Raw genomic sequence first — 72,089 nt, 5'->3', positions numbered from 1 at the left:
TAAAAATCACAACTCAATTATTTTTTTTCAAAATGTCACGACCGATTAATAAGACGGACATGAAATAAAGTTGGCCTAATTAATGAATGTTTTAGCATTTGAGCTCGAAAGTACCAATTTTCCTAAAGATAGTTTGATTAGGGTTTTAGTGAGTAAAACGGATCACTTGGCCATTTCGATGGCTAATGTAGCCTTCATGATCCGACCATAACGTCTAGGTCGGGTTAGGGAGGTTACAAACACAATGAGTGACGTTGTGACAAGCTTAGGCTTATCGTTGCGATGTGACATACTGCGATGGCCACGTCGTGACGAAAATATGATGAAGTCGTAATGTCGATCCATACATTTTAAAATCCTTACAAGTTGGTCTTATTTCGTGCTCGAGTTGAAAAAAAAGCTATTGTAAGCTCATATAAGACCCGAAAATGATTGTTTAATATAATTTGAATTTGATTAGCACTTGATTAATGTGTAAATGTTTATATGTTGCCTAATTGATTGTTGTTGTTCCGACAACGAATGTAGCATATTGTAGTTCAAATCCAACGATTGGGTTGAGCAAGGGGTGTTACAGTGACTATCATTTAAACTATGCTCATCACCTAAATGGGTTAAATAGGTTTATATTGTTATTTTCATGCTCATGAGATCTTTAATTCATGGCTTCCAAAATATCTTAAATTTGATAGAACATGAGATTATAGATCATATCCAAGCCGTAACTACTATGTACATCATTATAAATATGCATTGTATGATCTCAATTTTAAATATATGATCATCATGTTCACATTTCCACTAAAAGATTTCATACAAGAATAGTGATCTTAAATATATTTTTCTGAAATAACAATTATACCAATTTCTATTTGAGAAGAGAATTTTCGTTTTCTCCAAAAAGAAAAGAAAATGATTTCTATTTTTGTATTTTGATTCAATTTGATCGACCCCACACTTGAGGCAATTTGTGGTAGGAGAATAGCGTAAAAGATCGTTTGGTTAAAAATCAGGAACGACAAGGACCCATCTATCCAAAACACAGGTACAATTTTGTTTTAGGATTTATTGCATAAATATCACAAACCAGGTTGGTTTGCAAAATTTTTATTTTCCGCTGTGCAAGAAAATCATTTCAAACCGGATTTTTTCCAACAAGTAAAACTACTTTTTCAGTTCTGTTTGGAACACCTCCGAAGTCCCAAAGAAAATTGTCCACCTCTCTTGCAGACTTTGTCCTCCCAAACTCTTTTGACTTAGGGACATCCATCTTACACTGCTTAGGAATTAAAGCAAGCTTCCCTTTTCCTACAACAACTTTGCACATCACGAGCACTCCCTCGAGATCCTCAAATCTTTGCCATCATGGCCTCAGTTTCCTCATTCAAAGCCACGACCATCACTTCGAGAGCATCATTCCTCTTAGTCAACTTCTCTGTTTGATTATCCATAGCGACATTGAGGGTTTCTCTTATTGCACCCTGATTGGAGCTAATAGTCTGTCACAAAGTCCCTGTGTTGCTCTCTTATCGAGTTTAACTTATCTGTACGTCCCTCAACTACCTCAAGTGTTCCCTTCACACCACCCATGGATTCCTCAAGATTGATCACTCGACCTTCCAGAGCTGATAACATATCTCTTGATCTGCTATTTTTCCTAGACCTCACATGGGACTCCATCGGGACATTCTGTTCATATCTTCCTTTCGTCATCTCAATCAACGCCTTCAAACATTGACTCTAATACCAACTGTCATGGGTTAGATCTTTAGTCTGGCAAACCGCGCGACCTTAGGCACTTTTTTGGGTTCAAATCTTGCCTAAGTCAACCTACTTTCGGAAAATGAGAATTCTTATAGAAATTCTCTGAGAGAATGAAGCAAAGTGGAAGCAAACTCGAAAGACAAAAGAAACTACGAACAAACAAAAATCCACAGAAAAATAACGTACACCAATTGTTTGATTAAATGCTCTCAATAATATTTGATTACTATGAAGGATTACAACATAGTGAATACAAATGAGAGAGAAAATCTCTATGTATAATTGAGCTCTTCCAAATTTAACGGTACAGATTGAATTACATAGAGAATCAATATTAGAACCTATCTACAATTGAAAGTCCTAGAAGATTTAAACTCTATACAGTCTTATCCTTTTAGAATTTACACTATTCATCCTAGTAACTCTAGTTTTACTAGAGTGTTTCACGAGGCTATTAAAGCTTCAAGTAAATAGACTTCTTCATGGGTTCTACGAATTGGATCAACTCAAGCGAATCACATAAGTCTCATTTTAGAAATTAACCTCTATGGGATGTTGTCGCAATGATTACGAGCTTTAATCTACGACCCGTGACACAAGTATATTCAGAAACTGTATATGGAAAATTTATATATTAAAATTAAAATTATACTTATGAATAATAATATACATTTTTACAATGTCAAAATGATAGTACATGTAACTGTAACTGAAACATTAATTGGTATTAAATTGAACATTACCTATAAAAACAATATATGCAGTATGTAAAACCCAATTTTTACCCGGCCCAAATACCCAATTATAGCCCATACACACATAAAAGCAAAAATAATTAAAACCAAAAAAAGAAACCAATCTCAAAATTAAACAAGCCCAAATTGTAGTGGCCCAACTCCTTAACTGGCCCAAATGGCCTAAGCCAATAACACAAAATTCCAGCAACACTAAGGGTTTTGAAAGCAGTTGGCACTGTAGCCCCCACGATCAACTTCCCACGCATGTCGGCACGCCCACACACGACCCTTAGCTCGCGCATCCATGCCCCACGATCGTGCACTCCTCCACGACATCACAACACCTGTAACGGCCCAAATTTCAGTGATATTGGAACAGTGATTTGAAATCACTAAATCCGATATGTGAGCTTAAATATTAGTAAGTAAATGTTAAATGTGGTTTTAGAAATAATTTTGAATTAGTGAAATTATGTAGTATAAGAAGTTGTAGATAAAACGGAATAAAAACGAGGTATCGAGACCTCGAATTCATAAACCGAGCCATAAATATTTTAGAAATATTTATAGAGTGTTAATAAGTTAGTATTAAAGTTTCGTCAAGAAATTTTAAGGTTTCAGTAGTTAATTGGGTAAAAAAAGACTAAATTGAATTAAGTGCAAAATTGTGAAATGTGATTAAATAGCTCTAGTAATAATTAAAGGAGGACTAAATAGGTAATTAAACACCTATTATTGGGCTCGACGGCAGGTGTGTGCTGGAAAAAATATCAAATGTGAACAAGGGGTAAAATTGGAATTGGGTAAATATTAAATTGTAAAATATGATATATTAGGTAAAAATCTAGAGTTTTCTTTAATTTTCTTCGTCTTCTCCAACAAAAACACCATTGAAGGGTTCTTTTAAACTGGTCTCTCATATTTCTATTACATGTAAGCTCAATTCTTGATTATTTCTTGTGATTTTTGTGATTTTGAGACTTTTACAACTATGTCCATATATTTAATTCATTAGTTTTTGATTATATGGATAATTTTGAAAGTTGCCATGAACAAGTGCTGAAAGTTTATAATGATTTATCATGGAATTGAGGTTTTAATTTTATTATATGATGATTTTATGAAGAGATTTTTTTTTAGAAATAAATATTTAGGACCTAATTGTGAAAGTTGTGAAATTAGGGTTTTGTGATGAAATTTTGAATGTCAAAAGCTGTGAGATAGTTTATAATGTTTAAATAAAGTGTTATTTGAGAAGAAATAGTTCAATTGTTGAATAAATTGAGCAGGGAATAAATTGTAAAAATTAAAAAGTTTAGGGTAATTGTGTAATTTTGAAAATTTAAGGGCATAATTTGTGAAATAGAATAGAATTGAAATGGATGCTAATGAAGGAATGATTTTATAATTATAGATCAAGAAAACGAAGTGAATCGTGGAAAGGAGAAAATTCAAGAATAGTCCCTGAATTTCTACGACTTTTGCAAATTAGCCCAGGTAAGTTCATATGGCAAAGTTCAATGTTTTGTTATGAAAATCTTATGATTGTTAAAGTATTTTATTGTTGATGAATACTATCAATTTGCATTAACTAATAAATAATGTGTAACTAAAAGTACAAATTAGTAGGAACAATGGATTTGAGTGCTTCCATTCTGTGACCCTGATGAATTGACGGAAAATATGTGATAAGTGCGCCCGTTTAAGACCATAGCTGGGCTATGGCATCGGTGCAATGTGATCATGTGATTCCGTATAAGACCATAGCTGGGCTATGGCATCGGTATAATGTGATAATGTGATTCCGTATAAGACCATGTCTGGGATATGACTTCGGTATGATATGTGAACCGTGTAAGACCATGGCAAGGCTATGGCTTCGGTGTGTGATGCGTAACAATGTGAAAGTCCATAGTTTACTATGGCAATGTGATAATGAAGCACTCAATTCCCTTATTGTTCCCTAATTTGACAATGAAGTAAATGAGAAATGGGCCTAAGGGAGTTAAATTGTGAGTAGCCATATGGAAATTATTCAAATGAGTTATTAATGAAATTGTGATTTGGAGGATGAAATAGCTAAACTAATAGATATATGATTGTGTACAATATTTGATAAGATTTGTGTTTTTATGCCTAGGAGCTTACTAAGCTTCAATAAGCTTACTTGTGTGTGTTTGATAATTTCTTTTGTAGATTGAATTAAAGAGAAGTTGGTAGATCGGATCAACACAACAAGGCACACTATTCAGATCAATTCCGGTAGTTTTTGTTTTATGTTTAAAGATTTATATGGCATGTATAGAGTTTGAATGAATTGAAGTAAAGATGTTATAAACTAGTTAACAATATTTGTACTAAAACAGTTTTTGGTAAGTAGTTGTAGTTTGAGTTTGAAAATTCACCATAAATTGTGGAAATTGAGTTAAGGGCTGAAAAAAAATGATATTAAATCATAATGAGTCTAGTTTCATATAGAGGAAGCGGTGCATGCAATTGGATTTTATGTTATGAGATATTTAAATTGTTGTGAGACAGAGTCTGAATGACTTCGAGTTCCCTTGTTCTAATTTATAAAAATCATTAAAAATTGAAAAAAAATAATTATGAGTCATACTATATATTTATGGATTCCACATTCAGTCTATTTTTAAGAGAAATAAACGGCATGGTTATTTGAATTCTGTACAGGGAGAAATTTGGTTCGTAGTGCACAGGGGTCAAAGTAGCCAAACCCTGAAATAGGGGAGAATTTAACTAATAAAATGTACTAATTGGCCCAACCAAAAATTATAGAAAAAAATTAGTAAATAGATATATGAGTATAAATTCGGGGAAAATTTACGGATTTAGATTTCGAGTTTTATAACTCGAGATATGATTTTTTTAGCAACTATGACGCAGTTGGACAGCTTGTCTAAAAAGTATGATATAAATTGTCTGAATTTGGTTAAGTGCTCAAATAAGTTTAGTAGTGCCTTGTGCTCGACTCCGGCGACGGTCTCGGATAAGGGGGCGTTACAACACCTGCAATTAGAGCAAAGAAATAGGTAGAAAATGTATGGTTTTTGGCTATAAAAGCCTTCAATTTTTCATTGTAAAGGGGGGGTTCTGTTTCTTTTTTTTTCCAGAGACAAATAGAAGAGCAATAGAACATAGATTTGAAAATTACCAGAGAATATAAATTCAACAAGAATATACAAAAATCAAAAAGTAGAAGAGTTCACTCCAAATGTTCATTGCCGTTTCCATTATCTTTGGGGTGGGGTGGGGTGGGGTGGGGTGGGGTGGGGTGTGGGGGGGGGGGAGCGTGTTGACCCATTTGCCAGGCTGGGTCCACGCATTTTACCTTGAATGGGTAATTTCGTGGCCAGTCCTCCCCTTTTGCACTAGTGTTCGATTGGGCCCTTTCCATAGTTTCTTTAATTCTTTTAAATTGTCTTAGGAATTTGCGCGAGTGGTCATCTTAGTCCGTGCTGAAAGAGTCCGTTTTGGGGTTTGGTTAATTCGCATTTTTACACCCCAAACGTTGGAGCGCGTTTTACTTTGGCTTAAAATTCTGTTTAAATGGTTTGTTTTGTTCATAAATTGTCCCTTTAATTTTGTTTTTCTTCCAGTTAAGTTCTTTATTTATTTTTTATAAAATAAGAATATATTGTTTTAATATATAGTTTTGTTTAACAAAATTGATATATTTATTTTTGTATATATTATTTTAACAAGAAGAATATATTGTTTTTTTATGTGCATATTTATTTGTTTTTTTCCAAAATACTCTCATATATTATTTTGTCTTTATATACTTAGCTTATATTAAGTTTTCTTTATTTCATGTATGTGTAACTTATACTAAGTTTTTTTATTTTTATTTTTACTCTAAGTGTACATTATTGACTTCCTTTTATTTCATGTAAATATTTTCTCTTAAATTTATTATTTATATATTCTTTTAAATTTCTTTATGTATAATTTGGTTCTCTCTTAGGGATCTTATTTTTTTATATTTTAAATACTTTAGTATCTTTGTATATGCATTTTTTCCATTTTCATATATGTATCCTTAGTCAAATTAATTTGTTTTACTTGTTATTATGTTATGTATTATTTATTTCACATTTCTTCTTGCATATTATATATATATATATATATATATATATTAATAATTGTTTATATATTATCAATTTTTAATACATATAGGCTATTTTAAATTCTAACATATGTTATCCATTTGTATATTGTTCATATGGTTTTTAAATTGTTTTGCGTTATATTGGTTCATAGTTTTCATGTTTTGTTGTGTATCATGTGTTTTTCTTTTGTTTTTAATTCGTATTCACATATTACTGTTTCATGTTTATAATTATGTTTTATTTATTTCTTGTTATGGCATCATGATTTAAAATTCTAACTTATCTCCCAATATCAATTATTTTTACCTTCAAGTAAACCAAGCGAATATATTTTGAGCCGGTTTCACAATTACTTATTCGAAAACTCTTCAAAATAAGGCAATGTTTCGTGTTTGGAAATTCGAGAAAACGTGCCCTAACGTGTTGGGTTTCGTTTTTCCGTTTTTCCAAATAGCGGAGTACCCTTTTAAGAGTTCGTTGCGTGTTTTGGAAATTTTGAGGTGATCCCAGTTTTTGGAGGCTTAAAGTATCGTGTCCTAACGTATTGGATGTGGTATTTTATTTCTTTGGAGTGAGAGAACCTTAAAATCCATTTCGAATTGTTCATACTTTTTTAAAGGAATTGTATTTTGAATCTTTTCCAAATTTTCAATGATAGGACATTAAATAATCAATTGGTACCAATTTTGGGCGTTACGAGGGTGCTAACCTTTCCTCGTGCGTAACCGACTTCCGAACCCATTTTCTCAATTTTCATAGACCTAAAATTATTGTTTTAGTAAATTAAATATTTTATTAAAATGATTAACCTCAAGGTGGTCCGATTACACCTAAAAAAGGATCGGTGGCGACTCCATAATTTGTTTTTAAAGTCGATCCCCTTTTTTTTAAACAAAAAAAATGGTTTCGACAGCTTGGCGACTCCGCTGGGGACCAATAAGAAAGTCAAGCTGTAAAATTGATTATTTTCTGTCCTTTTGTCAAAAATTTAAAATTTGGATTTTAACGCACGATCCTTTTATTGCATTTCATGGGTTTTATGGTTTTTCTCATTTTATTCGTGTTTTGCATTTCGAGTTTTTTATATCCCCTCCCATCATATTGCATGACCGTTATGGCCGCACCTTCTAAGTGGGAGTGAGAAACTATGCCTTCGTGAGGTTTTCACCTTCGCATGGCCATAGGAAAATTTATTCCCCTGAACTGAACTCGATCCACATGAGCCTATAATAGGTGAGGGTTGAAGAATCTGCTGGTTTAGGTACCCTTTCTCTAGAACTGAATCACATATAAAGAGACTTAGGATCTACTTTAGGTAGAACCGTACCCAAATTTAGTGGTCACCCGAATAGGTACTTTCTCTGTTATTTATATATTTTGTACTAACGAGTTTTATTTTTGTTTTGTCTATAACTGCATTGCATTACATCATCATAGAAAGGAGGTGTTGATTCATATTCGATTGCTAAATAGAACAGTTTGTCATAAGAAAATGGATTTCTTGATAAAGTGAATTGTAATACGGTTGTCTGAATATGGTCCAAATAACCACAACAAAAGAAAGCTGATAGTTCGCTGAGGAAAATAAGACTTTGCCTGAGGATTCAAGCTGATAAAGATTGTTCGAGAGCCGTTGTGTCCTGACTTTTTTTTAAAGGAGCTAATCAACATCACAAGGATAATAAGTCGTAGTCTGGATCAAGCAAAAATGAGCTAGTAGAGGTATCTATTGGAAGTTTGTGAGATTTAACTTTTACGAAGAAAGGAAATTGGTGTCTTCGCCTGGAACATGAGGGCAGGGCCGCATATGTAATCCGTTTTATGTAAAGGAATTTGTTTTCTAGAAAAGTTGTTCCAATAGAATTGAATTCAGAATCAACGCCTTTCTTTCTTTTGCATTCATTCCATGCATTTGCATTGTATTGCATCATTTGCATTTTATTTTCATAAAAGGACCTTAATTAATTGAAATCATTTCAGTCAATCTGGAAACCGATAAAACTTACCAACCAAGCATCACTACGGTACCCGTGCTAAGACAAAAGATATGGACCAAAGATTGGAAAGACTTAAACAACTTCAAAGAGAGATGCATGACCAATTACAAATGCAAATGCAAGAGCAACTGATGAAGATACAACAAGATATGAGAGACCAATTGCTAGAGTCTCAAAGGAATATGATTAACCAGTTGTCCCAATTGCTGACTGAGGGGCTAGAAAAGAAGGAAAGCTCCGTGATCAATGCTGGGGTGGACAATGAGGAGCTTCTCTATCCTCCAGGTTTCACTCCGACAAATGCACAGGCATGTCCGCAAGGTGTACCAATTATCAGAATTCAAAAAAATTAGGCCAGTACCTCAGCACCAGTGAATTATCTGATAGGCTCAGACTCTAATCCGTGGTGCAATCCAACTACCCCTGTAGTTCCTTATTTGAACGAAATGGAAAAAGCAAATATGGAACTGCCAAAACAACTCGAGGATCGGTATAGGTGGTTGGAGGAAAAGTTCAAGGTGATGAAAAATACTGATGATTATCGCAGAATTGATGCTAGGGACCTCAGCTTGGTTCCAGACTTAATACTTCCTTACAAGTTCAAGATGCCCGAATTTGAAAGGTATAACGGGACTAGTTGTCCCGAAGCTCACATTACTATGTTTTGCAGACGAATGACTGGGTATGTCAATAATGACCAATTATTGATTCACTATTTCCAAGAAAGTCTGGTTAGGGTAGCATCCAAATGGTACAACCAATTGAGTCGTACCCAGATCAATTCATGGAAAGATCTAGTACAAGCTTTCATGAAACAGTATAGTCATATGACGGATATGACTCTTGATAGGATCACTTTACAAAGCATGGAAAAGAAACCGAATGAGAGTTTTAGGCAATACGCCCAAAGATGGAGAGAGATAGCAACACAAGTCCAACCGCCTCTCTTGGAAAATGAGACCTCAATGCTTTTCATCTATACCCTGAAAGCCATGTTCATTGACTATATGTTGGGAAGCACTGCTTTGAGTTTTTCAGATATAATAATGTCCGGTGAGATGATTGAAAATGCGGTAAGCAGTGGGAGGATAGATGTAGTAGAAAGTATTAAAAGGTCAACTCTAAGAAATAAAGAGAATGAAGTGAACACCATGAGCATGCCTTCCAAATTGATCAACATAAACCAGTCAAAGGCTGTAATGACTAGTTATCAAGGCTCTTCAAGGTAGGAATTCAACTTGAGGCTAAAGTTTACGCCTATCCCGATGTCATATAAGGAATTGTATCAGAATCATATTGGGAAATCTGAATGACATATCTGAAGAGGGAATCGGGGAATAAAGGTTTCCAAACCTTTGTATACTTGGGAGTGTTTTGAACAATGGGACTGTGGAAGAGATCCCCGTATTTTTAGAGCTAATCTAGAGTAATATTCAAAACACACTTGTTGCTTTAAACCTAAAAGCAATAAGAATCCTTTTGTGAAATAGGCTTGTGTCCAAAATTTTTATTTCAATAAAATACATTCTTTTTGAGCAAATATTCTTTCATTCTTTATATATTCTTTTGTTTTTTGGATTGCCTTTTAAATATTGTTTTATTCTTCATTCATGGTCATACGATATCAATAATCATCCTTAGAATCATTTATTCTTTGGAAATATGCCTTTGTACCTACAATAGGTTCCCAGATATCAACGATATGAGCAACGCTGTAACTGACTCCCTTTTGGGGTGAAATATGTGTTTAAGCGGGTCTCAAGACTTTGAAGGTGACAGAGATTGTAACTTATCTCCTGATTTGTTAGGAATGATAGAGTAGGATAAAAAACAGATCCTACTCTATAAAGGGTCAGTGGACATTACGAGCCTAGGAAAGAGGTGGAGGTCGAAGCCTAGCTCACCACAAAGACAAAGCGAATCTTCATTGAGCTATTCCAAGAAGGAGGTTTTCGCGTGATCATGTCAAGATATACTCGAGATATTAAGACCTGTGGACGATAAAAAATGTCTATATGATGTCAGACGGACACATGTTAATAGCTTCACGGTAGCCACGCTAATCATGAGGTCTGGGTACTGTTGATCCACCATGGAAGGGGATTGCACCAGCTATTTAGTGAGACAAGATTCATGTGCCTTATTCATTTCTTCATAAGATTTTCTCTATGTAGGGCATAGATTTTATCAGGTTATTCACGTCTAATATACATTGATTTATCTTGGTAGTCGTCAATGATTTCATGAAAAGGGTGAAGGTCGCTTCATATGCCAATATTACAAGGTTGATAGTCATAAAATTTCAAAAAAATGTGCTAACAAGTAATGTCAGAAAAGATAACACAATTGCACAATGTCAAAATCTTGCAGTCTATCCAAAGATCAGGTACTATATCACAGTGCAGCAAAAGCAGCCAAAAAGGAAAATAAAAGTACAAAAAAAAAAGAAAAACAATAAAACGAAAATTATAGTGAAAGGTGACCGAGACTTGTAAGGATTGGCATAAAGAAGTTATCATTTACCCTCTATGCTTATGGAATGTTAACCAGGATCTTTGCTAGGGCAACACATTGCTCATTGGTTTATGGGATAAAAACGGTATTGAAATTGAGATTCCTTATCTCCAAGCTTCGATTGAGTCAAGAATTGGATGAAGCGGAAGGATTCAATGAACTTAATTGAAGAGAAGAGGTTGAAAGTTACCCGTCATGGTCAAAACATACTAAAAACGAATGATGCGAGCTTATGACAGAAAGGATTGTCCTAGAGAATTCCACGAGAGGGACTTGGCATTGAAGATTTCTATACAAAGGACTTCAGAGGAAAGTGGATCCCAAATTGGGAAGGACCTTATGTAGTAAAGAAAGCCTTCCTAGAGAAGCATTGATATTGACCGAGACGGATGACAAAAACCTGCCCAATCTGGTGAATTCAGATTTAGTCACAATTAGTAGTTTCAAAAAAGGAAAAACACAAGAAAAAGAAAAGGAAAATAGGAGAGGCCAAGGCGAAAACCCACAAAGGGCGCCTTGAGGCCAAAGGGGATTTGAGTTGAAAACTCGAAAAGGGCGGCTCAAATTTGGATCAAAGTGGGGTATACAGTAGTCTTACTATGCCTAAATTAATAATGAAGAAGTATGCTACGTCTGGGGGCATCGACAAAGTGCTCCGGATCCCCTCAATATGGATTGAGCTCCAAGTGGTCCTCAAGAAGTTAGTATAGAGAAGCTCAAGCTGCGATATCTGGGCACTTAGTTTTCTATTTTACCTATTTTGGATTTGATATCTTTGATTATCTTATTCTTTTTAAGATACATCTCAATAAATTTAATTCTTAATTGCATTTGCCATCCTCAGTTAAATTACTTGCTTCGAGCTATGTTTCTGGTCCGTTGTTATGATCTTTTTCAGGTATTTTGCATTGAAATAATGATTAGTGGACTAATAATACTTTCATAAAAGGAGTTTCGCATTTTACTCTGGAAGTTTCTAAATAATACAAGAGCTTGAAACGGGCCTATTGTTTAAAACTCACTAAGCTTAAGGGTTGGAAATATTTAAGCCCAAATTGAAATTATCTCCTTAGGTTTTCTATCAAAGACATTGGTTGAGCAAAAAGGAAAATTACATTGGTGTTATAATCCCGGAAAAGAACGAGTAATGGAATTATTCTCGAGAAAAAGAAAATGGTATTCTGTATTCATGCAGATATCAGGTATATGCATCTATTCATTACACCCAGGGAATGGTGTAACAAATTAAATTGATTGAAGATGATGAAAATCCTATACCTCTGAGTTACAGCAGGATGGATAGGAAAAATCAAATGATTACTCCCCTGAAGTTGCAGTGGGAAGTATAAACTTTATGTCCTAAAAGGTACAGTGGAAGAGACTTTGAAACTACAGTGGGGCAAGTCAGTTGAGCAAAATGGGTTGTTTCTGTGGGTTTTCGTTGGAAATGCTAGTTGAGCAAAAAGGCAGCGTAATACGACAGTGATAAAACTCTGATGAATAACGAATGATGATACTTTAAGCTTTTAAAAAATGAATCATTCTCATGACATTTTTACATTCATATCATTCATAGCGCATTTGATTAGGGGCATCTGATTCATTTTGATCATGGCATCTTAATCATTTGGCATAAACATAGGCATATGAAACCGAGTTTATAGGGCATGTTCTCCAGAGGACAGTGTAGCGACATTGTTGAAGATGCAAGTCTTATCTTCCTGAAGTTATAGGAAGCAGACTGAAAATTACAGATCTTATCTCCATGTATCGGCTATGGAGCAGATTTTAGCCACAAGTCTTATCTTCCTGAAGTTGTAGGAAGCAGATCGAAAATTACAGATCTTATCTCCATGTATCGGCTGTGGAGCAGATCAGAAATGGCAAGTCTTATCTCCATGTATCGGTTATGGAGCAGATTTTAGCCCCAAGTCTTATCTTCCTGAAGTTGCAGGAAGCAGACTGAAAATTACAGATCTTATCTCCATGTATCGGCTGTGGAGCTGATTAGAAATGGCGAGTCTTATCTCCAAGTATCGGCTATGGAGCAGATTTTAGCCACAAGTCTCATCTTCCTGAAGTTGCAGGAAGCAGACTGAAAATTACAGATCTTATCTCCATGTATCGGCTATGGAGCAGATCAGGAATGGCGAGTCTTATCTCCATGTATCAGCTATGGAGCAGATTTTAGCCACAAGTCTTATCTTCCTAAAGTTGCAGATTTTAGCTACCGGCCTTATCTCTTTGAGGTAGTAAGAGAGCAGGTTGAAGATACGAGCCTTAACCCCCTAAACAGTAGTGGAGCAAACTGAAGATAGCGAATCTTATTTCCCTGAAGTTGTAATGGAACAGATTGAAGCTAAACAAACAGATCATAGCAAACCTTATCTCCCTGAAGTTTGCAGTGGAGCAGGTTGAAGTGATAAGTCTTATCTCCCTGAAGATGTAGCGGAGCAGGCTCAAAATTACAAATTTTATCTTTCCGAAGTCGCAATGGAGCAGACTGAGGATGTGGAGTGGATTAAAAGCACAATTTCTATACCCCTGAAGATGCAGTGGGTTGGAATGGGGCTACTTGAAGAAGTGGGCATAGAGAGGTTGAGATGTGGTAAGACCGGGCAAAATTGACCTTTTTGTGGTCTTTGCTTCATTCTCGTTACACGACAACGAGCAAAGAGGGGCAGCTGTAAAACCCGATTTTTGCCCGGCCCAAATACCCAATTATAGCCCATACACACATAAAAGCAAAAATAATTAAAACCAAAAAAAGAAACCAATCTCAAAATTAAACAAGCCCAAATTGTAGTGGCCCAACTCCTTAACTGGCCCAAATGGCCTAAGCCAATAACACAAAATTCCAGCAACACTAAGGGTTCTGAAAGCAGCTTGGCCAGAGCCCCACGATCGCTTCCCACGCACGCCTAAGCACTCCCACACACGACCCTAGCTCAGCGATCCATGCCCCACGATCGTGCACTCCTCCACGACATCACAACACCTGCAATTAGAGCAAAGAAATAGGTAGAAAATGTATGGTTTTTGGCTATAAAAACCTTCAATTTTTCATTGTAAAAAGGGGGTTCTGTTTTTTTTTTCCAGAGACAAATAGAAGAGCAATAGAACACAGATTCAAAAATTACCAGAGAATATATATTCAACAAGAATATACAAAAATCAAAAAGTAGAAGAGTGCATTCCAAAGGTTCATTGTCGTTTCCATTCTCTTTTTCCCTTTTATTTTATTTTTATTCGAATTCAACACAAATACGAGGTATAAAAGGGAGGGGAAGGACCGTACCAGGGTTGTGCTTGCGTCACCGGCGGCCATAACGCGTGGGTCTTTGACAGAGGTGGCGTCGGTCGAATAGGGGAAGGAATAAGAGGTTTTAAGGTTTTTTTTTTAAAAGAACAAAAAGTTAAAATGTTCTTTAAATATAAAAATGGTTTAATTGATAGAAGTGAAACAACATTTGGGGTGGGGTGGGGTGGGGTGGGGTGGGGGGGGAGCGTGTTGACCCATTTGCCAGGCTGGGTCCACGCATTTTACCTTGAATGGGTAATTTCGTGGCCAGTCCTCCCCTTTTGCACTAGTGTTCGATTGAGCCCTTTCCATAGTTTCTTTAATTCTTTTAAATTGTCCTAGGAATTTGCGCGAGTGTTCATCTTAGTCCGTGCTGAAAGAGTCCGTTTTGGGGTTTGGTTAATTCGCATTTTTACACCCCAAACGTTGGAGCGCATTTTACTTTGGCTCAAAATTCTGTTTAAATAGTTCGTTTTGTTCATAAATTGTCCCTTTAATTTTGTTTTTCTTCCAGTTAAGTTCTTTATTCATTTTTTGTAAAATAAGAATATATTGTTTTAATATATAGTTTTTTTAACAAAATTGATATATTTATTTTGTATATATTATTTTAACAAGAAGAATATATTGTTTTTTTATGTGCATATTTATTTGTTTTTTTTCCAAAATACTCTCATATATTATTTTGTATTTATATACTTAGCTTATATTAAGTTTTCTTTATTTCATGTATGTGTAACTTATACTAAGTTTTTTTTTTTTTTTTACTCTAAGTGTACATTATTGACTTCCTTTTATTTCATGTAAATATTTTCTCTTAAATTTATTATTTATATATTCTTTTAAATTTATTTATGTATAATTTGGTTCTCTTAGGGATCTTATTTTATTTTATTTTTTTATATTTTAAATACTTTAGTATCTTTGTATATGCATTTTTTCCATTTTCATATATGTATCCTTAGTCAAATTAATTTGTTTTACTTGTTATTATGTTATGTATTATTTATTTCGCATTTCTTCTTGCATATTATATATATATATATATATATATATATATATATATTAATAATTATTTATATATTATCAATTTTAATACATATAAGCTATTTTAAATTCTAACATATGTTATCCCTTTGTATATTGTTCATATGGTTTTTAAATTGTTTTATGCTATATTAGTTCCTAGTTTTCATGTTTTGTTGTGTATCATGTGTTTTTCTTTGGTTTTTAATTCAGTATTCACATATTACTGTTTCATGTTTATGATTATGTTTTATTTATTTCTTGTTATGGCATCATGATTTAAAATTCTAATTTATCTCCCAATATCAATTGTTTTTACCTTCAAGTAAATCAAGTGAATATATTTTGAGCCGGTTTCACAATTATTTATTCGCAAACTCTTCAAAATAAGGCAATGTTTCGTGTTTGAAAATTCGAGAAAACGTGCCCTAACGTGTTAGATTTCGTTTTTCCGTTTTTCCGTTTTTCCAAATAGCGGAGTATCATTTTAAGAGTTCGTTGCGTGTTTTGAAAATTTTGAGATGATCTCAATTTTTAGAGGCTTAAAGTATCGTGTCCTAATATATTGGATGTGGTTTTTTATTTCTTTGGAGCGAGAGAACCTTAAAATCCATTTCGAATTGTTCATACTTTTTTAAAGGAATCGTATTTTGAATCTTTTCCAAATTTTCAATGATAGGACATTAAATAATCAATTGGTACCAATTTTAGGCATTACAAGGGTGCTAACCCTTCCCCATGCATAACCGACTTTCGAACCCATTTTCTCAATTTTCGTAGACCTAAAATTATTGTTTTAGTAAATTAAATATTTTATTAAAATGATCAACCTCAAGATGATCAGATTACACCTCAAAAAAGGATCGGTGGCGACTCCATAATTCGTTTTTAAAGTCGATCCTCTTTTTTTTAAAAAAAAAATGGTTTCGACACAATATGTATGATATATTCATGGACATTCAAGAAATGCTAATCAGATAGTTATTCTGATTTTTTATATAAAGAGATGGTACAACCAATGATAAAGCAAATCATTAGCATTAGCATTAACCCTAACCCACATGCTAAGTTATTCTGATTTTTTATATAAAGAGATGGTACAACCAATGATAAAGCAAATCATTAGCATTAGCATTAACCCTAACCCACATGCCGTCTCTTCAGCTTAAGGAATGAAAGAAACTCTGTGGGAAATCAATAGATAGGTAAAATGGGAGAAGGAAAAGAGATGCCATGGTTAACTAGCTGACAGACCGCAATTCGCAAAGGTGATTCTGACTTCTAAACCATGGTAGTCAGCTCCCTACCAGTAACCGCCGTACCAACCAGTATGTACTGTTTTGACCCTAAGCTAGTCCAATCCAATCCCAGATCAGACCCCTGATTTGAGTTGGTAATTCAGCTTCTGCCGTTTTATGCCCTGGTCTGATTCCTGTTCATCATCATAACCATGTTCAAAATCGAAATCATATTCTAGTAAGATAGGATACTATAAAGTAGAATCAGTTCTCATAGCTAAAAATCCTACTAGAACAAGAAAGATACTAAAAGAAGTGATGAAGTTTTCTACAAAACAGAACATGTTATAAAGTTGTCAATTCTTTCCATATCAAGCCAGCCATCTGACATCTACTGTATTTGAAGCATATTATTTGAAATGCAGAATATTAAGGCTACTGTTTTGCTAAGGTGAAAGCACCTGTCAAGCCCACCTATTATAAAGACAGATTCAAATAAGTTCTACTATTAAATAGATCAATTCAATCCTCGTACTAGTAAAAATAAATCAAATAAGAATAAATTTAACAGTCAAACATTTATTGCTTAGAAAATAACATAAATTTTTTTTCATTTGCAATTCTGTTCCAAACAGAAGATTTTATTTACAGAACCATAAAAGCTTTAAAAATATTAACTCTGTTAAAATTTGCCCTTATTTTATTTTTTTTAATAGTATAGGGTCTTAGTTGATTCATTTAATAGTATAAGAACAAATTTGAATCAGTCTCTATATGGAGGATTTGATAGGTATAGTTAACATTTACCAATAAGAATAATATAAGGTTAAATCCTAAGCAACTCCATTCTCACCATAATTTTAAAAAAATGGTAGTATATATAAAAGTCTATTTATCAAAAAAAAAAAAATGAAAAAAAGAGAGTAATATCATGAGAGTTAAGAGATCCTTGGGTAAATATTACATTAAGGGGTGTGGCCAAAGGGAACGAATTAGAAAGAGAGAAGAATACACACACATCACCTACCCTCCATTTAAGATGTTTGGCATGAGATGCTCTAGATGGAAAAAAGATCGATGCTCCCGAAAGCAAGGACTTTCCCTCTTCAACTGCACACGAGAACAAGAGAAAACATGTGAGGTTGATTCTCAATATTAATGATTTACGTGTCTTTTCTCTGGTGAAAAAACATCAACACATAGATTCAACAAAAAGTATCTTCTTTTGGCCATTAATTAAGAACTTTTCATACCTGATTCAGGCTTGAACCTTCATAAATGTTCTTAGAAAAGACCAAGCGAGCCATAATTCGCTTCAAGCAATCATATGAAAAGAAACTTCAAAAACTAAATAAATCAGCCAGCTATTGTCTTTTGATCTGTTTCTTTCTGAAAGTCATTACTTATCACCCAATCTAGAACTTTAGCGACTTTAGGAAATCTCTTCATCGAACCATTTGAAACTGCTTGGCTAAGGATCCCTAGAGTTACCTCATCAGGTTGAAAGCCCTGCACTACCATGGCTTTAAGTAACAAGAGGATGTCCCAAAACTTGCCTCTCTGAAATATTGCATGTAATAGGGTATTGAAAATTACAACACTAGGAATAAGGCCCCTCTCTAGCATTTGATTCCACAATTGGAGAGCAGCTGATATCTTCCCTTCTTTACACAGGCCACTAATTAATGAACCATAGGTAAAAACATCCGGTTTCAGTCCCTGTCTCTTCATTTCCCCTAACAGTTGACCAACCAGAAGGTGATTGTGCTCTCTTATAGAAGCATGGATGAGAATGTTGTATGAAGTCACATCAGGAAGGCACTTGGTGTTTCTTAAATTCTGGAAAATCCGGTATGCAGTTCCAAGTAATCGGTTCTTGCAAAGGTTATGAAGCAGCATATTTAAGGTGACTACAGGTGGAGTAGGACTATTATACATCATGGACTCCACTAACTTCAAACACTCTGAAAAATTTCCACTACTGCAGAGATATCGAACCAAACAAGTTAAACTGAAAATATTAAGCTTCATGTCTTCATACCTCATATGATACAAGATCCTTTGGATTATTGCAGAGTTTCCTAGCCTGCATGCAGTAGACAAAATTGCATTGAAAGTGACCGCATCAGGCCCATTCACATCCCACTCAAAATGGTACAAAAGCTCCAAGGCCTCATTAATATTTTTTTCTTTACAAAAACCACTCAAGATAGTATTATATGACACATTGTTTGGCTTAAAGCCAACTTTCATCATGCGCTTCAACTGAGACAATGCTTCTCTTGATTTATTCTCTTGACATAAACATCGGAAGTAAATATTATAGACAGCAACATCCGCAGTTCCATTGGAAAATATATCAAGCAATAGTTCACATGCATCCCCGACTTTTCCTATTTTGAGCAGGCCTCCACACAAAGCAGCATATGAATATGAATCCGGAGAAAGACCTTTTTGATCCATCACCTGAATTAACTCAGAAATGTCATCTAGTCTATCTCTATGGCAAAGCTCACGAAGAATGACATTATAAGTAAGCAGATCAGGGTTACAACCTTCCCTTTCCATCTTACTGACGAAGTCCATAGCCTCCTCAAACTTCCCATTATCAAAAAGAAACTTAACAATTATCGTGTATGTAATCACATTAGGCTTACAACCATTACTTTGCATGAAATCCAGCCATTGAAAAACATTATCTTGCAGGCCTTCTCTACAGAACCCATAAATCAAAGCGGTATAGGAACACACATTATGAACAAACCCTTTCTTCTTCATCAAATAAAACAATTGCAAAGCAGTATAACTTCGACCGGTCTTGCATAAAGCCCATAGAATAGGATTGTAACAATATACACTATAAACATAACTCTTTCTCAAAAGAACAGAGAACACAAAACATGCATCAGAAACCATCCCAGCATCACAAAGCATTAAAATAAATTTATTCAAAGTTGGTTCTGTTGGGTGATAATCATACCTCAACATGAGCTCAAAAACAACAAGACCATCAAGTAAATTCCCTACTTTGACAGCCATTTTCAACGTTTTTGATAAAGAAGTAAAGGATGGCACAAAATGATTTCTATACATCTCTTCAACAATAAAAATTGCATGTTTCAGATCATCAAGAAGTAACATTCCATTAAGAAGGGTATTAAAAGTGGATGCAACTGGTGGAGGACCAAATCTCTTCATCCCGGTATACATTTCAACCAACTCTTGCCAACACGCGTTCTTAGACTTCAAGTAAAAGTACATCAAAGCATTACAATCATACACAGTTGGTTTCCCATCAATGTTTTTCATCAAATTTAGAGTAGAGAAAGCATTGCTAAAGTCACCTGAGATAGCATAACTCTGCATCCTCCGTTGTAATTCAGGATAGTCGGAAACATGGGTATCGATTTCTTTGAAGTAATCTACTGTATTTAGAGCACATGAAGTAGAAAACCAAGCTAGAACACGAAACTTTCTGCAAACTCTACATGAATAAGTAACTGCAGAAGATAAACAAAAAGGCATGGAAGTTTGAATAAAAAATTTGAACTTGGGAGATACAATTGCATTTAATAAATATTTGTAGGTACCCTTTCGCAGCGGAAACAAAGAAGAAAGAAGAAAGGGGAATAGAAGAGAAGAGAAGAAATGGTCATTTTTAACGGTGGAACTGAAACAGAAGACAAGGGTTTATGTATTAAAAGGAAAAGGAACACGAAAAGGGGGTTTAGTGGCTGAGTTTAGACTCAGAAGAGCAAATGGGTGCCAGGCCTTCCATTACATGGGTTTGGGCTTCTTTTCTTTTAGGGATAAAATTTGATAGACCTTGTACTAATAATTAAATTACATTTTACTTTTTTACTCACAAATTAAGTTTATCTTTTTACATTAAATTAAATTATAAGTCAGTCTTTTATTAAAAATTTATCAATTTTATTATTAAAGACTGGTGTGATTAACAAAATAATCAAATAATTACACGTGTCATTCTGACAAATAGAGGCTAATTTTAATAATAAGAATAGATGAATTTTTAACAAAAGGACCAATTTTTAATATAAGGTGTAAAAATCAATTTACTAATTTTTGAATAGAAAAAAATACACTTTAACTACCTTTAAAAGGACTTCCATGATATTTTTACTTTCTTTTAACCTTTTCTCACACTTTCTTTTCTGGATTCCCAATTTCCCATCGTTTCTAGAGTTTAAACAGGAAAATAAATATTGAATCTTGATTTAGTTGATGCAGTAATTTCAGCATTTAAATGCTTAATATATTTTATTTTTTTAAGGATTTAAGTTTTTCAAAAGTCACTATACTAATATTTAAAGTTTATTTTAATCTTTTATTAAAAATTGCTTCAAATTAGTCTTTAATTTATACATTAAAATATAACTTAAACAAAATATATTATAATTTATCCATAACTCTGACTTGACTCGTAAAGAAAACTTACGAATTGAAATATAACCAAACAAATCACACATGACAATTGGCAGATTTTATACAAATTTATAACACCATGAACGCAATGCATGTAAAACCAAAACAACAATAAAGAAACAGGGAAGAATCATTTTCATTCTTGAAAACTATGTTTTGCATGTTAACTGCAGAAAGGAGCTTTTCCATCAATCAAATTAAAGCTCACAACTGCAGTATCAGTTTAGGCAAGACAAGCAACATACAACTATACAACATAAACAATCTTTCAAATGTTATAGCATTTACCATATTTCTCAGATTTTAAGAAAGCCCCTACTTGTTGTGTATACATCTATACCACAAACACTGAAATATATCCTTTCAGGAAGTCGATCATGAGGCAACAGCAGATTCTGCACCGCCTGATGAAGAAGCACTGGTTTCACCCGCCATGTTCTTCAGTTTAAGACCAACACAGGTTGCTGAACACCCGTATTCTGAGACATCACCAATATCCAAAGAGTCGGGAAGAGTTTCAGATGACTCAACAGTGTGCATCTGAACAAGACAACAATCCCATGAATACCAAGAGAAATTTTAAGTACACATTTTGCAAAATTATCAACTAATTAAAAAATCAACATGACATATACTCCAGAAATTATTTCCAACAAAGTATACCATCAGAAACAAAAACTTCTTTTTTACATTTTTCAGTGAAAGTCATATACAAATTAAACATTTAGCTCAGTGTGGTGTAGCCCTACGCGAAATACTGATAAGCTGAACAAACTGCATAAAGAATTTGTCATACAACGATCAAAAACCAAGTTTGCTGCATGAGGGAAAAGCCCAGACCAGCATCCTTAATCTACCCAATTAGCAGAAATTATTAACAGAATAACCTAACATAGAATCCTCACTTTGGACATATTGAACTAACAGTAACATGATTGCGAATAAAAACAAGTACACAATGACATACTACTTATGGTAAGAACCAAAAATCCATATGAAAAATCAATCACATGACGAATGTATGAGATAAGATGAAAGCATGAAAAGAGCGGGAACCAAAAGATCTTTCACTTCAGTCACCAAACATGATGATGAGATCAGAAGTTGCACAAAAGTAATGAAGAAGAAAACCGTGGCTACACCACAATGGGCCAAAAATGGAGTAAGATCCCGAACTCTTTGATCAGACAATTATTAGTCGAAGCCAAAAATATAAAATCAGGTTAAATATGTAATTAGACAATAAAAATCAGAAAATTATGCTGGAATTCAATTACTTCACTATTAGCAGTTCATAGCGGGACACTTGGAGATGTGCATGATAGAACAGCAGGAGGGGAGCTCAAACATTCATCCTCCCAAGGCTTAAGAAAAGAAAAACTCACAATGAGAAGGAATGAAGGAAAGCAATCCACCAATATCAGGCTCACGATGATATTCATAATTATAAAATAAACAAAGGTCAAATTTACCTCAAGTTGGTTCAGCATATCAACAGTGGCTTCAAAGTCTCCATCATTTGCCAAGTAGACATCCAAAAGAGACTCATTGGACAGACCAGGAAATGACATGCGAAGATACTCCAAATCCATGTCAAATTCTTCATCCACAATCTGCTTGTCAGTCATTTCACCAGGATTGTGCATCAAAGAACCATGAGCAGGATGGCTTTTCACTGCAGAACCTTCTGCAACCTGGTGCTTTTCAGTACCATAGGCTGAAGAGCCAAGAGAAGCATTGCTACTGTGCGGGTTATATGCAAAGTGTGAGGAAGGTTTGAACCAAGCATTCTCATTGCTGTGTTTAATATCTTTGGCTGTCACATTATCACTGGCCTCCCTTTTGGCAAGAGGTATGTATGATGCTGCATATGGGTTCAATGAAGAAACTCCGGGCTTCATTGCCTTCATGGACAAAGAACACTATTCATTTAGACAACCATTATTAGAATGAAGTAAATCATTAATTTTCCCAAAGAGGAAAATTTAATAAGAGTTCAACCTATAAGCAAAGTAGTAAAATGAAAGGAAACAACCATCGAAAGCACCAAAGAATTAAAAACCAAAAGAGTAGATTGTTTGTAAATTGTAATAAACACTGAATTTGGGTATGATTTATTATAAGACATGGATACCAAGTCGACCATTTTATAGATTGAAAACAAGCAACACCTAAAATCCATCAAGCAACTAAAAAGAACTCTACTTACGAGATGCTGAGTTATGACTGTTTCTCATCAAATAACAAAATTACTTTAACCATAACAATTATCAGATTTATTGAAAATAAACATTTACAATGGATAAGCCTCTTCTTAATACAAATACACACGTTCAATCAGCTCGATCATATGAATTTTTCTATCAAAGCTTTTCTGTAATGCAAAATCCAACAAAAACATTTTGATCAAACTCTTAGGATTAAACAATAAATAATCACTAGATAAAATGGGAAAAAAGCATATATATCAAAAGAGCAACTACTAACAAAAATTCGGGTAAGCTTTTAGTTCTTCGATTATGTTTTCCAATTCAAATCTCGAGAAGATCAACCAAAAAGAAGGGATAAAATATCAAAAATCAAAGATTAGGAAGAAAATTTGAACGAGAAATAAAGAAAAAAATCGATAAAAATACTGCAAAAGGGGAAAAAGATTCCGTAATGATATGATAAGAAAAGGAGAAGGTAAGTCGAAAGATAAATTACCTAAAATGTTCGAAGAGATTGAAGATCGTCTGAAGAAAGAAATAGAAAAAAGGGCAAGAAGAAAAAAAGATTGAAGAGATCGGCGATTAGAATGGAAAGCAATAATGAAATGCCTTTTAGCGAGGAGGGGAGAGGAGACTACTTGACAAGCAGTGACGTCCGCGTCCAGTTTGGAAACAGACCTAACTTCAATCTCAGCTCGGATTACAAATTCATCACTTGGAATATGCTTGAACCGGGTAAATCCTTATCCACCAACTTTTAAATTTTATCCTCCGGTGTAAATAATACTCTTTTTTTTATAATTTAAATAATACCCTTTAAACTTATATCAATTTCAAAAATGGGAAAAACTCACTATTTTCAAAATCGAATAATATCAAGTTAGATCAATTGAAATATTGATTCGAAATAAAAGATTAGATCAATTGATATCCACTAGCCGACTCCGACTGATTGGATTGAATTAAAAAATTGAATTAATTGGATTTTAAATCTTTTTTTATTTTTATTTTTAATTTATGATTTTTAATAATTTATGCAATTAATCGAACCAAACCGATCAAATTAAAAATAAATGATTTAATCGATTCAACAACTAATCTAATTTTAAAAACTGTAAAAAAAGTTCATACGTTTTTCAAAAATCACCGCGACGATGAATTATATTAAAATTTTAAAATCATACCATGTTATTTATGAAAACATTGTCAATTTTTTTCTATCCCCACTTCACTTTGAGTAAATAGATAATAACTTATATTAATTTAAATAAATAAAAGTTAAAACTTTTTTTTCTGAATATCAATTCTTTTTATTAAATCAAATGGCAAATGATTGTGTTAGGTATAGATTATTTTAAGTCAATTTATGGTTACAATCCTTCTACTATATTTAAATTTAGGATTTAGTGTCTATATTTTAGTTTGACATAATTTGGTTTTGCCATGTAATATCATAAATTATTCAAATATTTAACACCCTTAATTTTTTCGATTAAAATGTTGAAGCCAATATTTTTAAAAACACTCATTCAAATTTATCATGTCAAAATAGATTTTATTTTTATGTTAGAAATATTTTTTAATTATCATTTTAATTGAAATAGTACCAAATGTTAGTATAATAGAGACATTAAAATTGAAAATTTACCATTGTCTTACAATGATTTCAATAATTGACAGATTTAAAAAAACATTTATTACAATTTATGGTGTCAAAATATTTCTTTATTAAAATAATACTTCTTAAAAATTCATATCAACAATTTAATTTAAATATTAATACTATGAACTAATTAATAATATTATAAAAATATAAAAATTAAATTATGTTAAAAATTAAAATATAAAATTAAATATCAATTTTTACATAATAAATAAAATTATATAAAATGAGAGTCATGTGAAACACATTCTAACTTTACATGAAAGGAATGCCCCAAGGGCTTTTCTCCATGGGAATTATCTAGTTCCTTTATTTTATTCTTTTAATCATCATAATATATTAAATTTCAATTTTGGTCCTTCTATTATGCTCACATTTAGTAATTCAGTCTATAAAATTTATTTGATATAAATTCATTATCTATTTTACAATTCCATTAATTAACCAAAACAGTTAACATCCTTAATTATTACTGCTAAAAGACCATGTGAATTTTTCTTAAAAATATTTTCTAACACAAGTATAATGGATATTTAAAAAAATTGGTATTAGCATTTTAATAAAAAATAATTAAGAGTGTAAATTATTTTGACTAATTAATGATATTATAAAAGTAATGGAATCAAATCATGTCAAATTGAAGTATAGATATCAAACCTTCAATTTAAACATAATAGAAGGATTGCAACCATAATTTAACCTAAAACAATTATGCTTAACACGTTGAATTATCATTTGATTTAATAAAAAAATTTACTTTTAATTAAAATATTGTTTTTAATTAAATTTAAACATGGTAGAACTGAGATTCTACAACCATATATTTGCAACCATGATTCTGCTGATTTTACAGTCTCGGTTTTTCAGCCTTGATTCTACAATCTTGATTTTGTAGCCATGGTTCCATAGTGGTGATTCTGCAGCCCAAATTCTGTAAGCCTAGTTATGTAGTCCTCATTTCAAGTTCAAGTTTAAACCCCCACACTTGTCTTCTCAGTTACATATCTGCCATTTTTGTTTTTGAGTTTTACTTATCATATGTTATTTTAGGGTTTTCTTCTCTTATGTTTGCGGTTTCATTTTTGTTCTTTGGTGCAACTCCCATGTTGTTTACGAGTTTCATTTCTATGGAGTTTCGGCTCTCTTTCATGTTGTTTTTTAATACAACTCCTATATTATTGTGGGTTTCATTTATTTTGAGCTCCAATTCTCTTTTTTGTTGTTTTTGGATGCAACTCAGCGACCTATGTAGCTCTACTCTATAATTCTCACATTGTAGCCTTTGTGGCTTCCTGTAGATACATTATGTAGCTTCTTATAGCTTCTTACGGCTATGGTTTTTTGCCATGATTATTTTTGTGTGTGCATATGATATGTTAGTTTTTTGTTTTTTGTTTTTTTCAAATCTCACCCTGTAACCTATGCTTCTTACGGCTTGTTGCAGCTTCGACTGAACTGTGGCTTTTCACCATATCATTTTTAGGTGCATACATGTTAGTTGTTTTCAGCTTCCTGCTGCCTTAAGCTTCTTGTCCTTTCAACTCCTTGTAAGCTCCTTGAAACTCCGGGTTCAACCTTTGCTTTTCTTTGTTTTTTGCTCCACATATGTTATGAAGGTTTCTTAGCAGCCTCTTTAATGCACGCACAAAGGTCTTACCAAGTCAAGATAAACTTTCTTTTTTAAGAAGATCGGTTACAAAGACAAGGTCCAAGCAAATTCAAGCCAGTTAAATTTATATATGTACTATCATGTGTCCATGGGTTTACAAAGCTGCCAAGAAGAATTGAAGCTTGCTTGGAGGACTTCACTAGTAGTGGAAGACCCAAAATCTTGAAGAAAGTCGTTTTAGGAGTTTATAAAAGAATCCCTACCTTAGAGTTTTTGGCCAGTTTAATTAGGTCAATTATTTAAGAAAAACTAGCAACAACTTATCTTGAAAGACATCTTTTGTACAATTCAACAAGCCACAACTAGTAAAAGGCAAAGCTCTCCAAGTAAGTTTTTGACTTGGCCAGGCCTTTGTGCATGCATCACTCCTATAGCTTTGCCTTTATTATCTCACAATCTTGTTCTACCGAGCAGTTTAAACTTTTGCTCCTAAGCGCTCCAAAACACAAACTTAACTGTAGAGTTTGGTAAAGCATGCAGAACTATCGCAGGGGTTACTATGACACCCAACAAAAAATGCTCTCCTACACAAAGTTTGGTTGAGAAAAAAATCCTCTACAGAATATAATATTGTCAAACAAATTGGCTTCCACAAAAATACTCTTAGACAGAGAGTTTAGTATAACAAAAGTCATTAATGAGATACGATAACAATTTAATTACCACAAATATTTCGATATAATTAATTGGTTGAGCACAAATCATTCACGAGATCCAACTACTTTTCTACCGCTCTTTTTATCCTCAATCTTCTTATTTAGTAATATATTTTATTCTCATCTTAATCTTCCATAGGTCATTTTATAACCCATCTTAGACAAAAATGGGGACTATTTGCTAAATCAATGAGGCCACATGAAAAAGTTGGATTCTTCTCTTTACAATAAATAGAAGCTTTTGCATGAGCTATTAACATCTTTAACAAATATGAAATATCACATTAATCATTAATAAAGTGTGAGCTAATAACATCTTTAACAAATATGAGACATCATATCAACCAATCATTAATCGGTCAACAGAGTTGGTTAACACACATGGACAAAAAAAAAACAAAAATAATTTATAAATACCAAGTTTTATTCTCACTATAAGTATGACCTCTCACTTTTCTTTTTTTATTATATTCAATCTTACTTCAGTTTACTGAAACACATACTTAAATATCATAAAATGTTTCAAAACACAAGTTCTAACCAATCTTAGCTTGTTTTTGTCTTGTAGATTTTCTATTTACTTTTCTTCCTCCTCCTCCTCCTCCTACTGCTAATATATAGATTAACCCTTGAACATGGTAAAATTTCTTGAATTAGCTCCTAGACATTTTTTTGGATCAAATTGGTCTTTGAGATTAATTAACATTAGTTACACAAATTGGTCCCTTCCGTTAACACCATTTGTTTTTTTTTTTAACAATGTGGTAATGTGTCTTAACATGGACACCACACGTGGGCAAACAAGGGAATGGCATGTATCATAGCTTTAATTATTCTAAAAATTTTTAAAAGTTGAAAAATTCGAAACATTTATATAAATTTAAAAAATTTTAAATCTATAAAAATTTTAAAAAATTAAAAACTTATAAAAATTGAAAAATATAGACAATTCAAAGAAATAAAAATATAATTAAAATTTTAGAAAATTACAAAAGACTCAACAAAATTCAAAAGTAGTTTAATTTTTTTAAAATAACATTAATTGAAAAATAAATTTTTTATAAAATTCAAAAATTGATCCACGTTGATTGGGTATTGATCACGGTGACCGGTTGTTGATCTATTATTATTTCTTTTTGAATTATTTATATTTTGTAATTATCTAAAATTTTAATTATATTTTTTATTTTTTAATAACTAAAGAAGAAAACACTTGTCGTTTCCCTTTGCTCGCGTGTCATGTTTATGTTTGGGGACGTCACCCCATTGTTAAAAAACAAAGATAAGGACGAATTTGTGCAATGGATACCAATCTCAGAGATCTATTTGATAAAAAAAAGAGAGTCAATGGGCCAACTTTGATAAAAGTTATTAAGTTCAGGACTAATAATGATAATAAATGTTTTACGTGGCAATATACTATTGGTGTCTTGGATTTAGCCGATTTGGTGTTGAGTTGTAGACGAACATTACCCATTTAAAAGTGAAGAAAATCTGAAAAAAGAAATCCAAGCGGATGAGTTTAGCTAAGTATAATAAGCTAAGAAAGAAAATAGAAGAGTAGAGAGAGTAAAAATGGTGGTTCTCTCTCCCTCTCTTCTTTTGCTCCCAACCCTCCCTTCCTTCAGGTTTTCTCTTCTTCTTTCTATCTCTCCCTTTACTTTTTGTCTTTTTTTTTCTCAACTTGTTTCTTTTTTTTTTCCGGGCTTTCTCTCAGGCATGAACCGGGTAGTAATGGCAGTGGAATGCTAAGTCATAATTATAGTAATTACAGTACAAAATTTCATCAGAAAACTACACTATGTTGCAGTGTTGCTTCAAAACCCACTTCCCCAAACGTGTTATGGAGAAGGGATTTGCTGCTCTTGGCTCTTTCTTCTTCGCTCTCCACACATTTTCCATCTTCAGGTACATGTTTATACCTTCGTTGCCTCTTTCACTAGTTCACCTTGTGCATGATGAAATGACGGTATGAAGAACCAATGGCTTAGCTTAGTTGGTTTTTAGTGAAGAAAAGGGACCAGTTATTTAAAAGCTGTTTCTTATATGCCCATCCATCATCAGTGATGGAAAATTTACATGATGTGCTATACTTATTTTATGTTGCTTTCGTTTTAATTTGGTTAACCATGAAGACTTTTATATATCCCAAAAGAATCATTATAGTGCTGAATTCACAAAATATTAGGTGTGGCATCCCTGTTATGGCTTGAGCTTGTGTAAAGAATTGTGATATTTAAACTTACCCATGGTTGAGTTTAAGCAGTTTCTAGTTGCACCAAGATCAAATTGTATGTTTTAGATTTTTGGTAGAGCCTTCTTCTCTGACCGAAGAAAGAACCCTTTATTTCTAGAAATTTAAGTGGATCCTTCTGTGTAATGTTTATCTAGAGGATCATAAAGGGATCTAATTTTTCTTTTGTTATTGTTCCTACTATGAGGCTTCAACAATCTCCCACTGAATCTTCACCTTCTTCTGATTTTGTAACACTTCTGTTGGAAGGAAACATTTGAATGCATGCTATCTAGTTTTTCAATAATTTCTATATCCATACTCTCTTCCTTTTTCTTCCAAGTATCATGTTAAGCTTATTGCAGGATGTCTTGCTGCGGAAGATGTAAGAATGACTTCATTAGTTGATGAAATAAATGCTTATACCTATTCATACCCAGTGGAATTGCCATCTAAGAAGTTCCTTTTTAAATGGTAGGTTTTCAGCATCAAAGTTACACGTGACATGACCTGCTGCCTTTTTTCATTATTATCATATATAAATTTAGAAATCTGTAAAGAAAACATGTTGTTCACTCTTGAAAAATATTTCTAAAATATGAATAAAACTTATCTATCCAAATAAGATTTATCTACCTAATTAAATTTAAAATATATACATATTTCAACATCCTCCCTCAAGTTGGTGCATATATATCAATCATGCCCAACTTGCTTACAAGAAAATCAAAGCTTGTCTTAGAGAGTCCTTTGGTGAGTATGTCAGCAATCTGTTGTTTTGAAGGAACAAACGGCATGTACACTTGGCCTTCTTCAATATTTTCCTTGATAAAGTGTCTATCAATCTCAACATGTTTAGTTCAGTCATGTTGGACTGGGTTGTGAGCAATGCTAATGGCGCTTTGCTATCACAAGACAACTTCATTGGTGAAGTTATTGGTTTCTCAGCTCTTCCATAATTCTTTTAACCAAACCATTTCACAAATTCCTTGAGCCATTGATCTAAACTCACCTCTGACTACTTCTTGCTACAACAGTTTGTTTTTTGCTTTGCCAAGTCACAAGGTTTCCCAAACAAATGTACAGATCCGATGTAGATCTTCATGCATTATTGAGCCTGCCTAATCTGCATCAGATAAGCTTCAATTCCTCTTTGTTCGGATTTCTTGAAGAATAAGCCATTTCCTTGAACTCTTCAAGTATCTTAGAATTCGAAACACTGCTTCTTCATGTTCCTCCATTGGGGAGTGCATAAATTGACTCACTAAGCTTACTGCAAAAGCTATGTCTGGCCTTGTATGTGATAAGTAAATTAACTTACCAACTAATCTTTGGTACTACCCTTTATCAACTAATCGACCTTCTTTATTTTCAAATTTTACATTTGGATCAATTGGTGTGTCAGCTGGGCGGCAACTACTCATCCCAGCCTCTTTTAAAAGATCAATCACATATTTTTTCTAAGAGACCACAAGACCCTTCTTTGATCGAGCAACTTCCATTACAAGAAAGTATTTCAAAGGACCCAAGTCTTTGATCTCAAACTCCAATGCTAGATGCTCCTTGAGACGTCTTATTTCATCCACATCATCTCCTCGTAAGAATGATATCATCGACATAAACTATAATAACAAATATTCTACCTTTTGTGAATGTCGATAGAACATTGTGTGATCACTTGCCCTTATGAGTAACCTTGTTTTTAACAACTTGAGTGAATCGTTCAAACCAAGCTCGAGGAGACCGCTTGCATCAGATAAAGATTTCTTGAGTTTACATACTCGAGTTCCAAATTTTCTTCAAAACCCGGAGGAGGATCTATGTAAACTTCTTCTTCAAGTTTTCCATTTAGGAAAGCATTCTTCACATCTAGTTGTCAGAAAGACCAATCAAGATTAACAACAATTGATAAAAGAACTCGACGAATTTAATTTGGCCACTGGAGCAAATGTTTCAAGATAATCTATCCCGTATGTTTGAGTACCCTTTTGCTACCAACCGGGCTTTGTATCTATCTAAAGATCCATCTGGTTTGAATTTGGTTGTGAACACCCATTTACATTACTGTTTTTTTCCCTATAGGTAATTCCATTGTTTCCCATGTACCTGTTTTTTCAAGAGCACGATCTCCTCTAAAATAGCCTCCTTCTACTCAAGAACCTCAGAAAGCATCTTTCACATTTTTGGTAGTTGGACAAGATGTCGAGACACGAAACAAAGGTTGAGAATGTCAAGATAAGGCTTTATAGGATACAAAGTTAGACATGGGATATTTGACAATATTTCTAACACCTTTTCTTTTGGCAATTGGAATATCTAAATCGAAAATTCATTGGTCGGATTATGAGCTTTACCGGGCTTTTGACAGATCTTGCGGTCGGATTCTTGGTGATGAATCTGGTGGATTCCACTTTCTTGATTTCGATTTCTTCTTGAGTAAACAATTAACTCCTTTGTTTGTTCTTTATTTTCATGATCAGACTCTACACCTTCATCCTCCTTTTCATTAACATTAACATCATTAATTTTTGTGTTAATTATAAATTCGCCTTCCCCATTGTTAGAATCCCTATATTGTATATTCCTAGTCTCTTCTTGATCAATTATAGAATCTTCTTTAGTATAATTCCCTCCCTGAAGATTAGAACGAAAATAAGATTTTGTTTCAACAAATGTGACATCCACGGTAACTATAATCTTCCTATCAATTGGATCATAATATTTGTAACCCTTTTTATTAGAAGCATAACCAACAAAGACACATTTTTTTGCTCTAAGATCTAGTTTACCTTGGTTGTGAAGATGAACAAAACACTACACCCAAAAACTCGGAGGATAAATCAGAATCAATTTAGAGTTAGGAAAGTTATCTTTAAAGAGACTAAAAGGAGTTCTATAATTTAGAATTTTACTGGGCATTCTATTAATAAGATATGTAGCTGTTAACAAGGCTTCGCCCCAAAGATAACGTGGTTCTTGACTAGTGAACATCAAGGCTCTAGTTACTTCCAAAAGATGTTGGTTTTTTCTTTCTGCAATCCCATTTTGTTGTGGTGTATTTGTACAAGAACTTTGGTGGACTATTCCATGTTTGGTTAAGAAAATACCTAATTGGTCGCTAAAAAATTCCCCACCATTGTCAGTTCGAAATACTTCTATTTTCACACCAAATTGTGTTTTCAACCATAGCATAAAAAGACTGAAACACATTTTTAACTTCGGACTTATCTTTTAATAAAAACACCCAACAAAGTCGAGTATGATCATCAATAAATGTGACAAACCAATGTTTTCCTGAAAAAGTCGAGACTCATGAAGGTCCCCAAACATCACTATGAATTAACGAAAAAGGTTTGGAGACTTTATATTTTTGAGGTGGAAAGAATGACCGATGATGTTTAGCCAATTCACAAAATTCACAATGATATGAAGAAGGACTTTTATTTTTAAATAGATTAGGTAACAAATATCTTAAATAATAAAAATTAGGATGTCCAAATCATAACCTTATCAAAATCAGAAACAGAATTTAAACATAAAGTAGTTGTTGGTTGACTTATATGGTCGTCTTCAAGAAAGTAAATTCCACCAAATTCTTTAGCATTGCCAATCATCCTCCCCGAGACCATGTCCTGAAACTTACACATAGAGGAGTCAAATATAACATGACAATTTGAGGATGGGATAATTCTTCGACCGATATGAGATTACAAGCTAGATTTGGCACTTGTAAAACATCATGTAAAACCAAGGAAGATGAAATTTTATAATTGCCTTTCCGGCTATTGCCGAGAAGGACCCATCTGTTACTTTGATCTTTTTGTTTCTGCGCAAGGTGTGTAAGTTGAAAAAGAAAATGACCGCTAGTCATGTGATCACTAGCTCGAATCAACGATCCATGTGTTTGTTTTACAAGGCTTGACACTGAAAAAAATAGAAAAATCAGTACCTGATTGGGCAAAAGAGGAAGAAAGATTATTGGATGAGTTAAGAATAGAAGAATTCATCCGAAATTGTGGTGATTGAAAAAACTTGTGTAGATGCTCTAATTGTTCCTTAGTGAATGGAGACCCTTCCAGAGAACTTTGGCCCTCATAATTTCCATTAGTTGTTTGGAAAGCTCTGCTATCCCCTGATTGTGAACCACGACCATTGCCATTCTTTTTCCTTTCATTTGTCGGTTTCCCATGGAGCTTCCAACACGTTTCACGAGTGTGCCAATATTTTTTGCAATGATCGCACCAAGGTTTTTTCTTTTTTTCACTATCATCACTATTTTTAATAGTTACAAGAGCAGAATTATCATCATTAGCTTCAAACCACGGCTTTAACATTACTTTTCTCCTTGTCTCCTCTCTTCTAACCTCGTAAAAATCTCACGAAGTTTTGGAAGCGGTTTTTCCCTAGGATCCGAGATCTCACTTCATCAAATTCTTTATTTAAACCAAATGAAACAAATAAGCTCTTTCATTCTCTTCTTTTTCATAGCTTTTACACCATCTCGGGACACTCCCATTCATCATTATAACACCGATCCAGCTTCTTGCCAAAGAGACATCATCTCATTATAATAAAGAGTAACTTCTTTTCCCTTGCCTAGCTTTCCACAGTTTTATTTTAACTCAAAAATCAGAAAGCGTTTTCTAAATGAATAGGTGTCTTTCACAGTCGTCCCAAACATCTTTAGCAGTTGGGAGAAAAAGAAAAGGTTTACCTATGGAAGCTTCCATGGAATTAATAAGCCACGCAATTACCATAGAATTTTCTGACCTCCACTTGCTCATCTTTGGATCGCCCACCTGTGGTTGCTCAACTTCTCCATTTAAATGACCTAGCTTGCCGCACCTATCAATTGCTAATTTTACGGATCATGACCATTTCAGATAATTCTTGCCATTCAACTTGTGAGATGTCGTTGAAAAGAAAGGTGAGACGCCTCGTCCTTTGAGTCATTGTACTCTCGGTAGTTGTTTCAATCTGTAGAACTTTTTCCTCTGTTTGATTGCTGAATCTCTTATCTCCAAAGAAGGTCTGTTTTAACCATGATGTTACTAGAGATTTTAACCTAGCTCAGATGCCATGAAAGATTTCAAGAGAGCTTTGAATAAAATTGTACTTCTCTTATTAACTAAAGAATTGAACTTAAATAGAGAAAAAAAAGTCCTAATCCTAATTGGGAAAATAGTTCCCTTATTCTAATAAACTACTAAAACATAAAAAGAAAATAGTTCCCTTATTCTAGTAAACTACTAAAAGATAAAATAAAAATATTTCTAGAATATGAATAAAACTTATCTATCCAAATAAGATTTATCTACCTAATTAAATTTAAAATATATACATATTTCAACAACTCTGTCTCATCGTTCCCGGTCCTATTGAATAATTCCCTCGTTTACTTCTATGGAGCAATTGACCCTAATATATGTGGAGAATTGACTCTTGTTACAGTTTATGCCGTATGATTGGCACACACAGTAACACATATCTTTGGAGGATTCAGATTACGTATTTTGTTTAAAGGCATCTTATAGTTCTTTCGCTATGAGATTCTGATACACCTGTAATATCACTTTCAATTTCACTCAAGGAAGAGTAAACCAATTCACCTCAAAGTGTAGGAACATGACTCTTTTTGCATTTTTTCTGAAGGGTGGAATCTAGAAAGCCAGAACGCTATTCATCTGCAGCACCATTGTCTCGTAAGTCTTACTCAATCTCACAACTCGGAAAAGAAAAGTTCTGTGTGCTATAGCATTTTAATCAGTACTACTCAGAATTCCAAGTTTTGTTGCAATATTTCCAAAACACAATTAGATATTGGACACAAAATATATGATATACTAACAAGATTTTACATATAATGCAGCTGATGCACGCCTACGCATTGTGTCTGAACGTGTGGACATTGTTGATAATCTCATCATTTCTGTTTCGGTAATTTTATAGAACTGCATCTTTCTGAATGTATCCCTATTTGTTTGCTGTCCAATGTTTTATAAATTTTATTTCATCCTTTGATTCAGATAGGTCCACCGAATGTTCAGTTTTTAAAGTCAAAGGATAAGAAGACATGGGCAGCAAAAGATGTTGCTGATTCTGTATTGTCTGACAAGTCTGCACTGGTAATTCACGACTTCTTCTTGTTCATGTGTATGATAGATAACTCACATTTTCTAACTTCGGTTCATTCACCTGAAAATTTGTCCCAAATGCTCAATTAAGACTGAAATCTTCCTGAAACTGAAAATTGCAGTAGAAACTATAAGCCACCTAAAAAGTTGCGTAGATGTTAATAAAATGTTAAAATATACTCCAAGTCTCTGTACTCTTCACACATTTGGAATTTAATCCCTTTACTTTTATTTTCAAGAATTTAGGCCCTCTACTTTTCATACTTCATAATTCAGGTCCCGTCATCCACTCCAGCTAAAATTTTCTGTTACATTCGCTGGTGTGAGATTTTGAAATAAAAAAAAAAAATTCACTAGGTAACCATGTAACAAAAAAAAAAATGAAGTTGTAATATACCGGAATTTAACAAAAAATTTAATGGCGTTAACAATTGAAATTGCACTTTTAAATTCAGAAAGTAGAGAGACTAAATTCCTAGAAATAAAATTAGGGGGACTAAATTCTAAATGTACAAAAGGTGCAGGGATTTTGAGCATATTTTAACCTAAATAAAATGCATGTCTTCAAGGTGCATGTTTTTGAACATTTTTTGACGTTAAACTACAGTTTAAATTGTGTTACTCTCATGGAGTCTGAACCATGCAAATTAGTTTTCTACTTTTCTTCTCATATATATTTTTTAATTTATAAAATATCTCTACTGTTTGACCATTTAAATGAATGAACAAATAAATAAATACTGCTCCCTAGAAAGGATCTTGGATTTAATTGCCGAAAACTACATCAAGTTGTTTATCATTTGACATTCTACATCTTTTGGTAGCGTGTCACCTCGAGTCAGCGGATGAGTGAGAGTTCAGTTCTTGATGCGCATGCTAGTGAAGTAAGCTTTAAAGACCTTGCTTTAATTTGTAGCACCATTTCTCTCGGTTATTTTAATATAATTGATATACATCTAAAAGCTTTGGAGTCAAAGTGGCTTGTATAATCCTTACCTCTTTCCCAGATTGATGGCGAGCTATATTGGTACTATGAGTACCTTGTTCGCAAATCACCGACAAAATCAGTAAGTGTTCCCTTTTCGACAGTTATCATCAATGCAAAGATCTGTCAACCTTCCTTTTTGTGGAGTGTTGATGCGTTTAATGGATATTTGCAGGCTCAAGAAGCAAACCTGTACCGACATTATGTTGCTTCAACAGCTGAACGAGAAGGTAGGATCATAAAATTTCTACCTTTGTTCCTCATTTTCCAAAGGTGTAGTTGTATTAGTGAAGCTATTAAAATCTTTGCAACCCAGTTTGTCATCTAATTTCTTGCCAAGTTCTGAAAACAAATTTGAAACTTCCTTGGTAGAGTCCTGAAGATCTAAGATTTTAGGAACCAGTTAACAAAATATTTTATGCGCATAACTTATCTGCCAATGTTTCCAACATGGTAAAGAGGGGGAAAAAAAGGAAATCGCTTGCATGACAGCTTGGAACTCATCAAAATAGTTACAAACAATTTTACACAAGTTTTTTAAATTATAATTAAATAACTATTTTATCCAAATAAATAAGAATGTGTGGGAATGGTGATGTTTGTAATTTCAAAAGTGAATTACTGACAGTCATCTAAGTCAAATCTGGAAAAAATATATATAGAAAGATGCCTCGTTCATTTAAGCACAGATATCCTTTGCTACTACAGTTTTGTAGTCAATGCTTGAGGCTTGACATAGTCTCTTCTGGGTACTTTATGGCATATTCGGCTTATGTTTCTGTTTGTGGGGCTTCTGCATATCATCTTCTTCTGTTATCATTCAACCATGCAAATGTCTATTGCAGGCTATCTGTACTCTCTAAGTGCTTCAACTCTTAGCATGGAGTGGACTAAGGTCTCTCTCTCTCTCTCTCTCTCTCTCTCACACACACACACACACACACACACACACATACAAAAATGAACATTAGTAAACTATTTCTAATAGGACAGAAGAATGGAAGAATAAAAGTATCTGTGGTCAAGGTAGTTTTTATCCAATTCAAGGAAAAGGGATGATTATATGTGTGTGTCTATATACATATATGTATTCAGAATAATGCGTGAATTACTTACTTAGTGAAACTTGCATAATACAGATGGGTCCCTTATTGGAACAGACTGTTGCATCCTTTCGCCTTCTCCCTCCCACAGATAATTACGTTCCTCCATACAAGGATCCATGGAGATTTTGGTGACGGCCCTCTTTTTCTTTTTCCTTTTGTTTCGATTGATTTTTTTTTTCTTGTCTTGGGTCCACGATGTTGATAACAAGTGTAAATTTTAAAGGGTTTCAACACTCTGTTATCATAACTTTTTCCCCCTTACTGCCAACCACATTGAAAAATTGAATTGAATGAAGCAACGTTAATCAAGAATTTCGTATGTTTCCAATGTGGACTAGAAAAAAAAAAGTTAGGAAACGAGTATATTTACATGTATAATGTATTTTCTGTATAATTCTTTAGATTGCTTATATAATAGTAAAGAATTGCACTAATCTGCCTTCTCTTTTATACCCCCTTATTTACTCACTCTTTCATTTGGATTCTTTTGAATCAAATGGAAAACTTTAACAAGCTCAAATCTTTGCTTTATCCAAATGAGAATAGATGTTACAAACTTGCAAATTGGAAAGCCAAGAAATCTAATTTTATTAGTTCATGAAATCACTCCTTACATTTGATACACTTAGTTGAAAAGGCTAAAGATTGAGCAATACTATATTTCTACTCTTGAAACTATATCATTTTGTTGAATTTTACATCTGTACAAAGATGAAGGTGATTCAAATATAAACAAGCTCTTGATTTTGAGCAAAGAATGAAATACGAAACTAAACCTACCTTTGCATTTTCAAAAACTACTACCCCTTCCCTAGACCTCTCTTACCCTTCGTTTTACTTGAAAGATAAGCATCACTGTGGCACTTTTACCTGTGCAAAGCCCTGAAAATGGCAGGTAGCAGGTTTGCCCTAAAACAAATAACTGATAGCAGATTAATCTTGCGAGGTAGCAGAATACTCAAAAAGAAGACGTTTGGAAGGTGCAGATTGTAGTAGAACTCGCAGACGACTTGTAAGCTTGTAAATCAAGGTCCATTGCATAGCCATCTCTGATTCTTTCAGCTGCCTAACTATAGAGGCCTAGGAGAGAGGGATAAAAGCACCATAAGAACAAAGTTCAACATTGACTGAAAATTGTATAGAAGCTTATTGAGCCACGTTCAGATGATTAGTGCACAATCAAAGCACCCAACAAAAACTGTTTACAATTTTGGTTTTTCTTTTCCCTACTTTGGTATTCTATATATTAATTCATTTGCGTGAAGGAAGAGCTGCTTACATGAAGCGAAATATTGATCAGAGAAAAAAAAAGAATGGATAGAATTTAGATTTACCTGCAAACGTTTCCCAAACTGGACTTCAACTTCTGTTCCAAAGGATATATTACTGGCTAAAGATTTGAGAGGATCAGCCGTGGGATCAACAGATAGCAAACTAGGGATTTGTGGGGCATACACTAGCCTCCACCTGGCCTGACCAAACTCTCCCTTCCCTTCGATTCTTGGCATTAGCGTTTCAAGTGTTGCAGTCGCAAGCTTTTTAAATGCAAGTTGGCCATCACCTTCCAATATGGACTCAGCCAATTGACTCTCAAACACTCTAGCAGCCTGTACAAGATGGCAAAATTCAAAACAACCCACTATAGTCCATGAGATCTGAATTTGGCAACTACAAACAAGGGGATAAACTACGTCAAAACCTAGGGCAATATTCACATATCCTTGTTAAACTTATAAATGCCTTGCCTCATTGGATGCCTTGTTAGATAAACATAAAACCAGAACGAAATATCACACGTGGCATGGAGATCGGCGACATGCATTGAATATGAATGAAGGTACACAAAACAAACTAGTAGATAGGTTCAACTTTGCCATTACATCTCAAGCAAATTTCCACGATGTAGGAAAGAATGATGTTTGACAACTTTATCCTTCCTTACACAGTCAATTTAGAAAGAATGAAACCAGAAAACCTCATCATTGTTTACGAATAATAAATCATTTAATAACACCATAGGATGCAACCCTAGTACAAGAGGTTATAATCTACTTTCAGGGGACATTGAATTGTGTCATTCTACCTTTGGCACATTGCTAGAAGGAAGTGGGACAAATGCTTACAGCTCATGTACGACCGAATAGATCATTTCAGAACCCAGTGGGAACAGAAAAATGATGCATCATCAAACATAGTTTATTAATTAGTAGTTACCTCAGTGGGTGAGAGAACATCCTGCTCCACAGAACGTGTTGAAGTGACCACCAATTTGTCCTGCCAATTGCTGGCTCGACTTTGAATCCTGAATTGCCATTCTGATCCAACCAAAGCCAAGTCCAGCATTGGATCTAGACCATACTCCGGTTCAAATTTTGCTATATTGAGATGTTCCCGCTTAAGCCTTACCTGATTTGGAGAAGTCAATCTCAGCATATTAAATGCAATAAAAGAAAAGTACACCAGAAACAAATTTGAGCACAAGGAAAGAAGCTTAAACAAGAGTGACATAGAAATACATAGGACTCACTTGAGTTGCAACAAGATTCACATCACCATTCTCAAATGTTAAAGTGCCCTTCGGTTTTATCCACTTTGGATGAGCCAAGCCATTCAGTTCAAGTTCCCCACTAACAGCGAAGTTAAGAATCAAAGGATAAACTATCCTTAATTCAGGTCCTAAAACAAGTTTCAAATCACTAAGGCGTACATCAACACTTGGTTTAATGTTCACTAGCTCCATCTCCTTCTCAACTCCAGCTGATTTAACTGAAAAAAGAAATAATAATTATTTCACTTGGATGATCAGAAACAAATAATACAGACAAATTAATTATACAACAATAGACAGGATTCTGCATGTTCATAGAACTGATGGTAAATCCGTATTCTTCATTTCAGGAGATTGACAATAGTTATTATTCTTTTTAATAAGAAGCTTCATCCTGTCAGTATCACCTACTTTGTGCAGAAAATAAGAACAAAATTTAAATATAAGTTTTAAGTTAAATAGCATTTAAAAATAGCAAATCAAAGGTTTAGACATCAATAGACCAGGCATATCCATATCCATAATTTTCTAAAACAAAATTTAACCTGATGCCATAAATTCTTAAATTACCAATAGATCTTTCACTTTTTTTTTTTTCCTTCTTCCACTTCTTGTTGCATCAAAGTAGCTTATTACTTGTATTTGTAACCCATTAGAGGCTTCAAAGTATTGAAACACAAGAAGAAAATCCTCTGTCAGAGGTTTTGCCCTTGAACCTCTTCAAGTTATCTAAGAGCCTACCTTAAGGCAAAGCCCTCCAATTTTCTTTTCTAATTTAGAGACTTGTTTGTGTTTAACTAGATTGATAAACCCACAAGTAATGGGTATTGAATAGCGCATAAAAATGTTTCCTTGGAGTCTTATTCAGTTATTGAAAAAGAAATATTTTCTACTGAAATTTTCAAAATTCTAAAACCATATAAAAGAGTAGTCTTGATTTCTATTGCTGTATTCGGTGACCGCTAGAAAAAAAGAAAAAGGCATCAGAATTGAAAGCATTGAATGGCATATACTACCAGAGGGTTGTGGGAGTTTGGTCCTTGAAGAAGCAGGTTCAGAACCGAAAAACCGTGAGACATATCTAGAAGCAACTGCTTTGTTGACACCGCTACCCAGAAGCCTGGACTGATTTGATGCCAGCCTATTCAAAGGTGCAGCTCCACTACCCTTATCATGCGGTAAATATGCCTCTCCATGGCTCAACTTAATATTGCCTGAGATGGTTGGCTGCAGTATGGAACCAGTTATCTGCAACTGGGTGTCAACCTGGCCACTGATTTCAGCAAGATTTCAGTTTTCCACAATCAACATGTGAAAGAAATCAATACAAATAGACAGCTAACAGGAAGCAAGAGGGCGGGAGGAAGAAGATCTGTTCTGTATATGGATCTAAAGGGAGAGTAGGGGCAAATGCCAGATGGCAGCTGGGGGGCATAGCACTGCAACTACTCCCTTTCATCAACACTCACAATAAACACAAGAACCAGCATTTAGGAACAAAGTCATTATATTATGCATCATAAATCATGTTCACCTCAGAATGTTCTTTGCCCGTACTTCGAGAACTTCACATTTCATGTCAATTTTATCACCCAGGGATGCTTCACTTGTTCTAAGGGGCAAATTCCCTTTTAGAAACAGCTTCCTCTTCTGCTTACTCTGCTTTCCAATAAAGCTATGCATAATTTATTTGATTTCACATGTACAGTGCCACCAATGTTTGTAAGTGGTTGTCTGAGTACAGGTGAGGATATAGATGCCCTATGGAATGATGCAGATCCATCAAGCACAGGTTGTTCAACAGTGCCTCTAACCTGTTTTAAAAGATGAGAAAACAATTGAAAGTTACTACTAAATTACACTTGGTCAAATGTTATGCAAATTCTTTACCTTTAGTTAACCCACCTGAAGCATGACATCAGCATTGCCACTAAGCCAATTTGCATAAGGAGATAATGCTGTCAACAACATCATGCCCCCATCCTTTATATCAGCATCAATTCTAACTTCTCCTACATCTAAGATGTTCCAGTTTAAACCCTTAAGGCTTTCAGCTAACTGAGCATCCCAACCTTCTTCTGTTCTCTCTCGGAAGGTTTTCTTCTCACTAGTTTTATCAGTTGACTCCTTACTCCTTTCTTTCACCCAGCCAGGGACAAAAGTTTCCTCGCTACGTTCTGTTTCTATTTCTATTTCTTCCTCAGAGACGCTATTTTGGACAAAAGTAACAGGAACACTTCCCTGTACGTGTACATGGCCATTTTGGATGATCGGTTCAAATTTGGCATTGAACAGAAAGCGGCTACTTGAGGTCAGGGAAGCAACAACTTCAGCACGCCCAAGATCAATGCCCCAATGGTACCATCCAAGAGCCTTACTTGTACATCACATTCTGGTTTTGCAAGACTTCCTCTGAGGTCTCCTTCTGTGTATAATATACCCTTAATCGGGGCCAGCAATTGTCGCAAAGAATGAACAGCTTCAGTGGCAGATGATTCAATAATCTGCACTATGGTAGGAACTAGACTAACAGGAAAATTTAGAACAGCAAAATGAAGATTGGTTTTTGGCCCCAGCAAAGTTCCATCAGCATGGATTGTTGCATCATCCTTTTGGATAAAAATTTTCTCAAGACGCAAACCATCGTCGTTACTGAATGCACCCACTGCCACTACACGTTGAGTGTTATAACTTCCCCACTCCCATTCCTCCCCATGCAAGTCAAATTCTGCCTGAAAAATATTTACAAGAACCAATAATGTCAAAGGAAATATACTGCATGGAAACAAGTTCCAAAAAGTTGCTGCAAATGATAAATGGCAATCATTTCTTCCAAAAAATGCAAATTAAACAAAAAATTTAAGATTCCATATATTAAGTTTGGGTTCAAAAAACCGAGAGAAAGAGGTCCCCCATAGGAGCCTTGTGCTTGAGATCATGATTCACAAAAAATGGATATAATTTTGTGCTTGAGATTGACAGCCTGCATGTTGTTTTAGGAGTTTTTGCACAACCTTAACAAATACACCAGCAATATTCATATTTTATAATTCCTAAGATATAGTTATAAACAGGCTGTAAATCCAAATTTTTGTGAATGATCATGGACAAATATAAACTTGGCTTTTCCCATTTGAAGTACTATAGATGTGTTAAGTATCCAACCTAAAACCACATGGTAATAGGTGGAGGGGCCCAACTTTAAATAAGACCACAGAAGACCAAATACTTATCCCACTTAACAATATGCATCAAAGATCCAGTTTCATTAAGCTTCACAAGAAGAAATCCTGACCTCATTATTTCACACAACAATTTTTGCAAGTCAATCACATGATTATATGCTGGCCTTACCAGTAGCTATAATATTTCGTATTTGAAAAACAAAAATTTCAGAAACTTATTCACGTTATGCACACCATAGTATCTCCGTTGCCTCCCCCACTTGCATCAAGAGAACCATGCCAGCAGCCCTTAAGTTCAGCTAAACCTGGTAGATTTATGTCTTCAAGAACAACTTCATTTGATGCAGTATAATGACCCCGTATTACCTAAAAATTCAAAGAGCTGTCAAAAGTGTAGAAAAGTACAAGAACTGAATTTTGGTGTGTTCTACATGCAGTTCATGTCATAGAAGTTACTAGAATCAGGTATTGACCAAGTACCTCAAGCAAATGCTGAAGACTCTCAGTATATACTCCCACCGACTGCAAACTTTGAATGAAAAGATCCTGCACACAGTATCAAGAAACATGAAGATTTTTAAATGAAAGGAATACATAATCGGGAGAGATCTCCAAATGCAAATAAGAAACAACTATGGAGAATTCTAAATATGTTTAAAACCATCTGTACTCTTATTTTTCATTTTGAAGAAATTGGTTAGGATGAAGTGGGCACAGTTCATAAGAATAAAATCTCTGTTATGCAACTACCAAAATGCTTCCTGCAATCTGAGCTGCCTTGAGAAAATTGAAAAAAATCCATTAATAAATAAACCCCAAAACAACCTTTGATCTAGAACGGACAGCAGGATCTATACTTCGAGACAAGAGTCTAGCAAGTGGAAGCATCTCAGCAACCTCAGCTCTGGGAACTTCAAGTCTCATTCTCCACCTTCCCATAGAAGATATGACACTACCAAGATGTCCTGTCATTGCTCTTTTAAACAAACCATCCATTCCCATTTCAGAAAAGTTTCTATCCCGGCTGCCGGGCAATACATATTCACCTTGAAGCTCATACCGGCTACTAATTTGCTCTAAAACAGTTTTCTCAAGTGTAATCTGCAAAAGTTCATGTCAGCGAGTACCATCAGTATCATAGTTTGCAGTGTCTATATGTTGCAATGCAGGAAATTAAGAATGGTGTCCTTAAAGATTTGTAAAATCTTTAGCATGCAATAATAGAAATCAATGTTGCAAAAAAGAAAATTCCAAATTACAAGATCAGTAAGATAAACAACCAACTTTATTTTATACTGAACTGGATATATAATATAATCGCCTAAAAACCACTACTAGTAAAAAAGACAACTTAAAATTGAACTTGGTTGAAAGAATTTCAAACCTATTCACAAACAAAAATAATACACACACACACATATATGTAAGTCACAGAAATTTCATGTGAGATGACCCGATAAAATAACCAGAAAAAATTGACATATCAAAGGAATAGTAGCTTCAAATACTAACAACATCACCGCTCCATCTAGCAGCCACGTCTAGGGCTTCACCAAGCACACCGCTAAATTTAGGCCGAAGAACTGATAGAACACCATGACCTCTTCTTTTCTGGAAATTAAGCTGGATTTCAGCCTGAAAGTCGAACAAAGAATGATTAACTAACTATTTCCAGTTCAAATTACCACTAGCAACTGATATATTAAATGATTAGTTGATAGTCATCATCAAACTAGAGAAAGCTCCCATCTAACTTCACTCGGAACAAAATGTTTGAGATGGAGATTAGCAACAGCTTAAAACATCAATACAAGCACCACAAAAGATGGTAAAAATTTCTTTAGATTCTAGAAATTTTAGAAGGTATAATGTACAGAAAACAACCCCCTGGCCCCCTCCCTTTTTCCTCTTCTCTATTCTCAAATATTGAAAGAGGAAAGAGAAGAACAGAAAAGGAGATACATTACTACCTTCAAGCTTAAAAATGCTATTATTATCCAAATAGAATTTACTTTTGGATTCTTTCTAGCCAAATTAACAAACTGAGTGTATTCGCTTTTGCTCTCTCCATAAAGAAAATTCCTATAATTTCAATTCAGCTGTAATCTCTATATTAGCTTTCTTTGCTGACATGAAGACCCACATAAAAGCTTACCCGCTGTATTGTTCCACGAAGTGAAGCAAGCTCCAATTCATCAAGTGGCAAGTGGCGTATCTGCAACAACAGACGCATGGCAAGAACGTTTCAAGTTCATTTGACCTTTAGCACTTACTGATTCTAACATTATAAACTAAACTGGAAAGATTTTAATATACCTCAAAAGTAGCAGAATGAAGTGGGCGTAAACAAATATTAGCTTTCAGTTGCCCCTTCTGAAGAGAAAAGGAGAATAGTTTTCCATTTTGCAAGTTCTCCTCAGAGCCAGATTGTAAAGGCTGCACAACCTCAATTGCAAGACTTTCATCTGGCCTACCTATGGCATCTAACTGCACAACCAGGGTGAATAAAAATTTTGCTGTAAATAAGTGAGAAAGAATTGGCAATATATGTGTACACAATAAGAATAAACTATGGACCTCCACCACAGATACTGTATTTGACAATGAAATACTTGACATCCTGAAAGGAAATGTTTACTTGTATTTTACTCAGCCCAACATAAACAGCCCTAAGGTCATTTTTTGGGTAGAAAGGAGGCCAAGGGCCAATGGCCAATGGGATGCTAGGAAAGGACAATTTGCAAGAACTAGGGATCAAAACCCAGCTTTGCGCGAATCCACCTGCAGGTGGGTGACTGGGCTAAGTCCATATTTCTAATAAAGGCTCTTGATGATAAAGACATAAATTACTAACTGGCATATACACTTTTGTGATGCATTCTTATCTTTTCAAAACTTAAAATTCAAAATTATACACTGTAAGACCAATAAAGATCACGATATAGTACACAAACACAAGATAGAGGTTTTCGTATCAAATAGATACACTAAGATGTCATCATCTCAACGGAAACAGGTATTTAATTAGTTGACATATACTGATAACAAGGACAAGCTCCAATAATAGTAAATAAAAAGGCAGAATGAATGAAACAGAAAAATAACAAAAAAATAGTTTTATTAAGTTAGCCACAAGTATTGAGAATGACTACATCTGTAGTCAATTAAACTTGCATTGAAAAGTTATTCATCATATAATTTTTTTACCTCATCACACTATCTAATTTTGATGAAATAGGTGTTATTTCCCTTTTATAAACCGGGTAGCAGCGATCTTATTCATAGCATTGAAGTACATGTTATTTCCCATTTCATTGGTTATATATGCTTCAAATATCCACAAAAAAGCGAACTAAATCCAATTTACTATTTAAGAATTAAAAAGGTAAAGACCTATAGAAATATAGTTGCTAAAATACTCCCTTCGTAAAATGGAGTCATGAAAAAACTTTAAATAGGAAAGAAACATTCTATGGGCCAAATGCCTACAAAATACATTTTTATTCTATGTTAGTCGGAAAAACTTCCAACACAACTCTTGCATGCATAATGTAACTAGGAAGGATGCATTTGTTTCTAGACTAACCCCATAAATTCTCAAATTGCCATGTAATTATCACATTAGAACAAGGAGGCAACCATTTCAAAGTAGTTTTCTTTTTTTTCTTCTTTCTTCAGTTTAAGTCTAAAAGATTTACCAATTCAGAACTGAATGACAAATTACAAGAAAAGGCTAGCAAACTTCATCACCATCTTAAGATAACACTCATTGATGCATTATAAGTCATAACCCAGTCAATAGTAGACACCTGGAATCTACAAAAACAACTGTAAAAGAGAAGTAATGGGCAAATTACATATATCCAACTTTGCTATGATATATATTTTTCTGTAACATTTTCAGGACTGGCACCTCTTCAATGCAACATTTTAAAAGGTTAAACTGAGGAAGCAACCATTCCAAACTTGCTTGAAGTTGAATTTGAAAACTTAAATTTGGATTTGAATATCAAAATTTTAGATTTCAAATTTATGGATCTAAAGTTCTTTATCTGGATGAATATAAACTTTCAAATTCAAGTTCATGATTTGGTTTTGGATCTAAATGCAACTTTTGGCTTTGTATTTAATTAATAGCATGTTAAACTCAACAGTTAATAATTAAAATATGACAATTAATAATATGTTCAACTCAGTCAATAATTAAAGTACGATGACAAGCGAAAAATAACATTAACACAACATGAATAGGTCAACATGTCAAAATTGACATAAACAAATTATTAAAATTTTATATAAATATGTATTGCCTAAATAACAATCACAAAAAATACAAACACAGTGACACGTGACATGATACCTGAATATTTTCAATTAGACTTTGATATTTTCTAGTATAATATAATTATATGATACCAATATAAGAAAATAATTAAACATGGCACAATAAAAAGTTGAACACGACCCAAATGCATAAACGAGTCAAAATCTATATAAAACAAATTAATTACAAACGTAATTTTATATAAGTACATAATATCTTGAATTCAATTATAACATTAAAAATAATATGATGGCAACACAAATAAACTAAATAACTGAACTGAGAGATAATTTATATTATTATATAATTGTGTTTTTCATAACCAAGAAAGGTTGATTATCATCACGTAGAGCTAAAGAAAATAAGGAAATGTGGTAGACTTTGTAAATACTTAGTTTCAAAAGGAATTTCAAATTCTAGATTTAAACTATCTAAAATTAATGTTGAATTTACCAAATCCAAATTCAATTGTTTTTATTTAATATCCAAACAAAAAACTGGATTCGTAACTCCAAATCCTTTTTTCTTACTCAAACTCAAGTTTCTAAACAGGCCATTAATCTCAGTTTTAAGTCTAAAACTTCTGCTAGAAGAATTATTAAGAAAGGTTAGCAAACTTCTTCACCATCTGATCAGATTACAATTAGTGTTGTAGAGAGGTCATATCACCAGTCAACAATAGACACCTGTAAGCGACAAAAACAACTTAAACCTTCCTCGCTTTGTCGTATAGGCTATACGGGTTAAAGGCAATGCCAGGCCATCACTCTATTTAGGTCCTTATCCTAAACATCCTCAGTAAAAGCTACATCCTTTCACAGTTTGAACCCATGACTTCTTTTTCCTTTCCCTCCTCTTGACGCAATGAAAGAACAAAAAAATTTCAAGACTCTATATTATATTGCCTATATTGTAGTAAAGTAATTACTCCAGCCACATTAATAGAGCATGCTACAGTTTCATCTTGCCTCTTAGCAGTATCTCATAGCCCTCTCATGTACACCAAAACTTTTAGCATTCTAAGATGCCCTAAATTTTAATGCAAGAAAAGCTTTAATAGGTATCTTGCTTAGCGGAGAAAGTTTGTACACAATACCTTGACAGAGTCTTGAGAGATGCTCAACTGCCCAATCAACTGAGGTGCCAGCATTAACTGATTCAGTCTGAGACCTGAGACCGACAAGTCACCAACAAGACTCTTTTTGCTTATTTTATCCATCATTTTCTCAGATTCCCCCTCAGCCTCAGGACAAACAGCTTCATCGCTTATAATAGAAGGCTTCAGAACCTTTCCGTGAAATTTTATTTTTCCTGTTGCTTTCAAATGAGTAGGCCTTGGAGAATCAAAAGTATATGAGGAGACCAGGTTGAAAAACTCAAAACCACGCATACGTAAGTCCAACTCCACTCCTTCAACAGTAAATGGCACGGTGATATTCTCACTGCACTCCTTTTGTTTAGCCAGAATTCCTCAGGGTATGAAGTTTGAACTTTTGTAAACAAATCAAAGGCAGCAGATGAAGAATTAACAGTGATACAATCAGGTGCAATCATTATATCTCCCCGAGCATCACTAAATGATCCTTCAGCTTTTGGTGCAGTCCACTTGATATCAAACCTCCTATGTTCAAAAGGAATGTCGATTAACCAACTTAAAGTGTAAGCAGCACCAAAGTAGAAACAAGCAGAAATTTGAGAAATAAAACCAAGTGGTCCTCATCCAAGAAGATCATCAGCTTACGGTTTCAAAAGTGATCCAGAAAGTTTTGTCTCTCCACTTAAATCTCCTAATTTGAGTGGCATAAGATGAAGATAACCTGGTATATATCGTTGCATAATCTTGTCAAAGGACAAATTTCCTGAGAAATTTACATCCATTGCTGTGTCATCTTCCTCACCCTGTGGCATGCCAGTACCATACATCAGAATGGCAGAAGAAATAACTTTTGCATATACCAGGAATCGTGGGACAAAGAAACATATGATTTACCGTATTTCCACTTCACCAACTAGTTTAGGGAGGACAAAAGATAAGAAAGAAAAGAAAAAAAAAAAAGCCAACCACCCAGCATGAAATAAATCACAAACAATTGTGCACAAGTAAATAATATCATTATAGAAGAAGCAACCTTGTTAGTCTAGAAAATAACAGATCAATGTATAAAAATAGTCAACCAAGTGCCGCAATTCCAATATCATAGCCAACAAACAGATCAAGAAAGAAGGAACGAAGCAGATGGTCAACATGACACCAGAAGAAAGTGATAGAATAAGACGATATTCCAAGGACATTAAGTTGTCTGTCAGACAAGCTAATTAAGCAGGAAATGGGGTACTAGCATACCTCAGGACAAACCCAAGCATTTCCTGCTCCTCGAATTTCCCCACCATCCACAAGACTAGCTCTAATTCCATACAAGTCAGCAACCTATCACATATGACACATTTTCAAAGAGCTTGCCACTGCACTTATGTTCAAAAACAAGTTCATCTTAATACACATGATTTTCTATTGAAGACAACGTACACAGTTGTCTGTGTTAAAGGTAAAATTAGCAGACAGATATGAAAATGGAACACGGTCAAATGCTGCCACTGCACCAGCCTCCTTATTTTTCAACATTGCTTCAGATGCAGAGGATGAGGGACATCAGAAACAGAGTAAGATATCTTTCTAGACACCATTCCACTCCCCACAAAAATAGGGGCATCCAGTGGACCTTGACAGTTGAACACCGCAGTCACAAAACCAGCCAACTGCAATGAAGATAGAAAGCAGATATGAAAGAAAATTAAGAGATGATGTAACCATACTAAATTCCTCAAGAAGTGGAAAGATATAAAGATGAACCTAGAGTGTATTAAAATATCCTGCACTAATTAATGCTGATTGAAGTGGAAAATGACAATGTCATCCTGCACTGATCACAATAATAATAACAGTAGAGGCATCACTTCATGAGAGCAGAGAAGTCCTAAGAAATAAAAATATGTCATCCTAAACAATTAACCATGGTAGCAGACATTGAGATGGTAACACTGAGGATGATAAAAATACATGATATGCGTACCGGAAACAACAAAGGCTTCATTTTGAAGGTTTTCATCAGGGCATTTACTTCGACACATGGAACCTGGAAATGAGTAACGGTGACACAATTAGAAAATTGGGGGAAAATAAAACACTGCATGTGCCAGATAAAAGGATCACAGCAATGCTGCCACTTCAAGCTCAAAGAGAATGCAGAAGATTACAAGCCATGACTTCTTTTATTTCTTCACAGTAAGTTCAGACGTGAATATCATGAAATGCATGTTATAAATACATGCATTTAAATTTAAGCAATAATCAAACACTTCCATCTGTGGACACAGTTACAGACTCCATAAAATGCAAAATATACGGACAAAGTTGCTACTATGACAGCAACTTTGAAGTGATCACCGAAGTTACAGCTCATCTTCAAATATGCATCTAACTTCACACATTCCTTTTGAAACCTAGCACTAAAACAGATTGAAGCTGGTGGTTATAATATAAGAGATAGCAACCTTCTTATCAACCAAAGAGAACAATGAAAATTTTGAAGAATAATCTTCAATATGATTACAACTAAGAGAAAATGAAAGAAGAAAGAAACACAACATGAGAGAAATTTTCTTTTTTTCTTTTTGGAAACATGAAGACCATGTTAAACATGAAACACAAAATCGATTGGCAATAGACAAAATAGTCCAACCTGAATATCACACTACAGCAATCCCAAAATGTAACTGATATGTGATGGCACTGCTCAAAACACCCAACAGCATGTAGGCACAATATTAACAACTAAAACAAATAGAACAAGCCTACTTCTTGACAAGGAGGAGTAAAAATGCTGTAAGTCACAAATAATAAATTGACAATAAACATCTTGGGCTCTCATACTAATTTAGGCATCCAAAATGAAGCAAATTGATGAAGTTGGAAGCCTAACCTAAATAAAAGGCCTTAACAAACCTCAAACTAGACCAATACGAAGAAATCATGTATTCAACTGCTCAAGCTACAAAGAAAAGAACTTAATCGACCATCGAACTATCAATAGGGATTATCCCTCTTTCAATTGCATGAAAAACCTCCAATAGTCCTATTGAATAACTTTAAAATCCAGATTTACTTTAGCACCTATAGCAGCATCACTTTTTTTCTGAATTCTGAAAAAAGAGTTCTTCTGGTATAATAACACAGTTTAATTCAGAAACCATGTCATCAAGTAAAGCCTGGCCAGAATATGCTCAAGTAAATACCTGACACATTAGATGGAATTCTCCTTCCTCAGGGTGGATGCCAAAATCTCCAGAAGCTTCTAAAGGAACATCACCAAACCAGCCACGTGTATTATGAAGGAATATTCTCTGACCCCGGAAACATAAACTTGCTGAAATATCCTGCAAAGAAAAAAAATGGATAGATCAATAACTTCAGAGCGCATACAAGATTAGGTCCTTAACCTAATGCTCAAGTTTAACTGATTTAAATGTATCAATGCAAGTGCAAAGCATTCATGAACATAAAATAATCAAATGAAAAGGCAGAGGAGTAAACCTTAGACTACTTTTTCCAGTCTCAAATGTCAAGAAAGATGAGAATATTACCAAAACTAAAAGTGGACATGCAAGATTAGTGTGATGTTCACAGACAACATCAATATATACAACTTGGAAAAGAAAACCTTAATATAAAAAAATCAAGTATATGAATACTATTAAGTTTCATGCAGAGCCATAAAATTTTCCTTTCTAAGCAATCATCTCTCACTTTTGCTGTTTTTATTAACAGAAATCAAGCCAAGGTTTACTTGATTTTCATCCAGTCAATGTTCTTCCTTCAGCTGGATCAATTTTTAGGTGCAAAGTTCAAGTTCATTTTTTTGCTAAAACCATCTTTCTCAAATGTTTAGATCTCAATTGCTGCAGAGAAAACATAACCTAATGACATCAGGAAAAGAGAAACAGCAAACGTTTAAGAAAATGATATCCTCATGACACCACCCAGACCAGAAAAGTAATTTCAAATTGATGCAATAACAAAGGCAAAGACATCTGTAAGAACATTTGCAATTCCCATATTAAACATCAAGACCCAAGCCAAATGGAGTTTAGTCTTGCAATAGAACTGATTGCTAAAATTTGAGAAAAATAGTAATGCATCTGAAAAGAAGGAGTGGGCAATCTAAGCTAAACAGTTGAGCAATTTTTGCCAACAATTGTGGAAAGAAAAAAAGGAAAGATAAATAATGATGTGGCATAGAGACAGCAAAGTTATGATGAATTTCCTAATAGGCATTGCCATCAAAATGGGGGCAGCTCCTATAGAAAGAAATAAAAAACTGACTCTTGAGGAAATCATTTCCCAACAACTGCACCCACTTCAGCTTCTGAAAATCTACAAAAAGGAATACATGAACCAGCTTCTCTTATCTTATGCCACTCTTCAATTCATACTAACTGCAAACACTGAAATCTTACCAACTCTATTCATATTAGGTTGATTGAATTATAATTCCCCCATGAAGATAAAAATTAGTACATGTCATAATCTTAAAAGACTGGAATGTACCATTAGCACCTATAAAATAACTAAAGCATTCAAGACTACTGGAACATAACAACAAAAAAACAGGAAAAAGAAAGAAGAGTACCCATGCATTATTTGCAGATAGAGTGATAAACTGTATAAAACAGAGACAATCATTAACCATGCAACAAACTACATAGAAAATGACTTTCAGACCTAGAACCTGCTACAGAGAGAATAATGTTTTTTTCGTGCTCATTTCAATTGCATGTGCTGGCCATAAATTATCAAAAACTCTTCATACATCTTATCGGCATTAAGTACACAGAACATGGTAAATTAAAAACCAGGCAACAAGATATGCAAAATGAGCTTCACACCTCGTACATACTACCCAGCAAAAAAAATAACCATTTTGGAGTACTTGCTACGACTATATATTGCTGATTCTGATGAAGTGCTACAAGAAATATCTCGAAGGATATAGAAGCAGGGAAGTGGTATAGAGAAAAAGAAACAAGGACATACAGAAAACCATGATGGAGCATCGTATATCTGGAAGGCCAACCCTGTCACATCAAGCTGTCCATGAAGATTAGGAAATGTCTCCCCCCTTGACATGCACAAGTGAACCTGCCAATAAACAAGGTTGACCGGTATATAGATCAATCATTCATCACTTTAGACTGTAAGTAGGATTTTCGGTTCTTGCAGAATATAGTCCTTCCAATAAACAAAATTGACAAGGATATAGATATCAACCAATCAATACTTCTAGTATAAGTATCATATTCCTTTTCCCTTTTATAAGAAAACAGTCAAAATTGGTAGAACCTTTTCTACTTATTAAGGGGAAAAATAAAAGCTGTAAGGCCTAAAACAACGTCACCCATTGCCATTTGATATGTTTCTAGGTGACAATTCATGAAAAATTGTCCCTCCAATGGCAAGGGGGGATGGACACAAATCATACTCATAGTGCTAAACTCTCATAAATATCAACCATTCTACAAACTACTGCTGTGTAATTCGGACTTGGGGGAAAGTATCAGGGTGTCAAATACAAGCATATTTCCGACACTTATATGTGCTATTTTTCTAAGTTATTCATGTATTTGGAATGTCTTTAGAGCCATAGCCATGGTCTGATATGTGTCAGATATGGATACTTCATGAAAAATGAGAGTTGGAGCAACCTGCTAATGAAGTGTAATGATCCTATGAAATCTATCCCCCTTCATTGATCATGCAATGGGAAGTAAAGCATGAAATTCACTCAGCAACTTCCATTGAAGTCAGCAATGAAATTTAAGAAGTAAAGAGAAGTCAATTGAAAAGGAGTAAAAGAGATCATAAATATCATAATGGAATAGTAAAAGCAACTTTGAACATGGTACTGGAATGCGTATAAAATAACTTGGTTATCCATATTGCTTCTAAAAAATCACAACACGATATTTATTGTATATAATGAAAAAAAAACACAATTGCAGGAAAAAAAACAAAGTGAAGTCAGAAAAGCACCTCACCAGTGGCTCTTCCTTTAAGCCATGTGGCTGGAATTTCTAAAATTCTTTCAAAAAGCTGTAGAAAAGATAACAGGGAAAACATAGACATCAGATTCATGCTGGATCAAATGCAGACAGAAAAGTTAATCATCACATTCTTTTTATACCTTACCGGAACAAAGAGGTTGGAAATATTTAAATTTGCATGCCATTTCTGATCTAAGTTATCAATGAAAACATCAGTAGACAACCAGCCACCATCGTCAGACACCAAATCTGATCTCCAAGTTTTACAGTTACCACAGAGTTGTACGTGCACAAGGCCATAATGGTTTTGGAATTTCACATATCCATAGACATTCTCCATCTCTCTACAAACAATATCAAACATTTTAATATATAGAACTAATATAAGCCATCTCTTGTTCATAAACTTTTCTCCAGACATGGCAAACACATCATTAGACAAAAGTTAGATAGAATAAGTGTGTATGGATTATGTCAAGGAGGATTGTACTTCAAGAGTGATTTCACTTTTTAAAATGTGTTGAATACTTCATTTCATAAACCAAGACAATGAATTTGGTAAATTTGTCGGCATTTTAGATCTGAATACTGAGCGTGAGGGAATGAATTACATGCTTTAGATTAAGCCTCCAATGGCCAAATTTCAAAATGCAACTGAATTAGTTAAGTACTTCTGAAAGAGACAAACACTAGAAGATAGTACAGCTCTCTCTAGTCCTATCTTTCCTCAACCACAGATGCCTTCAACTTTAGGCAATACCATTAACATCAATTTCAGTAGTTTTCTTACCTCTTAGTCACAGAACAAGAGAATTTCTTTACTCGTCCTTATCTTCAGGGGGAGATCTTATTCACAGAAGATAAGGACAAAAAATTCTTTCTTCTTGACATTCCAGCTCCTGTCCAGCAACCAAACACTCCCACTCAGTCCTTGCTTGCTAACCAACCTGCCCGACTCGAAACTATGGCCCTATGCAACCTGAAACAGAACCTAATACACCCAAATCACAAAGAGGAATTTAGGACACTACTCGTCCTTTACTGGTTTACTCAAGGAAAAAGGCACCGGTGCAAGTTCAATCATCTTCTTCTCCTATACAACCTGAGGTAATTGCTGAACCTACTTTGAATACTAATACTGAAACTACTGAAAATTTAGATGATTTTCCCATTGCTATTAGAAAAGGGACTAGAGCCTGTACAAAACATCCCTTGTACTTATTCATGTTTTACAAAAATTTGTCCCATAACCACAAAGCCTTTCTTACTAGCCTAAATTCTATCTCCATTCCCAAAACAGTATCCGAGGCATTAGAAGATGAGAATTGGAAAAATGACATGAAGGTTGAAATGGAAGCTCTTGAAAAAAATAAGACATGGGACTTAGTGAAATTACCGAGAGGAAAGAAACCAGTGGGATTTCACTGGGTGTATGCAGTGAAATATAAGTCAGATGGTTGCTTGGAAAGGTATAAAGCAAGATTGGTTGCTAAAGGGTACACTCAAATGTATGGAATAGACTACCTTGAGACATTTGTCCCTGTTGCAAAAATGTACACTGTGAGAGTGTTGTTGTCACTAGCCGCCAACCGAGGCTTGAAATTACAGCAATTTGACATCAAAAACGCCTTTTTACATGGTGATCTTGAGGAGGAAGTTTATATGGATGTTCCACTAGGATTCGGTCCAAATACAGGACAGGTAGTTTGCAGACTAAAAAAGGCTTTGTACGGACTAAACAGTCCCCGAGGGCTTGGTTTGGAAGATTTACCAAAGTAATGCTCAAGTTGGGGTATAAACAGAGTCAAGGAGATCACACTCTGTTTGTAAAACACTCATCTTCAGGGGGAGTGACTGCTTTATTAGTCTATGTAGATGACATTATAGTGACTGGTGATGATCTGGAAGGAATAGAGAATTTAAAGAAATGCCTAGTAAAAGAATTTGAAGTCAAAGAGCTCGGTAAGTTAAAATATTTCCTCGGTATTGAAGTGGCAGACTCTTGGGAAGGAATCTTCATATCTCAGCAAAAATACATAGTTGATTTGTTGACAGAGACAGGCAAGTTGGGATGTAAACCAGCAGAGACACCCATAGAGGTGAACCACAGACTTGGAGATGCACTAGAAGATGCAGCAGTTGATAAAAGTTCATATCAAAGACTTGTGGGGAAGCTCATTTACTTGTCTCATACCAGACCGGATATTGCCTATGCAGTCGGTGTTGTAAGTTAGTTTATGCACAACCCCAAAGAATCACATCTTAGAGCTGTATATCAGATTCTACAGTACTTAAAGGCACGCCACGCAAAGGAATCCTATTTAAAAAAGGAGAGAATTTAACCCTTCAAGCCTATACTGATGCAAATTATGCAGGGTCTATGGTTGATAGAAGATCAACCTCGGGCTATTGCACTTTCCTAGGAGGCAATCTTGTGACTTGGAGGAGTAAAAAACAGAATGTTGTGGCTAGATCTAGTGCAGAAGCTGAATTTAGGGTGATGGCTCTTGGAATTTGTGAGTTATTATGGCTAAAAATTATTTTGGAAGATTTGAAGATCAAGTGGGAAGGTCCAATGAAATTGTATTGTGATAATAAGTCTGCTATTAATATTGCACATAATCCAGTTCAACATGATCGTACGAAGCACGTTGAGGTTGACAGACATTTTATAAAGGAAAAACTGGATAATGGCTTAATTTGCACTCCATTTGTGTCCACTGATGGTCAACTAGCAAACATACTTACTAAAGGATTGTCTGGGAAGTTGTTTCAGAAACTAGTAAGCAAGCTGATAGGATTCTGTAAATATTTCATCCCTAACTTTAAGGCTATTTTTAGGGACAGCATCCCTAGAGTTAGTTTGTTTCCTAGAATAAAGTTTCCTAAGTTAGGCTCAATATGTGTATAAATATTTATGTAATTTCTTGTGAATAAACAGAATTGAAATAGCTTGTTTTTAACAGATTTCACGATAGTACAATTTCTTGAACTTCTCAAATACTTCATTCAAACACCAAACTCAGATATCCAATGGAAATCGCATGATAGAAAAACTACATTTTACATGCATAACTCTAAAATGTGCAAGCAAAAACCTAAACAAGCAAAACCTTAAAGAACCATGTCTTCCTTAAAGCAAAAATGAGTATGGTGAAACTCAAAGAGATATAGGTAAAAGCACATATTAGTTCCCACATATTATCATATACAAGATGCCATCTAGTATGCAAGTATAAGATTCTCTTTTTTCCCCCTCCAAAACAAATATCAAGAGAAACCTATTGGAATTCCTTAAATTAAGCAGATTTTCTACATTAGTGCTACGAATTTCCTTGTATTACTAGCCATAATCAAATTACTAATTTTTAGGGATAGGCTAATTTCTAGAGATTATTTCCTTTTTATTTTTCCTGCTATTCTTTAAAAGGTCGTATTCAGATTAGAAGTAATAAGAGAATCATTCTTCTTCCTAAAACTTGTTCATGGTATCAAGAGCATCGTGAATCCATTTGATCCTGCTCTTTCTTCTCTTCTCTTGTTCTGTTTTCTCTGTTAGAAACCTTACTCCCATGGGTGACACGAAAATTTCTCCGAGACCGAGATCTCACAAATAACTCAAAATCACAGTCAAGAAATCCCACAAGGTGACCTTAACTCTTCTCTTATAATCACAAATCATCGATTAGATGGAAAAATTTCTGCAATGGTCACAATCATCCTTATGGTTCTTCGTGGCGAGGAAAAATTGGGTACATTAATGGACAAATTCCTCGACCAGCATCAACAGACTCGGTTATGCAACTTGGGAGCTTAACAACTCAATGGTTATGGCTTGGCTTATAAATTCGATGGAAGGTCATATAAGCGAACGTATCTTTTTTCAAAAGCGCCAAAGAAATGTGGGATGCAATCAAGGAGAATTACTCGGATCTTGGAAATACTTCCCAAGTATTCGAGATCAAATTAAAGTTGAAAGATATTCGACAAGGAACACTTGAAGTCACTCAATATTACAACAACCTAAAGATCTTATGGCAAGAGTTAGACATGTATTATGAAGTTGATTGGGGCGAGGGCTTGGAACACACCAAGTTCATGGATCATCTTAACAAAGAACGTCTCTATGAGTTCCTAGCGGGACTAAATCGTGATCTTGATGAGGTCCGAGGCGAATACTAAGCGTAACCACACCGCCAACCATAGGAGAAGCATTTTTGAAGTAAGGAGGAAGAGAAATGGCGTCTTATTATGTTGGGAGACGAAGAGAATTAAAACCATTGACCGTAGCTGGTCATCATCCTTCCGAGAACTCGCTCTTATTTCAAGAGGCCTCAATCTCAAAGGTTCAAAGATGGAATTGATTCGGTTCAAAAGGCCATGGTGTAGCCATTGTAATCGGGTTGGGCATACCAAGGAGAAATGCTTCAAACTCCATGGCTATCCTGAAGAAAAAAAGAAAAGAAAACAAGGCAGCAATGATATCTACTACTCAAGAAGATGCTCGAATGCTAGGCTAACCAAAACTCAACTTGAGGCTCTTCATAAACTACTCGGGACTCCTACAGCCGGTGGGTCACTAGCTATTCAAGGTCTTGCTTTAAATACTACACACGAACCTATCACAACTTCACGGATACTAGACTGGGTGCATCCGACCACATGACAGGTAATCTAAGTTTGTTTCACACCTATTTACCTTGTCATGATCACTCTCGGATTCGCATAGTGATGGATCTTACTCACGGGTGGTGGAATGGGGACAATGAGACTTCTGAAAATTTTTCCCTTGATAAAGTTTTACATGTTCCAAATCTTTCCGTAATTTACTCTCAATTAGCAAGCTTACCAAGGATGAAAAAGTACTTGCTGAATTTTACGCTTTCGGTTGTGTGGTTCAGGAACAAGAATCGGGGAAGATGATTGGCACTGCTAAAGTTAATGATGGCTTATATGTTTGGAACAAAAACAGTTCAAAAGAAGGGATGGCCTTATCTACATCAAAAGACGATTCTATCATGCTATGGCATCGTAGACTAGGACACCCGAATTTCATGTACTTGAAGAAATTGTTTCCTCTACTATTTCTATATAAGAAAATTAGTTCATTGAACTGTGAAGTTTGCCAACTGTCTAAACACACTTGTGTCCCTTATCCTTTGAAACCTTATGTTCAATCTCAACCTTTCTCTTTAATTCACAGCGATCTAATGGGGAGCCAGTCGAGTAAAAAACATCACAGGGGCTAGGTGGTTCATAACTTTCATTGATGACCACACTAGAGTTTGTTGGGTCTATCTCCTTAAAGAAAAATCCGAAGTCTCTAGAGTCTTCAAAAATTTTCATTCAATGATTCGAACTCAGTTCAATTCAAATATTCACACCTTTAGAACTGATAATGGGAGAGAGTACTTTAATTCTATCCTAAGTCCTTATCTTTCTGAGCAAGGAATCATACATCAAAGTTCTTGTCCTGACACCCCTCAACAAAACGGGGTTTCCGAGAGGAAAAACAGACACCTTGTAGCCGTGGCTCATGCCCTTACGTTTACTATGGGTGTACCAAAGTATTTATGGGGAGAAGCTGTCCTCACTGCTTGTTATCTTATAAACCGACTCCCATCAAAGGTATTAAACTTTCAAACACCTTTACATACTTTTCAAAAAAAATTTCCCTTGTTTCATGTTCCTAATCTCCCAACCAAAACATTTGGTTGCAAAGCATTTGTCCACAACCATCAACCTAACCGATCTAAACTTGATCCTAGAGCTCACACTTGTGTCTTTATTGGTTACTCACCGCACAAAAAGGGTACAAGTGCTACTCTCAACCTTACACCGGATGTTTGTGTCCCTTGATGTTACTTTCTTGAAAACGAGCCATATTTTTCAGCCTCTCATCTTCAGTGGGAGATACTTAGTGAAGATGAGACCTTGAGCAATCTTCTCATTATACCTCAAGACTCTATTAGCCCTACCACCACTACAAAACCTGCTGAAAATCCTACAGCCACTGTTATTCCTGTTTTGGAACCTGTCAGCCCTACCACAACTACAAAACCTGCTGAAAATCCTACAGCCACTGTTATTCCTGTTTTGGAACCTGTTTTTCCTATCTCCACTGTTCAGCAACAAGAAACAAGGGTGATTAATCATACTAATGAAGAAAAACAGCCCACTCATTCTGAAAAACAACAAGGAAAAACTCAGGGACTTCGTGTATACTCTCGGAGACATCAGCTGCCTGAGACCGAAACAGCAGTGCCTATGCCATCTTTACCCGAGGACTGTCCTGAGGAAGAAGTTTCACCACCTCCATCTTCCATCCATCTTCCAATTGCAGTAAGAAAGGGCACTAGGAGCTGCACTCAACATCCCATTTCTCGGTTTGTATCCTATGGAAACTTGTCTAAATCCTACAATGCCTTTGTTTCTAATGTTGACTCTGTAGAAACTCCAAAGAACATAGACAAGACTCCTATGGAACCCAACCTTAAATTAGGAACTGATAAGGATGGAGAAGAAGTAGACAGGGGGAGATATCAACGGGAGAAACATTTGGAAGCTGCCTACAGGATATTGAGATACTTAAAAGGGACTCCTGGTAAGGGGTTGCATTTCAAGAAAAATGTTCGAAGAAATTATGGGCAAGCTGGGTTTGATTCACATCTATACTCCAGCTTGAGGGGGAGTGTTGGAATTCCTTAAATTAAGCAGATTTTCTACATTAGTGCTAGGAATTTCCTTGTACTATTAGCCATAATCAAATTACTAATTTTTAGGGATAGGCTAATTTCTAGAGATTATTTCCTTTTTTATTTTTCCTGCTATTCTTTAAAAGGCTGTATTCAGATTAGAAGTAATAAGAGAGAATCATTCTTCTTCCTAAAACTCGTTCAAAACCAAATGAGATTTGTTATATTAGCATACCATATCAGAATGGGAGTAAAAAATTCCTATGCAATACCATGCATTATTATAAAAGCTTGTATTGCCAGTCAATCATACATAAGAAAGAAATCATTAAAATAAATTAAAATATGTTTTTACATGCATGCATAAAGATCAAGAGTAGAAGGGGAGGTTGCACCTGGGCTCTCTGTCACCAAATGCTAGCAGCATCAGTGTTCCACTCTTGAAATGGACGGAATCCACAATAACTGGAAGCATCTTCTCAATGCCTTCAGTTTGCGCCACATCTACCTCATCAACAAGTTCTGCAACAATATCTTCAAGCTTTGGAGCCACACCAAATTTAAGCTTTTGGAAGGATTCAGCTAAAAATTTGGAAATCCGTTCCCCCGTGTTGGCAGGAAATGAAGGCAAGCTAAATTTCAAGCCTAAAGGCCAAAATGTAACTGAATGGTATGCTGGAGTGGGATCAGACAGTATGGAAGTAAAAGGAGATGCATGACTCCTTTCACCCTCGGACCCATCCTCATCCATATTCCTATTTTCAACATCAAAAACCAAATCTTCACCATATACTTTAGAATTCATTGTTTTAGCAGCTGCTGCAGCATTTCCATCATATGGAGAATTTTTGCCAATTTTCCTAACACAGCTAAGTCTTTCAAGAGTCATAAGAAATGGGTCACGTAAGATACTGAAATTTTCTAGAGTTGCATTATCATTAATAGACTGGTTTTCTGTCTCTTCACATTGTTTCCCGTACTGGTTATAAGCGAGTAAACTTCCTTCACCACTATTAATGTTAACAGAAGTTTCAGCAATAGAATCATCTTTATTTTTCAACAACTGGGTATTAAGATCCGATAAATCATAACTTCCAGATGCCCCTGAATGATCACAAGAGTCCCCTAGGGATATACGATGAAAATATGCAACCGCTGCAGATGCACTGCGCTCAAGTATTCGTCTCTTGGCAGCAACACCAGCAGAGGAAGTATCTCTCCCATTAAACTTTTTCTTGAATTTGTTTCCTTTAGACCCTTTGATAACTTTTGGCCACAACGTAAGCCCTGAACCTGGAATTTTCACACCAAATGATTTCTCCAATTCAGCATGTTTCGTCTCATAATCAACATTGGTGTCCACGCAATGATGATCCCTCTGATGCATCTTCTCATCCAAGCAAGAAAATGACTTTGAGCTTGTTATTTCAGCAGAAGAACCTATCTCTTTAACAGTATCATCTTCAGATCTATCTGATATTCCCTCAGAAACACTGTAACCCATCTCTGCTGCCTTCTTAGCATCATCATCCCTCTCTCTAGCCCAGCGAGTGGCAGATTCCTCTCTTGCAATCCTCCTGCTTTTAGTACGATAATCGATCCCTTCTTCAGTTGATAAATGTCTTTGTAGAACATCTTCTGGAAAAGGTAGGCCCAGCCAAGTATAATCCTTCTTTTGTGCAATCAATAGACTAGGATGAGACAAAACTGCATCTATTACAATCTTGCCCTCCTCAAACTTGCAAAAGGCTGAACATGAATTTTCATACTGGGAACCTCACCACAAGAAAACTCTTCAGTATGCGGCCCAATGGAGCATGCTTCCAATGTGATACTTAATGGAGAAACACTCCTAACCTTACGAAATCAACCTCGCGCTGTATATGTTCACTAAGCGCCGAACAAACTGAAGGTAAAAGCTTTGCTTCCACAAAAGCTTTAGCTTTCTTCTGTCCATACCAAACCAATAAACACACAGCAGACAAAACAGAAGCAAGAACAGAGCATCTAACCAAGAGTAACCCTTCATTCCACAACGGCGACAAAGACCTCACTAGAGCTTTACTCCCAGCAAAAGGCTCCTTAACACTTTTGGCAACAAACCCATTTCTCAACCCAATGGTTTTCCTAAACATTTCAATATTTTTCCCACAAAAATGCGAAAACCTGATAGCTTGAGCAATCCAATCATTCTGTTTCTCCGCAGATACACGCTTGCGAAAAGCTCTTTTTAGGAGCTTCCCTCTACTAAAATCCAGGCAATGCCGGTTGCTTATCTTACCATTTGAAGAGCTTCCCAGAGGTATCCCGAGAAAAGGGGAATTGAGTTCTAGGCTCATTCTCCTCTACTTTCTTGGTCTTCTTCAACTCATTCTCTTGGGGACCAAGAACCTCCTTGCTCTTAGTCCCCTTCCAATTCAAACAATCTTAAAGTTTGCAAACATTCCAAAATAACCCTAAAATTTACAAATTCAACAAATCAACAAAAAAGAATTTACCCATATATTTATAAGAGAAGAAACTAAAATCTATAGGTTTATAGGGAGAGAAAAATAAGGAAACCTGGAAGTCTTGAGAATGCTTGCGGCCTTCGTTATTCCTAATTAGAATTCTTTTCTTCTTCTTCTTTTTTTCTCTCTTTTTCTTTAAAGAAGAAGAAGAAGAGAAGGCAATGGGTTGCTTGCTTGCCTTTGCTTTCGAATTCTCAATGTGATATTTTGTTTGTTAGTTTGCGTGGCAACTGGCAGCAAAGAAGAGATAACAAGAATAAAACTTTGTGGAGTTTATTGCCTTTGTTGACAAAAATGCGACCCAGAAACATACGAAATGACCTCATTTACCTTATCGTCGTTGTAAAACAACCTACCTGTACCTCCATCAGCAAGTGACCAAGTAAAAATACATTCTACCCTTTTGTCCTAACAGTCATATTACACTTTATTTTTCTATTCAAAAATTCGTAAATTAGTATTTATATATTAAATTAAAAATAAATTAATCTTTTTAATTTCTATGGTTAAAATCTGATTATTATACATCGAGCGAGGCCTATATAATACAATATGTGTTATTTTGAAAGCTATACTAGTTTTTAATAATAAAAGTTGATAGAATTTTAACAGAATGATTAGCGTGCTCTTTGTTAGAATGATTAGTATGCTCTTTACTCTAACATATAAGAAATAATTTACCTATTCTTTTAATAAAAGAGGCAAAATGCAATTTCACTCCTATTAAAGGGGTCTCCATGATACTTTTGCCTCAAAAACTAATAAAAATTTAAAGGGCTAATTATCAATTTCTTCATTCCCTTTATGAAAAGAGTTAATATTTGGTAAACTAATGATATATTAAATTTTACAATTTAATTATCTTCTCGTTTTATAAAGTAAATTAATGAAATTGAGTTAATTGCATTAATCATTTCTAAATTATGACCCTCGTTCTAAAATGGTCCTCAAATTTCCAAAACATTCTAATTACATCTTTTGTTGATGATATGTCGATCAAGTTCTTTCATTATTGAAACCATGAATTTAATCATTAAATGACACATAAAATCTTGTCCTCAAAATTAAGATTTTTAAGGCATCTATTTTACAATATTAAATTTTCTTTAAATTTTTATTTTAAATTAACTCACATAATATTTTACATGTCATTTAATAGTTAAATTCAATATTTCAATGATGAAAAGATATAATGATATAATATCGATAGTTTAAGAATATAATTAGAACGTATTAAAATTTAAGAACTAATTTAAAATAAGGATCTCGATGAAATTAATACCTAGAGATTAAAATATATACTTTTTAAACCATAATAAGTTTTTATTCCAAGTAAACATTAAAATATTTTCAAATTATTTTTACTTAAAAGAAGGAAAAAGAAAAGAAAAGAAAAGATTCCAAAATAAAGAGAGGGCTTGGGAAGGAAGAGAAAATATAAAAAGAAAGACAAAGGAATCTATTGAGAATTCCATCAAACAAAATCAACATCCCAGTTTAGGGTTAAATCTTGAAATTATATATAAATTTTAATTTTGTATAATTTTATATATAAAATTTTAGTTTAATTTTATTTTTATAAATTAACACAATTATTAGTATAACATTATTTTATATTTATATATTGCATACACATATAATTATATTTATCTAATATATAAATAAATTGATGTATTTATTTTTATAAATATATATAATTGAATTAAAATTAAAATTTCATATATACATTTAAACCAAAAAATATGTATAATTATAGAAATCAAAGTTAATATATCAAATTACACATTAAATTAAATTTGATGTATAATTTTAAAATTTATCCTTAAATTTTATTCCAATATTTTTGCACACGAATCCGAACTTCCATCTTTTTATATAATTACAATAATATTAAATAATAACTTATTTAGATGTTTATTATAATTTGGATGTATATTATTAAAATAATATTTTAATATGAAAATTAAATTATTGAAATTACATCGCCTTCATTAATTTATTAATCACAAATTTCATCTTACACTTTACTATTTAAAATCATTTCTCTTGAATAAATATCACCTCGATTCAAATAAAATTAACTTTAAACTATAAAAGGAAGATAAAATATGTGCTTATATAAAAAGGAAAAAATTATAAAATTAAAACTTAGCGCAAATATTTTATGTTAGAATGTTTAATATATATATTTTTTACATATAAAGTGGTTGTTAAATTTATAACAAATTAAATGAAATTATATATTTTGAGTAACTATTATGAAAGTGTGATGTCGAACTAAAATAAAAACTTAAATAAAAGAAATTATCAACAAGTAATTAGGTGTAATGGTAGACTTACATTTAAATTTTGAAGATGACATTGTTAAGAGGTATAGCCACGAACACTAAGTATAAATAGCAAAAACAGTCATGAATAATATAAAAAGATTTATTGAAAGTTGTTTAGGTATATAAATTCTACAATTATGAAACACTACAATTGGAATAGATCATTATTTAAATTTATTTTTCCAAATAAGATTTTGATTTTGTGTATGGTTGATTTTTAACTTTTGTAAATGTTTATTTTGTTTCATTATATTATTTAAAATCTCACCTTTTAACATATATGATTTTTTACGGATAGTAAATTATTATTATTATTATTATTATTATTATTATTATTATTATTATTAAATGCTTAGGTTCTTCAAAATTGATTTGTGCATATTTTGATTTTTATGGCTTAATAATTTTTGGGTTACTTTTTATGATGTTGGTCGTGATTTTTTTATGGGAGAACTTTTCTTCTTTTTTTTTTTTTGGTTTTTGGCATTGGATAAGCCAAGGAATGGCCAAATTTTGATCATATTAGTTACTTATTTACTGTTTTGATTTTCTATTTAATATATTGTTTTCTATTGTTTATATTTATTATTTTATTTTCAGAATAATTAAAATTATTCTTGTTTATTACCTCTTATTTTATTTGGTCTTGATCACACTCAATTCTTTTTATTTGATTTCTGTGAGTTTCGTCCTACACTTCTATTTGTAATTTTATTTTATTATTAGACATAAAAAAAATTAAAATTGGTGAGTCAAAGCCCTCAAATTTTTAGCACTGTTGTTAGAAAATGGAACCAACTAAAGTTCATTTCTTTTAATGACCAGATTTGAATGCATGGATATATTTGAGTTCAATCCAGGAATCAAGAAAATAGCTCGTGCCTTAAAAAGGAAGAAGCGAACCTACAAACAAGCAACCTATTGAATTATCGAATCTTCCTCTTCTTCGCAGCTTAAAGAGGAGGTCAATACCAATAATGCGGAGAGACTTGAGACCAAGATTAAAAATAATTGTACGCTAAGAGAACTTACATTGCATTTAGGGGTATTCAAACGGTTAATTAAATCGAATTAATATTAATTGAATTAATCAAACTTTTTAATGATTTAACCGTTAACTAAACTAAATTTTTTTTTCAAAAAAATTAATCAAACCGAAATATTTTAGTTAATTCGCCGATTAATCGAATTAATCAAAATTTATATATTCTGTTTCTATTTATTAAAACAAGTATAAAACATATAAATAAATAAATAAATTGATAATGTTCATTTGGCCTAATTAACCGAATTAGTAATAGTCTAATACATATAATATATAATATTATTTATTAAGTTCAGTTAATTCGGTTAATTATCTGATTTCGAACCAAATTAACCGTTAATCAAAATTTCAAAAAGCCTTTAACTGACCTCCAACTAAACTAGATTAACCCCGATTAACCGAATTAGATCGATTTGGTCGATTAATTCGGCTTTAACTAAAATTTGAACACCACTAATTACACCTTGCATCACTTATCCAAATTTAGAGGTGCCTCTTAAGTTACAATTAGATTTGATTCACCTATTTCCTACATTTTGCAACTTAGAAAATGAGAACCATCACAAACACCTCAAGGAATTCCATATAATATGGAACGGCAAATGATATAACCAAGGAGCATATTAACCTTCGACCTTTCCCTTTTCTCTTTAGCTAATTCAGCAAAAGAATGATTAATTTACTCGCCACCAAGTTCAATAACTACTTATGTATGTTCGTTGATACATTCTTCTTATCATCCAAAGCCATCAAGATTTGAAGGCAAATATCTTAGATCGAGCAAGAAGAGACGGAATTGTCGAAACCATTTTTTGAAAACGGGGATCGACTTTATTTAAAAATGAAAATTAAAACAGAAGTCGCCACCGATCTTTATTTAGTGTGATCGGATCACATTTGTTTTAACAAAACTAAAACGGCATTTTGGTCTATGAAATTCAAGAGAACAAGTTCGGGAGTCAGTTACGTGCGAGGAAGGATTAGCACCCCCGACACGCCCAAAAATTGGTACCGAATTGATTAGTTAGTGTCTTAATGTCGAAAATTAAAAATCGGGAACGAAGTTAAAATATGATCCTTTTCTATTAATATCGATTTTAAAATTCTTGAATTAACTCAAAACAATTTGTTTAAAGATTTCCTTATCTCGAGATATAGGAGTAGCACATCTCGTAAGTTAGGACACAATACCATGAATTCCCGAGCACAAGGTCGTCTTTTAATTTAAATGAGAGTTTCGTGTGTTTTAAAACTCGAAAAGCATATTTAGCTATTTAGAAATAACGAGAAAATCGAAACCCCGTAAGTTAGGGCACAATTCCTCGATATCTCAAAATGCATAACATTGCCTTATTTGGAAAATTTCATTTTTGAATAGTAGCGAATGCAATATTTAAACAACAAGTGTTATTTATTTAGGTTAAAATAAAACGATTTATTAGGTAAATGTATTGGGATCTAATTTGTAAAGCAATGATATGAAATACGATATAATAATAAATATAGACGATAACACATGACTAACACCACGTAAATATACGACGATAATGTGAAAATATAAGCGAGCGTATTGTGGTACATACAATGATGATAATGATTTAACATACATTATTTTACATGCTAGAATTAGCTAAGGAAGAACAATAAGGACATATATAACAATTTAAAAAGTATGGAACCAATCAAAATAAATAAAACGTATGAACCATTTGAAAATGATAGCAAATAAGCTTAAAAGTAAATAATAGAAAGAAGTGAATTTTTAAAATCAATAATGCATAAGACAATTTTCAAAAAAATATATACATAAATTTTATAACAAATAATATAGACATGAGTACATAAAGTTTAAAAATGGGTAATACAAAAACTTATAATAAATAATACATAGAATACTAAAATAAATAAATCAAAAGGTTTAAGATAACGAAATAATTTTAAATAAATAGTACATGAAACGATTTAAAATAAAAATGCTACTTTGGAGTAAAACGTAGCAATCTATAATAACTAATATGAATAAGGATCTTAATGTAAGGCAAAATAGTATAAAAGACCCAAAACAGATCAATAAAAGGTTTAAAACATCATGTGAAAGATTTAAGAATAAATATGCACAATAATGGAACATAAAAAGAACAAATAGTCTAATAAAAAATGAAGACAAAATATGTAATATATGTATGCATTAAAATAATTAATATGTAAAAAAACTTAAAATAAATAAATATAAAACAGATTTTTAAATAAAAAGGACGAATATACAACTAACGATAAAAGTTTGAAACTAAATAAAATAATATCTAAATAAATCGCAAATGGGGCATATAATAAAATATAATGAAACAGTTTGAAATAAAGAGGAAATGATTAAATTAAAATCAAAATGAAAGAAAAGGTACAAATTATAATAACAGATAAGTGTCATGGACTACATCAAAATGCATTCAAAGTTATGAGGACGAAATGGGACATTATCCCAAGTTTAAAATGCGCTGCATTTCAACCACTCAGGCCGAGGATTAAAACGGAAATGAAATGAAATAAGTGGGCGAAATTTAAAAAAAAATGCAAAAAGGACTAAATCAAATGGCGCAGGAAAAGAGAAGGGACCGTGAACGAAAATATCCCATTTTAGCCTTAAAAAAAATGCTGCCGTTTCTGTGGCCATTTAAGCCATTCTTTTTCTTTTCATTTCAGCTTCTATTTTAAAAAGAAAAAAAAAACAGAGGGCCTTTACCCTCTCTCCCTCTCTCTGCTCATTTCGGCTAGGGTTCTTAGAACCTTCATCGCCGCCTTCACCGCAGCGCCACCACAGGCGGTGGTTGGGGTGTAAACCAGGCTTTCAAGCCCCTGTTTAAGGCGAACTCAACAGCGAAAACTTCCTTGACCAAAGAAGATCCAAAGAAGGAACCCCCTACGACCTCTTCGGGTTGAATCCGACGACGGAGGAGCGATTTTCGACAACAGTCACTTCGATTCTGGTAAGTCCCTTTCTTTGATTTTATACCCTTTTTGTTTTTTTAGATTTGTAGTATAAATAAAAAGAAATTTAAAGAGATGAAAGAACGAAATCAAAACAAAGAAAAAAAATAAATCAGATATCAACCTTTAAATTTTGTTCTGCTCTTTGATTCAAATGTGCGTGTCCCATCGTTACAATCAGTTTCATTTCGGCTTCATAGCCGATTCCCATATTAAAATATTGTTGTTTTATTCTCTGCTACTGCTTGTGCTTTTTGCTGCCATTTTTCCTCTTTTCCAAATGTTTGCAGGTCATGGGAGTGTCAGACGCGTGGAAGACCGGTGATTGGCGCCCCGAGTGGTGGTGGCGCGCGTGAAAAGGCTAGTGGCTGAAGGCATGCGGCTGAAAACTTTGGTGGCTGCTGAAAATTTTTTTTAACATAGTGGGCTTGGGCTATTAGGGTTTATAAATTGGGTTTGGGTATTGTATTTGGGCTATTGGACTCTTATATTTGGTTACTTGGGTTTTGTTATATCGAGCCCGAGTAAAATTTGGGCTTTACAGCTGCCCCTCTTTGCTCATTGTCGTGTAACGAGAACGGAGCAAAGATTATAGAAGGACCAATTTTGCCCGGGCTCGCCGAGTCATGAGTTCTTAATCCTTGATCTTCTTTAAATGGCCTCTTGACAGCTTCAATCTGCTTTACTGCAACTCAAGAATGCGATATCTGCTATCTTTGATCTGCTCTCCGTCTAATACAGAGACTCCAAATCTGTCATCTTCGATCTGCTCTTCTGTCAACACAGAGACGCCAAACCTGTTATCTTTGATCTGCTCTCTATCAACACAGAGTCGTCAAATATGTTATCTTCAACTTGTTCCCTATAAACACAGGGATACGATGCTGAAATCTCCAATCTGCTTCACTGTAAGCATAGGAATGTCAGATCTGCTATCTTCGATCTGTTCCCTATAAGCACAGGGATGCCAAATCTGCTGTTTTCAACTTGTTCCCTATAAGCACAGGGATGCCATGCTGAAATCTTTGATCTGCTTCACTGTAAGCACAGGAATGTCAGATCTGCTATCTTCAGTCTGCTCCTCTGCAACTTCAGGGAGATAAGACTTGTTTTGATCTTCTTCCGCTGAAACTTCAAGGAGATCTGTTGTGGCTTTTAGCAGCTCCAACGTCATTTCAGGAAGAAGAGATTCGCTGAAACTTCAAGGAGATCTGCTGTGGCTTTTAGCCGCTCCAAAGCTGTTTCAGGGAGAGGATATTTGATTTCTAGCCTGTTACCCTACTACTTAGGGGGTTAAGGCCCATCGTCTTTGATCTGTTTCCCTACTACTTACGGTGATAAGATCTGTGAATTTAACCTGTTGTCCTACTGTTTAGGGGTTTAAGGTTCTTCGTCTTCGATTATCTCCACTAATGCTTAGGGAGATAAGATCTGTAATTCGGTCTGTTACCCTACTGCTTAGGGGTTTAAGACCCTTTGTCTTTGATCTGTTTCCCCACTGCTTAGGGGGATAAGATCTGCAATTCGGTCTGTTACCCTACTGCTTAGGGGTTTAAGACC

The 72,089-nt window shown here is 34.2% G+C and overlaps 4 protein-coding genes across 8 annotated transcripts; 1 reads left to right on the top strand and 3 right to left on the bottom strand.

The window, feature by feature from the left end:
* Positions 1–16,257: 16,257 nt before the first annotated feature.
* On the bottom strand, positions 16,258–20,467 carry LOC108484559 (pentatricopeptide repeat-containing protein At1g64580-like). Its single transcript, XM_017788380.2, has 4 exons — positions 20,052–20,467; positions 17,961–19,950; positions 17,735–17,817; positions 16,258–16,901 (listed from the first exon to the last, which is right to left on the bottom strand). Exons 1-2 carry the CDS (start codon positions 20,103–20,105, stop codon positions 18,064–18,066), a joined length of 1,941 nt encoding a protein of 646 aa, XP_017643869.1. The 5' UTR covers positions 20,106–20,467; the 3' UTR covers positions 16,258–16,901; positions 17,735–17,817; positions 17,961–18,063.
* Positions 20,468–21,265: 798 nt separating this feature from the next.
* Positions 21,266–24,095, bottom strand: LOC108484206 (polyadenylate-binding protein-interacting protein 5). Of its 4 annotated transcripts, none has more exons than XM_017787911.2 (4): positions 23,860–24,095; positions 22,626–23,075; positions 22,431–22,517; positions 21,556–21,693 (listed from the first exon to the last, which is right to left on the bottom strand). In XM_017787911.2, exons 2-3 carry the CDS (start codon positions 23,061–23,063, stop codon positions 22,446–22,448), a joined length of 510 nt encoding a protein of 169 aa, XP_017643400.1. In that variant the 5' UTR covers positions 23,064–23,075; positions 23,860–24,095; the 3' UTR covers positions 21,556–21,693; positions 22,431–22,445. The 4 variants fall into 4 exon arrangements, with proteins under 4 accessions (XP_017643399.1, XP_017643398.1, XP_017643400.1 ...); XM_053029923.1 differs by having other exon boundaries at positions 22,626–23,057; positions 23,860–24,090; XM_017787910.2 differs by lacking the exon at positions 22,431–22,517 and having other exon boundaries at positions 21,266–21,693; positions 22,626–23,057; positions 23,860–24,054.
* Positions 24,096–28,828: 4,733 nt separating this feature from the next.
* LOC108485537 (psbP domain-containing protein 5, chloroplastic) lies at positions 28,829–38,121 on the top strand. Of its 2 annotated transcripts, none has more exons than XM_017789388.2 (11): positions 28,829–28,979; positions 29,069–29,259; positions 29,950–30,058; positions 35,237–35,286; positions 35,454–35,521; positions 35,611–35,709; positions 36,543–36,602; positions 36,726–36,785; positions 36,879–36,933; positions 37,549–37,598; positions 37,843–38,121. In XM_017789388.2, the coding sequence occupies exons 1-11, from the start codon at positions 28,927–28,929 to the stop codon at positions 37,939–37,941; spliced, it is 894 nt and encodes a 297-aa protein (XP_017644877.1). In that variant the 5' UTR covers positions 28,829–28,926; the 3' UTR covers positions 37,942–38,121. The 2 variants fall into 2 exon arrangements, with proteins under 2 accessions (XP_017644877.1, XP_017644878.1); XM_017789389.2 differs by having other exon boundaries at positions 28,843–28,979; positions 29,162–29,259.
* A 252-nt stretch (positions 38,122–38,373) lies between these two features.
* LOC108485536 (protein TIC236, chloroplastic) lies at positions 38,374–64,565 on the bottom strand. The gene is given in 30 exon segments (XM_017789387.2): positions 38,374–38,889; positions 39,144–39,416; positions 40,024–40,215; positions 40,337–40,575; positions 41,374–41,630; positions 41,892–42,000; positions 42,003–42,171; positions 42,263–42,711; positions 42,714–43,089; positions 43,777–43,908; positions 44,023–44,088; positions 44,368–44,643; positions 45,055–45,177; positions 45,698–45,757; positions 45,859–46,029; positions 48,963–49,331; positions 49,334–49,487; positions 49,608–49,765; positions 50,211–50,294; positions 50,394–50,515; positions 50,518–50,623; positions 50,938–51,000; positions 52,160–52,300; positions 53,958–54,062; positions 54,954–55,013; positions 55,110–55,308; positions 62,055–63,390; positions 63,393–63,521; positions 63,524–64,115; positions 64,222–64,565. Coding segments are annotated over 29 exon segments (6,540 nt in total). The 5' UTR covers positions 63,999–64,115; positions 64,222–64,565; the 3' UTR covers positions 38,374–38,742.
* Between the last annotated feature and the right edge of the window lie 7,524 nt (positions 64,566–72,089).

This window comes from Gossypium arboreum, chromosome 6, assembly GCF_025698485.1.
Source record: "Gossypium arboreum isolate Shixiya-1 chromosome 6, ASM2569848v2, whole genome shotgun sequence".
Taxonomy (NCBI): Eukaryota; Viridiplantae; Streptophyta; class Magnoliopsida; order Malvales; family Malvaceae; genus Gossypium; species Gossypium arboreum.
Note: the sequence above shows the minus strand (reverse complement) of the source record. Positions and strands in the feature narration are given on the sequence as shown.

Excerpts from the sequence above, each read along its gene's own strand:
- LOC108484206 (XM_017787909.2), bottom strand. The coding sequence starts at position 23,063 with ATGAAGGCAATGAAGCCCGGAGTTTCTTCATTGAACCCATATGCAGCA. Across the intron at positions 21,694-22,625 it reads ATATGCTGAACCAACTTGAG|ATGCACACTGTTGAGTCATC; the intron begins GTAAATTTGACC and ends TGTCTTGTTCAG.
- LOC108485537 (XM_017789388.2), top strand. The coding sequence starts at position 28,927 with ATGGTGGTTCTCTCTCCCTCTCTTCTTTTGCTCCCAACCCTCCCTTCC. Across the intron at positions 29,260-29,949 it reads CACACATTTTCCATCTTCAG|GATGTCTTGCTGCGGAAGAT; the intron begins GTACATGTTTAT and ends AGCTTATTGCAG. Across the intron at positions 35,522-35,610 it reads ATCTCATCATTTCTGTTTCG|ATAGGTCCACCGAATGTTCA; the intron begins GTAATTTTATAG and ends CCTTTGATTCAG.
- LOC108484559 (XM_017788380.2), bottom strand. The coding sequence starts at position 20,105 with ATGTTTCCGACTATCCTGAATTACAACGGAGGATGCAGAGTTATGCTA. Across the intron at positions 19,951-20,051 it reads GCAGAGTTATGCTATCTCAG|TCTAAGAACGCGTGTTGGCA; the intron begins GTGACTTTAGCA and ends TTTTACTTGAAG.